The 72,089-nt window shown below is 37.2% G+C and overlaps 4 protein-coding genes across 4 annotated transcripts in view; all 4 read left to right on the top strand.

Moving 5' to 3' along the window:
• The window catches only part of LOC145775860 (structural maintenance of chromosomes protein 6-like), a 3,604-nt gene extending 163 nt beyond the window's left edge, over nucleotides 1-3,441 (top strand). Inside the window, exon 2 of the mRNA XM_082587244.1 lies at nucleotides 1-3,441. This exon is cut by the window's left edge and continues 57 nt beyond it. Coding sequence (XP_082443370.1) covers nucleotides 1-3,104 — 3,104 coding nt within the window. The 3' untranslated portion in view covers nucleotides 3,105-3,441.
• Nucleotides 3,442-11,475: 8,034 nt separating this feature from the next.
• LOC145776337 (sorting nexin-27-like) lies at nucleotides 11,476-36,191 on the top strand. Its single transcript, XM_082587735.1, has 14 exons — nucleotides 11,476-11,550; nucleotides 11,787-11,890; nucleotides 12,766-12,883; nucleotides 13,549-13,768; nucleotides 14,139-14,331; nucleotides 16,455-16,589; nucleotides 16,932-17,131; nucleotides 22,305-22,383; nucleotides 24,160-24,320; nucleotides 29,409-29,501; nucleotides 30,154-30,303; nucleotides 30,635-30,775; nucleotides 31,359-31,463; nucleotides 32,051-36,191. The coding sequence occupies exons 1-14, from the start codon at nucleotides 11,540-11,542 to the stop codon at nucleotides 32,060-32,062; spliced, it is 1,722 nt and encodes a 573-aa protein (XP_082443861.1). The 5' UTR covers nucleotides 11,476-11,539; the 3' UTR covers nucleotides 32,063-36,191.
• A 17,048-nt stretch (nucleotides 36,192-53,239) lies between these two features.
• LOC145775751 (claudin domain-containing protein 2-like) lies at nucleotides 53,240-55,619 on the top strand. Its single transcript, XM_082587111.1, has 3 exons — nucleotides 53,240-53,477; nucleotides 54,267-54,410; nucleotides 55,217-55,619. Exons 1-3 carry the CDS (start codon nucleotides 53,297-53,299, stop codon nucleotides 55,399-55,401), a joined length of 510 nt encoding a protein of 169 aa, XP_082443237.1. The 5' UTR covers nucleotides 53,240-53,296; the 3' UTR covers nucleotides 55,402-55,619.
• Nucleotides 55,620-67,768: 12,149 nt separating this feature from the next.
• Nucleotides 67,769-69,598, top strand: LOC145776358 (uncharacterized). Its single transcript, XM_082587755.1, has 2 exons — nucleotides 67,769-68,505; nucleotides 69,403-69,598. Exons 1-2 carry the CDS (start codon nucleotides 67,769-67,771, stop codon nucleotides 69,596-69,598), a joined length of 933 nt encoding a protein of 310 aa, XP_082443881.1.
• Nucleotides 69,599-72,089: the final 2,491 nt, after the last annotated feature.

Genomic DNA, 72,089 nt, shown 5'->3' with positions numbered 1-72,089 from the left:
TGTGCCACAACCGTTTGACTATGCGGTTTACCAGCAGTGTGAACTTTATTGTCGGACATAATGGAAGTGGAAAAAGTGCTGTGCTTACTGGAATAATTGTTGGGCTTGGAGGAAAAGCAGCCAGCACCAGTCGTGGAACATCATTAAAAACTTTAATAAAAACTGGTGCAAATGCTGCAGTAGTTGAGATTGCATTGCGAAATAATGGTGATGATCCCGTGAGACCTGATGTTTATGGTGACAAGATAGTTGTAGAAAGGCGAATTACAGCTGATGGCACATCCAGTTATAAAATTAAAAGTGCATCTGGAAGAATTATTTCTAACAAAAAAGAAGATTTGCTGAATATTTTGGATGAAATCAATCTGCATGTAGACAACCCCTTGACTTGTCTAAACCAAGAAATGAGTAAAAACTTTTTGCACTCAAAAAATGAAAATGACAAGTATAAATTTTTCTTAAAAGCTACACAATTGGATCAGATGCACAGTAATTACAGGTACATACAAGAACAAAAGCTTAAAATAAAAACAATTTTGGATAATAAGCAAAAGGTCATTCCAGAATTGGAAAAAGAGGTTTTGGAAAAAGAACAACGTTTTAAAGATTTGGCCACGTTGCAAGAATTGAAAAATAGAGTTGAGTCTTTGAAAAGTGAATTGGCGTGGTCCCATGTTGCACAGCTTGACCATGGTTTGAAACCATTAAAGAGAGATTTAGAGCGAGAAAATTTGCGTCTTCCAAAGTATGATGTCGCACTTGAGAATTGCAAAAAAGATGAATCCATTGCTAAAAAGAAATTAGATGACTTGCAGCAATTGATAAAACAACATCAGCAAAAGATTAAGTTACTTGAACCAGACCGGAAAAAGGCCAAAGCCGCTCATGACCAAGCAAAAGGTCAGTACAAAGCAAATGAAAATAGTCTGAATCGAGCAAAGAAGCAGCTTAAAGAAACCCAAAGAGATAAACATCAAATGGAAGCAAGGATTCAAGAATTAAAAAATAGTGCAAAAACAGATGTGGAAGAAGAAAGAAGAAAGCGTGAAGAGCGATTGGCTAGCCTGCATGATCGTATGAAAGAGCTACAGGCGAAATTGAAAACAACTACTCACCAATCTGAACAGTTTGCTCTTGCCATGCAGCAAGCCAAAGACACAGCTTCTTCCTGTTACAGAGAAATTGGAGATCTCGAAAAAGAGCAAAGTAAACTAAGACATAAAATAAGCAGCTTAACAGCTGGTGCCGGAAGAAAAAACAAGTTGCAGTTGTTTGGTCCCAAAATGCCAGATTTTGTTCAAAAAATTGAAGATGCTTTTGCAAGGCGTAAGTTTAAAAAGAAACCCCGTGGTCCAATTGGCAGTTGTGTTACATTGAAGGACCAATCATTAGCAGTTGCTGTAGAATGTGCAATTAAAGGAGTAGTTTCTAGCTTTATAGTAGACAATCATCAAGATGAAAAAGTTTTGGAACAACTCAGAAACTCAATGTTTTCTCCCTATGAGAGAGCAAAAATTGTGATTTACACTGTTGCCTTCACTGATAAAGTCTATGACGTGTCACAAGGAAAAGCAATTCATCAAAAATATTCAACTGTGCTAGACTTGCTTAGTATTGAAGATCCTGTGATCATAAATTGTCTCATTGATATGAATCGCATTGAAACAGTGCTTGTGATACCAGATACACAAGAAGCTCTCAAAATTATTCAGGAAAATCATCCGCCACGAAATTGTTCCAAGGCATACACCAAAGTAGGTGACGAAGTGTTTCCAGACAGATATTACTCCAATAACAGTGAGCCTGTGTCAAGGTTTCTCAAAGCAGATGTTGAAGGTGAGATCAAAAGAAATCAACATCTCTTGAAGGAAGTTGATGAGCAACTTCAACTTGCGCGGCATGAAAGCAACAAATGCAGAGCTGATATTCAGAAAAACCAACAGGAGCACTACAAACAAGAAAAGATTAAGTCTCGCATTTTAGACGAAATTAAAATAATTAAAACTGACATTAGAGGAATAGACACCACAGAAGAACCACCTCCTCTTGATGTTAAGGACTTGGAAGACGAAGTGGCTAATTATAGCCAACAAATTGCATCTATTAAACTTGTGGTTGAAGATCATTTGGAGCAAATGGAGAGTCTTGGCAAGGTGAGAAAAGAAACCGAGGAAAATCATTCAAAACTCAATAAAGAAATAAAAGACATTGGAGATACTGCAGAAGACCTACCAGAAAAGGTAAACAATGCAGCACGTGAACTAGAAAAGACTAAAATTCACCGAACGCATTTCAGTGATGGTAAGAAGAAACAACTTGAAACTATTCGCAAAATAGAAGCAGATATTACTGCAAGGCAAAAGCAAGTCAAAGACGAAACAGAAAAAGCTTCCATCATTTGCAAAGAAAAAGTCAGTACTCGGCGAACTCCTAAAAATATAGAAAATGAAATAAGGCAAATTAATCTTCGAATTTCTTCTGAAGAACTGCAATATGGAGAACATGAAACTATTGTTCGAGAGTATCATGAAGTTCGTGAAAAATTCTCTTCAATTCAACGACACATTCGCTGGTCCAAGAAATTTCTGCATCAAATAGAACTTTATTTGGTCCAGAGACAGGATTCTTTCAGTCGCATGCGCATGTACATAGCCATGAGGTGTACTATGGACTTCAATGTTCTTCTTTTCCAACGTGGGTTTAGTGGTAAAATGACTTTTGATCATGAACAACAGCTTCTACACATATCTGTAAAACCACATGAAAACTCGTCGCAATCCTCAGACTTGAGAGTCTTGTCAGGAGGAGAAAGGTCGTTCTCTACAGTTTGCTATGTTCTTGCTCTATGGCAAGCAATTGAGTCTCCACTGCGTTGCCTCGATGAGTTTGATGTTTTTATGGACATGGCTAATAGAAGAGTAGCTATGGACATGATGGTTGAGATGGCTTTAATGCAGCGACAGAAACAGTTTATCTTTTTAACCCCACATGACATCAGCGCTTTGCCTAAGTCTGCTCATCTGCATGTGTGGAAGATGGCAGACCCAGACAGGACGCAAACACATTTGCCATTCACCCGAATTAATAGACAGGAAGACATCTGAACTGGCAGAGGTTAGGCTGCGATCTGCAGTTATGTGCTGTACCTGTTTGCATAATATTTTGCATATAGCCTAATGTATTTCATTCATCTCCATTGCCATATTTTAACTGAATAAAACACTGCACAAATTTGCAGTGAATGTGGCACAGCCATTTTCATTTAAACTCATAAATACACATTTAAGATGATGCAATGATTTGAACATGCACTCATGCAGTGATTTTTTTGGTTAAAATGTTGCTTTGCGTTGCTGAAATATGATGCCGTATGTTAAATGTTGTGTTGAGGTGTCCATTGTCCAATGTTGCTTCACCACATTGTAAAGCCGGCTGTACTTGTATCAACACCTCTAGAGAATGAAACAATAATAAAATGATATTTATACAGTATATTGGTAGGCTACACTATTTTTTTCTACATTCCAGTCTTGGTGTAGTGTGTGGAACTGGTAAGGGTTAAATGTGTTCTTTTATCAACCTGATACGGAATATTATGTTTCCATGTACGTTAGGGTGGGCCAAAATTGAGCGTTTTTCAAATTTATCTTTCAATCGCTTCAATAAATTGGTAAAAGTTGCCATTTTCTATATGGTTAACAATGGCAAAAAAATTTTTTTGAATAAAAAAGTTTTTAGGGTCCCGCAAACGCCCCAAAGTGCTCCAATTTTGTTAAATTTCGCAAAAAAACGACTTAAAACGCTAATTATACCATCTAAATTATCGCCAATCGTTCTTATACTTGACAAATATATGAAGCAACTTGATACACAACATGTAAAAAAAAATTGATTAACATGGCTCAAATACTTAGTGAGATATTCATGTTTAAAGTTTTAAAATTTTCAGCCACATGGTGGCGCTATAATTTTGTATTTCCTTTAATAACTGGTGACACACTGAAGCCACCGACATATACTTGTAAGGTATCAATGGAAAGGTAATTAGCACGGCTAAACGATTGTGTATTGAACTTGGTCATGATAATGTTTGATGACGTCATTATGACGTAATATATTGAAAATTGAGTTCATATGAACGATTCATTTGCCTTTTACAGTATATCGAATTCTTAAAGTACAACTTTTAATTAGTGATATTTTCTTCCCAGTTTAAAGTAACATTTTCTTTTGGATGCAGGTGATCGGAAGTACGTGGTTTGTAATTATACACTTATAACCTACAGACAGTAAGTGATACTAATGAACAACACTATAAGTCAAGAAATCAGCCAAAGTTTTTTTGGTTACTGGTTCAGATGCAGTAGCTGCAGATCGTTGGAATTTTCTAACTGCATCAATCACTTTATATGTTGCTTGTAGCTGCTTTTCATTTTTTGGCTTTGTAGGACCATGAAGAGATGTTGCCATGCCGAGTGCTCTTTCGGCACAATCATTTACCACTGACAGATTCTTGACAACAGATATGGTATATTGATAGTCTGGTGATTCAGGCCATTTAAACGCTGACAGTTTTAGCAACTCTTCATTGAAATGTAGAAGATCAAAAAGTCTATATGTGTCGGCCCCAACAAAATCTTTCAATTGCTTATTGGAGAATGAAGAGCATTGTGGCATCTCCTGACTTTTTTGAAGAGGTTTTCCTTTGTATTTCACCAAAGCTGAGCGCATTGCTTCTTTGGTTGAGTTATCCACTGATGTATCGAAAAGAGCAAGACCTACCAGCCGTTCACTCAAGTACCAAGTGTGATCTTAAATCTTATCTAGAGCAGGTTGGACAATCTTTAAAAACTCATAGGGCAATATTCCTTTAGCACTGCAGATTTCCTCTAGTGCTTTGATGAAAGCCAAGTCATTTGAGGGAGCTTTGGAAGCAAACATGCATGTTAGCCACGCTTTGGCATAGTAAACGCTGTAGAATGTTGTCAAACTCCGGAGTCTATGTCATGGGCAAAATATGGCTTAAGCATTGCTAACTTCATAACGCAGAGAACTTTAGACATTCATCTTGCATGATGGTACCGTAAGCAGACGGTGCCCGCAGCTTAAATAGCATATATTTTCGTGGAAGAATACCACCAAGATACACGTAGCAAAGTTGGGCCATTTCTAAATAATCATGCCTTAACACTGTATCATTTTCCAACCAACTTTTCAAAAACTGTTTAGCTTCTTCAATGTGGCGGAATAAAGTGCGTGAAAGTTTCTTCTTATCCAAGAGTTCGAGATTTTGTGTATCTGTATTAATATCATTCCAAGCAGAACACAGCTTCTTAAAAAGTGGTTCATAAGGTGATGTGGTCTTCTTTTTATCTCCAGTTTTAGACAATTTTCCGAGGACAGATTCACTTGCTGCACCACAAAGCAACTCGTAAACATGATCCCGGCAGCTAATTCCAACAGTGCATGGGATAAGGAAGTTTCCAAGCGTTTTACAATGCCAAATTTTACACCAGTATTAACTGCGGTAATTCACAAAACAGAATGTTGTGTCAAATAACTTACGCATGCGATTATTTTGTTTAGTTCTATGCCCTTTTCTATTAGCAGATTAAGAATTTTGGAGTGCTCTTCAGCTGCAGATCCATTTTTCACAGGTATTATTCCGAATAATATCTCGTCTCCCTCAGAAGTGGTTGGTAGCTCGGCCACTCGCTCCTCCTTGTCAGCGCAGTGAGTGAGAGCTTTGAATATTTTCCCGTCCCAGTGAAGTGTCAAAAAATCAGTAGCTGCAGCAAGTTCATTAGCTAAGAGATTTCTTTTTGCTTCAGTAGAAAATTTTATCTGCTTTCAGCGTAGGCCTACAGTATTTACAAAGAATTTTGTTATTAAGACTATTTTCTGCAGTTGCGGCACCTACCATTTCAAACATTTGCCTGTTCGACAAAGAATATTTGGCTGCCAGGCTGCAAACTTGGGGTGTAAGAACTTTCTTTTTCTTGGTTTCCGTTGTCTTGCTTGTTTTGCCGACAAATCCCCCACATAGGTTTGATCCAGAGCTTCTCCACTTTCTTCTGTAGAAGTACTGGATTGCAACAAATCTTGCGGAAGTGGTGTATCTAAAGCATCTTTAAGTTTACGTTTTATACCTTGATCTTGTCTCGTTTTCTTTCTTTTCATTTTTATTTGCTCTTGAATATCTAAAGAACCCAAAGTGGCTTTTCGATTTTTACCCCGAATTGCTTTAAGATAATTCCAGTCCTCCATTTTCTTAGGGTTGGTAGACGTTCTCAAATCGTCTTCTACGTTTTTCTTAACAACCCATAGCGTCTTGCAGATCCTCTAAAAATTTCTTTCTGTTTCTCTTTCTTTTCCTTCTCTGTGTTTGCATTTTTTCAAATTTTTATACCGGTCTGTCAACTTCTTGACCATGTAAGTTATAGCATCTGTGGTTTTAAGACCGATTCCTGTTTTCTTCCACCATTGTTTAATATCTTCGACAACTAGAATTATTGCTTCTCGTTTCGGGGAAGTACCTTTCGATTCTTCTTGCTTAATTGTGTGATAACCATGGAAGTGAAGCAACACTTCCTTCCCACATGGAGGATACTTTCCAATAAATCCAAGTCTATGGACACCAGCGTTGAGATTTAGCAAAGGTGATTCGTCAATTAGCTATAGTTTTTTTTTTGAATACATTTTATTTGATTAATTGCAGAAAGGCAATTTTAAATAGTATGACGTCATAGTGACGTCATTAAATATTAGTTTGGCCAAGTTTAATACATGATCGCTTAGCCTTGCTAATTACCTTTCCATTGATACCTTGAATGTGTCGCTAGCTTCAGTGTGTCACCAGTTACTAAAGTAAATATAAAACTACAGCGCCACCATGTGGTTAAAATTTTCAATGTTCAAACATCTTCTCCACATGAATATCTCACAAGGTAATTGAGCCATACTCATCAAATTTTTTTAATATGCTGCGCATCCAGTTGCTTCATACGCGTATCAAATATGAGGAAGATTGGTGGTAATTTAGAAGGTCTTATTGGCGTTTTATGTCGTTTTTTTGCGAAATTTGACAAAACTGGAACACTTTGGGGCGTTTGCGGGACCCTTAAAAGTTTTTTAATCAAAAATTTTTTTTTACCATTGCTAATCATATAGAAAATGGCAACTTTTTCCAATTTATTGGAACGAAATTCCAAAGTCGTTTTTTTTGGCCCACCCTAATGTACGTTGTACATATTCAGGTACAGATCAATTATTGAAATGTATTATATCATTTATGATGATGATGATTATGTGCCTGATCTGATACAGACGTTGGCGATCATGGTCTTCCAAACTTCTCTGTCATTTGCCATTCGTATAAAATCGTTCGTTTTAACTGTTGTGTTTGTGGCCCATTGATTCAAGCTGTTTAAATAAGTTAATCTTTGTCGACCTCTGCTTCTATCATTCTATCATTATATCCTATCTCCTATCATTTATATGTGATGTCATCCTATCCTCTATACTCCTATCATCTATACTCTATCATCTATACTCATATATACTCATATATGAGTATATATGAGTAACATCTATACTCATATATACTCTATCTATATACTATACCTATCATCTATACTCCTATCATTTATATGTGATGTATTTCATCTTCACTTGAACTAATAAAAACTGTCCATATTTGTAGGACTTGCAGGTGAACTATTGGTGTGAGCAAATTTTACTTTATGATAAAGAATTCGCTGTACTGAAGTAATGATGCTATGGTGTTTCTTTTTTGGTCTGTTGGGACTATAGACTCCTTAAGTAAAGGACTGGAATGTTGCGATCTCTAGGTTTGTAACTTGAGTCTGAATAACTTGAGTCCTGGCTAAAATCACTTCTAGAGAAGCTAGAAACACAATCTTGGATTCCATATTAGGGTTTTTGAGGATGGCGAGTTCAATAGTGTTACTTTCAAAACCATCTGTGGTCATATTCAAGGTCAAAATATTATATTTTAAGGTCAAATTACAGAATTTTGGTCATTTTTGCCCATTTTTGCGTCTAAATCGTAAAGCAAAACTGTTTGAAAGAAGTCTGTGACGAAATATGCTATTACATAAACATCATATGTATTTCTCAACACTATGGCTATTATCTAAAGGAGTCTATGATTACAATATAATACACAAATTGACAATACATAACAAGATGACACCATAATAGACAATGTCAATCACCAGTTAGAAAGCTTTTCTTGCCTCCTGAGGCATCCCAAAGACTTTTCTTTGTCACTTACATTGAGGACATTAGCTTTCAATAGAATGTTAGCTAAGTAGTACAAGCAGCATTATTACTAGCTAAAGGTGTATCTACAAATGATAACAACTCAGCAAAATGAAACCGGCAACGCATTTCAGTCTTGTCATGCAAATTACTGCTATGATTTCAGTAAATTGTTACGTCACAAAAGCTTGGAACCGCAATGTTTTGCAATGGCAATGGCATATAAAATCACCAAAATATTTCCCAAAATAAATAAAAAGAACTTCAAAGAACTTACGCAGTGTAGAGAAAATATCTTACACAATAGATGCAGTAGGTGCACAATATCAGATTTCGTCACAGACTTCTTTCAAGCAGTTTTGCTTCACGACTTAGACGCAAAAATACCAAAATTCTGTAATTTGACCTTAAAATATAATATTTTGACCATGAAAATGACCTCCGATGGTGTTGAAAGTAACACTATTGAACTAGCCATCCTCAAAAACCCTAATATGGAATCCAAGATTGTGTTTCTAGCTTCTCTAGAAGTGATTTTAGCCAGGACTCAAGTTAATCATTCAGACTCAAGTTACAAACCCTGAGCATGGGAGATTCCAGTCCTTTACTTAAGGAGTCTATGATTGGGACGGTGGTTCTCAACTTTCTTGACATCACGCATCTACAAAAAATTGTTTACTTGTGGCATCCTAATGATAGCAAATTAATGGCTGTATTGTTTTTGACATAACTTGGTATTAACAGTATATATGTACAGTTGTACACTACAGTTCAGGGTACGTGTCAAAAAACAAAACTTGATGACTGAACTAATAACTAATGTCACTTAAAATACATAGGCTTCAACCAGTTTAATGTGATATGAAATATTTTTGACAAAGTTTATTAAACCTTGAAAGTTTGCAAAGCTTGTTACTGTCATTCTGTCAAATAATATGGTTTCATCGGCTAAGGATTTTTCGACAAATAGCACACAGATAATTGATTTAATATTTGTAGAATTGCTTTTCTTGTCTATCATTTTATGTTTTTGGTTTTTACCTAGTCTTTCTGGGGAAAAACGACTTCAGCGCCATTTCAGAACATTTGACTGTGTTTTGACGCTTAGAGGCAAGCTTGAAGAAGGTGATTGCAAAGATTTGCAGAAAAAACAAATCATTCGCTTTCTACTTATAGCGCGTCACTTTAACTCGATTGAAATATATTGCCGTTTTTTTCACCTATATGTATATTTTACACTTCTACAGTATGTACATCTGATTTCTATAACCGTCCAAAGTAAATTAAGATTGTGTAACTTGCAGATTAAGTAATTCAACACTGCAGTATGGGATATTATATACTGTATAAACAGAAGTGCTAGGAGATAGTGAATGAAAATTTTGTTGCCTTGCAAAAAATGATGCAGCAGGTACTGCACAACTTGAGAACCACTGCCTTAGCATTCACTTAAAACATTATTACTGGGCCTCAAACAAAAGGAACGCTGAAGTTAAACTCTCTCATGTCTGGTCTGGTTTAAAATAGCAATCTGTTATGAAAATATATACACTACTACCAGTTTCATATCACTTTTTTTGTAAACTTAGTGTATTTAAACTATCGTATATGTCACTAAGATGTTTTACTTCGAGTCTACCTGATGAAGGAACATGCTTTTAACCAATTGTTGTTGCTGCGATATAGTTAAAATACAGTCAGAAGTTCTTGATTTGTATTCTGCATGTGTGTAAGATTATGATTTCCTTGTTATAGCAAAACGTCTTCATAACTGAAGCGTGCTTGTTAAAACCACTCCGTGCCTTTCACTTTTTACAATTACGAATACTACGTTGAAGTTTACGATATGTACTGTACTCACACAATCACATTTTTACAAAAATTGGTGGCTGAGGAATTATCCCAGAAACTGTACTCATGTTGGGTACTGCTGTGCTTGAAAAACTGCGAGGTTATGTATACATAGATCTGTATAATATATTATCTGTGGATTTGTATACATGAGTTTGTTTCATTCAAATAGCAGTACCTTAAATTTGTACTTCTACACTGTAGTGTAAAATTTACAGAGCTGTAACTGTACCAATGTTAAGTATGGTTGGTGCAATCATCCATACTTCATGATAGTTTGTTACGAATGTAAAAAAAAATTGTGTTGTGCTTTCCTGTTGGTCACTTTGGTTTGTTTTTTATGATTATTCTATTGTATGTATTACTCAATCAGTCATTTAATTCAGTGGAAGATTTAACACTCTGCAGAAAACAGTAGATATTTCTGCAACTCTTTCTGTTTTTGAATTTTAGTGGAGTGAAACTTCGAGGTATTCCTTTGCAGTTTGATGACTTTTAGAACAACACAGAAAATTCTTTTTTGAAAATACCGTTTGCAATGTTGGTATTTCTAATTTTTACTCACTTTGTTCCTTACTTTTGGACCATTTCTTTCACTTTTAGTGGGATATACTTTCACAGTTTTCATTTTTTGTACTTTTGCTGCAGTTCTTCGTTTCTTACGATGAGTTTTGACATTTATCAATCGCATCGTAAATGCTTTAACTGATATCTTTGGGCTGTACACTATTCTACCAATACGGGTCTGCTACTATTCGGTGAGTCCGATTCGGTGAGTCCGATTTGGTGAGTCTGATTCGGTGAGTTTCTAACCTCTAACCCCTAACACTAACCCCAAACCCCTAACCCTAAAACGGCAATGATAATTAGGCTACGGTACCCGATAATTAAAAAAAAAAATTGAAAAAATCCCCCGTTAAGGGATCAGACTCACCGAAACGGGCCATTCCGACCAATACAATGCCAATAGCTGTGTGTGGCTGTGTGCTGTAGTTATGTTCTTTCAATGCTTTTCGTAGTTTATTCTGTTTTCGTACAAACTCGAAATATTTTTGAGCATGCTCATCGAATGGCGTGTTCACAAGTGGGTGCTTTTCTATCTTTGTATTCTGTGTTTTATTTACAATGTCACACAAACAGACTGCCGAGAATAGGACGTTGTTCAACCTTAGTTTTCAACATTACTTTTGTATCTGTGCGTGATAAGACATTAAACAGTTGACGACCAAGGATCAACAAAACCTGCTATTTTTGCAAATTCTATTCATATTCACAATCGAATTCTTTAGTCTGCTACGCATGTCAATGTGTTAACAACTTTCTCCATGTATTCTAGAGGTTTATTACGTTTGTAAGCACTTTCTGCACCCACCAATTGAAGTTACCCATCAGATACTCGTCCATAATGGGGTCAAGGTATATTAAAAACATTATATATTTGTTTCATGTAAAAATTTTGAAGTTTCTGCGTAGGAGAGAGTATCAAATTGACAAAATCCTCACATGTTTAAATTCTCACATTAACTTTGCGATCATCACTTGTTACGTTCAGTTTTGTAATAGACTAGTAGTTTTTGAAGTGATTTGCAATGGGTGCTGCTGTTTTCTTCGTGAACGGGTTTGAACTATGTTCATTACTTTTTCTTTCACAGGTCTCGAAAGAGAGAGGAGATATTTAAAGGTCCAAGAAATGTGATTATTCTTAAAACTGAAACCGGCTTTGGGTTTAATGTCCGAGGACAAATTAATGAAGGAGGTGCGTAGACATTTAGACTGTTGTCACTGCTCCCTGGACAGTATATCAATTGATGAGCTTGATTATACGTTTAATTTGTTGCAAAGCTTATTCGATTGATTCGTACCGAGTTGAGAAATATTACAATTGGAGACTTATAGCAAATATTTTAACTAAATCTGCTATGAATACTGAAAAGTTTGGGTGTTCATCAGGAAAATTATTGTTTCTTCCACTAGTTGCAGCGTTCATCTGGTGAAAGTAAAAGCAACGACAGACAGGTTGATTTATTGCTTCACTGACGTTTCACGCACCATGGCAATGCGCATCCTCAGAGCGAATAACATACAAAATAAAATTGCAAAGTTATATACTGCAGTGCGGTTGAAGGCAAGAAAAGGCTTTTGGCCATCATTTAAAATAATTTGTGTTTCATTTTTTTCTTGCCTTTAACCGCACTGTAGTACTGATATATATAACTTTGTTAATTTTTTTTGTATGTTGTTCACTTTGAGGATGTGCATTGTCATGGTGCGCGAAGGGTCAGTGAAACAATAAATCAACCTGTTTGTCGTTGCTTTTACTTTCACTTTCATCAGATGAACGTTGCAATTTGTGGTAGAAACGATAAATCTGCTATCAATCCTATCATACATTCACTTCTAAATAATTTTTTTTTTATGTATATAAATTTAATTTGAGTGCAAATTCCTTGTGAGTCTCTTCAATCATATCAATGTTAGCGTGATTATGAAAACAATATTTTTGATAGTGACCACTCAGCTTTACTCTGCTGACCACTCAGCTTTAAGAAGAAGAAGAAGCTTTACTCTGCTGAAATTTTGCAGCAAAATTAAGCAGGTTTCTTTATGATTTAATTTTTTTTTTTTGAGCAGGTCAGTTGAAAAGCATCAATGGAGTGTTATACGCGCCACTACAGCACGTTAGTGCCATCCTGGAAAACGGAGCCGCAGAAAATGCAGGCGTAAGGCCTGGCGACCGGATATTGGAAGTGTAAGTTTTAAATCAAACAAGTTTTTGTTTACTCAAACCAGCAAGCTTGACGTTGTAGTGTCTTATTTAGGCTCTAGGTTAGGAGGTCCCATTTTTGTTAATCTGGTCAACTAAAATTACGCCCTTGCATATGAGCAAGACATTTTTGCTGTTGGCTTACCTGCATAAGCTGGCAATGCGCATTGGCTTGTGATAACCATCAGCTGTGTTGCAATTCTTCAGATTTCAACGAAAACGTTGTGAAATGTATAGGCTGTGTATGTAAAAACAGAGCTCTTGCGTTTTATTGTGAAATGAGGTCAAATTTGGATAGTCTTTGGAACTTTTTTTTAGGTTCATTTACATTTCTGGCTTGGTATGAGGTTCAGACGATCCACCCAGAGAAAAAATGAATCCATCCAACGTTTCAACTAGGATTGAGGTCTGGGCTTAAATTCGAAATAAATGGCACCCGTTCGGATATTGAGAACTAGATTTTGTAAATCTTTGTATAGACCAGAACCAGCTTGCCTTTTTCGATTTGATGTTTTCAGAAAACTAAACTTCCCATCCTAAAATTTAGTACTCGTGTACAACTGAGTGCTAAAAGGTCGACTTTCTGCACTGAGGTTTGTAAAGCAATTACAACTTTGTGTAGTTTTGCCCAACCTATAATGTTGTTATAGAAACGGCACCAATGTTGAAGGCTCCACTCATCGGCAAGTGGTAGACCTCATAAAAGCAGGAGGTGAGAAATTGCAAATGACCATCATATCTGTTCCTCCGCGTGATGCGCAGAGACTGGATCCTGACGACGACTTCTTCTACGACTACACCGATATCCGAACAATTGATTTATCAATTCCCAGTTTCGAGCACATTGAAGAAAACGGCCATAAATATGTGGTAAGTCTAGGAAGCTGTAAGTGGTTTCATTTTTTTTACCATGTCCACATTATGCAATATGCATCCTAAGAAAAACCGCAACTAAAAGTCTATAAATGTGATTGTTTCCCTTGTTCTCGCTTTTATGGTTATCACATTGTAATTGGGTGTTGCTGTAACAGACAGTATTTTAAATGTTGAATTATAAACGAATAAACATTCGTCGACAACTAACTTGTTTGCGCTTGCTTGCCCTTATTTATAAGAACATTATATTAAACATATTATAAGAGTGGCTGCTTTAGTCATGATTGACTTGAATGTGGAAGAATGATAAAAAAGTAGGAAAAATTGAAAGTGCCTTTGCGAATCCATTTTTATTTTCTCATAGGCATACGCCGTCTTCTACAATGGAAAGCTAGCTGTCAAACGGCGCTACAGTGAGTTCTTGAATGTTTATGAAGAATTGATGAAAATTTTCACGGATTTTGAATACCCGAAATTTCCTGGAAAATGGCCATTTCAACTATCCGAAGTACAACTTGAAAAAAGAAGAAGTCTCTTGGAAAATTTCATACAAAAAAGTAACTTTCAATTGCAATCAGTGTTTTTTGTCGCTTACTACCTGTGGTTAAAAATTTAGATTAAGTTAACGGGAATGCAAATTAAGCAGCCAATCGCCGTGACTTCGCCAAAAACTAAGCTCTTGAGCGGCCTTTGAGCTTCGCCACAGGCTGATGCTTTTGAACAGTGTCGAACCAGCGCCTTTCGAACGTCGTATCAGAGGTCTCACCACCCGTCATGCAGTCAACGTAACCAATGATAACTAATTAAATATTAATGACATATTTCATTATATATTTTATCTTTGTTGATGATAAACAACTCACACTTTTGTTCAACTCACACTGGGTTTTTTTCGGTCATTTATCGGTCATTGACCGATTTTTTAGCAAAATGTCCGAAAAAAATATAGTCAATTTGGTCAAAATGTTCGAAAAGAAGTGTTGCAAGGTTGAGTTTCGCTGATGAACGTTGAAGAAACGTTTGTCCGTTTTAACTTTTTCTCAGCGAAACTTAATGTTGTAGCTAGTCAGGAAGTGCAAATTTTGGTTTGTATCAGCTACTTGAAAGTTTTCATCAGAAAAAATGACCGTATTTTTTCAAGTCATTTCGGACAAATGACCGAAAAGTCTCAGCGAGAAACAAAACAGTAATACCCACATATGTTGTCAGTTGGCCAATCTTATTTCGTCATGATTTGTTCTTTGGTATTTGAAGTTTTAATGTAGAGATTTTGGTTAACGTGTTGCCAATAAGACAATTTTTACGAGTCCAGATAAGTGATCATTCTGTTAACAGTTGGCAAAAATGTTAATCTAGTTCCGTAACAATTATGCGATTGTACATTATATATAACAAAGTCGTTCAAAATACTTTTTTAACAAACACTCGCCCAATGACATATTTCCAGTTTAGTTGCGCATTTTTACTTTAAAAGATGATGCATTAGTGTTGGTATTACAAAATAATTTGAATTGAAGACTTTTTTAAAAGCCTTGTAGAATAGATTATTCATAGTATGCGCAACTGTTCAAAAATTAAATAGTTGTAAAAATTAGCCTTTTGTAACTGAGTTCAGATGAGTTGAAAATTCAACTTAATCTTGTCCCGTACAAAACCTGTTCTAAAGAGGCCGAAGTATCCGAAACGAACGTGACTGAAACAAAACCTTAAAAACTGATATTTTATTGACTTGAACAATGAACATGCCCTAGTCGTCAGCCACGTGAATAGACCTACACTATGCAGACATAAATTCGATGGCATACAAAATTAAGGTTTTAATCGATATTATATAATGCATATAGATTAGAAAGCCATTTCGTGGCCGCGATCCCGTGAGAGATCTACTTGCCTAGGCTATTATAGGCCTCTACATCCAATCGATATCACACGAAGTAACAGAATATTTCACAATAGACAGTATCGTAATTGGAGGGTAATCAAAGTTTTAATGTCTCTCTTAAACGATTTATGCTATATATATCATTTCAATTGCCATATTATGTTTACTGCTGCTGGACTAGTGTTATATTTTCCACTTTTTTGACAGCAAAAAAACAAGCACAACACAACCTCTTATAAACATGTCGTTGTCAAATGGCAAAAGTAAAACGGAAAAATCTATGTGGTAAATTTACAATAACTACTGGCTTGATATTTGACGGAAGAAATTTGCAAATTTATAACTTAGTTTTAATCTCGGCTTGGGAGTACAAGTTTGTATATAAATATTAAGTTGCTGATTAATTTTTGTTTCTCAAACGTTTGGATAGAACTTGATAGAAAAAATTTGTTTAAAAAAAATGACTTTGAAACTACAAGTTATGAGGAGTTCTGTAATACTTTCTCGATTAATTATTATCCGAAGTGAGCGCGGCAACTTTAACTTAAACAATTAAACATGTTTTGCATTCTGGATGCTGTTGTAAACAAATTCACGAATTTGTACTTTGCACCCCAAAATGAAGTCATGATTCAGCATATTCACGTCCACACCAACCCGAAAGCTTTTTCCGTTTTGGTTTAACCTTTTCTGATTATTCAAAGTCTCAGCTAACCCAAGTTGTTACTTTTACATCATTTCAACCACCAGCGACGTTGAAACGAATTAAAATAACAACAATTTTTGAACTTCACCCAGCATTCAAGATCCGTGTGATACAAGAATGCGACCAGGTGCAGGATTTCCTCAAACTCGACACTTTAGAAAACGCTTCAAGCAAGTCGGATGAGCCGGAGACGCATGAGTACAACGCCGAAGAAGAACTTGGTCAAGGTAGTGGCTGGTTTACCCGTAGCGCAGATATATTATATACTTAACATTAACTTTCATTCCACCTTGATTTCTTCAACTCTTTCTTTGGTAAATTTAGGTTGCAAACAAATGCTTCATAGCACAGAGGTTCTCAACTCTTCTACTCTCGCTTACCTCTTGCCGACTTGATAAATTTAACCTTACTGGCTATTTTAGAGTCATAATTGGGATATTGATTATGTTCATGCAGATTATTTCCTGTTTTAGTGAATGTAGTCTGGGTTAAAACCTGCTTAGCATGAGCTATAAAGCCTATTTGTTCGACGTTATTTTGATCATTTGAATGACGTTGTACTGTTCCAGTTGGCCCTGATAAGCCCCCAGCGTATGAAGATGTCACCAGTAACTCCCGTCAGCAAAACGGTGTTGCTGAAGTAAAGAAAGAAAGCAAAAAAGAAGCCGCCTCAGAGATCAGAATAAATCTACCAAATCAAACCACCGAAGTACTTTCTTTGGAAGGAGAGGACTCTCTAAGCTCCTTGACCGCAAAGCACATTCTTAAGGTAGTTTTCTCACTTGTTCATTGTTGTTTAGAATGTTTTCTTTTATGTTCTGCTTTTCTACTGCATGCACTGAATGCATGAAATCAGTAGTTTTTGCGACAGCACACCTAATCAGCTACCAGTCCTTTTTTAGGGAATGAACGTCTGTAAACGTCGAGTCATTGTAAAAAATTGACTATTTGCTAAATGTCAAATATTGCTTAATGCTTTGTACGGCTCTGGATATGAGATTAAACTAAAGACCCAGGTCCCAGATGCGTCAAAAATCTCACAAGTGATTTAAATCTTTTGTTTCTTCTAAAACCCTGATCTATTACAGATTCAGCAGAGTTGTGATTAGAGCAAATGGATCAGCGATCATGATTCTTGCGTCTAACTGAGCTTAATGATCGCCGAGTTTTCTCAACATTGTTCAAACTAAGAAAGTGTTGTAGATTTTGTGAAAGATTTAGGATCTAGAACAGCGACCGTCAACAGTAGAATAATTCATTGGTTCGCTTGTAAATCGATAAGTTGCATGGCATGAAACGCAGTCTACAGACCAAGCTGTCAATCAAGACCGGCATAGAATTTTTGCCATGGTTGCCAATTGGGTCATTCCATATCAACTCAGCCACCCATGTATATGGCACCTCTCAGATTTTGCTGAAAAGTTGTCATACCATACCTTAGGCTACCAAACGAAAGAATCCTAAGTTTTAGATCAATATCTCAAACGGTTTTCACATGGTGGCCATTTGAATTTCGGGCGCTACCCTCGTTTTTGACTTGGGGGGGTAGCAAATAGCAATTTCAGCCATTTTCAGAGCCCCATAACTTTTATTGTAATTGTGGTAGAAGACTAAAAATTGCTGTGCTAGTTCATTATCAACTATACTACACAATTCAATAGTAACAAACAACATCTCTTGATGCATAAGTGTTAGGTGGGTCATCATAATCCTGTTTTTTTGCCCCGTATAAGTGATTTTTTCAATTTTCAAATGCTTCTACCACCCAAACCAATCAAAATATTTCTCTAAAACCTAATTATTTGTAATATTTGGAAACTTTTCTTCTGCCAACTTGAATTTGGGAGTTGTGGTACCATTAACAGAGATCTTATGGGGGTCTGAAAACCCTATCAGGCAGAAATGGCCCTTTTTAGCCCCTATGTTTAGAGCCCCAAATGACCGCGTGGGCATTTTATGGTCATGCTGAAATTTATACCAGACAAACACATACATTTATGCTTTCATTTCATGAAATAAAATGTTTGAGTATCAAACTCCTTCACTATAAATTTTATGTTTTTAAAATGTAACATTTTGGTCATTTTTGGCAAATAATCTCAAGTCCTTAATGTAGGTCAGAGAAAATTCAACAATGATTTATCATGAAAACAGTGAAAATAAGTAGTTACTATGCTTAGTGATCATAAACATTGGAATGCTGACACTGTTGACCATTAATTTATGTTCAAAATGATGCTTTCACCTCTTCTCACCCATGAAAAAGTACCCACCTGCAATCAATAAGCCATTATGTAGAGATAAAATTGTAGGGAAATGATCTATACGTTTTCAAAAAATAAATTGTTTTCAGTTTGCACTATAATTCTGCATTATGTAAAATGCTTAGCTCAAATCAGTATTCCAATTGTGCGGTTGTTGGTACACCACTCTCACCAAGCAGTGAACAATGCTTAGGGTCCTGTAGATGGGTCCATTTAGGAGTATTTTTTAGGTAGATTTCCAATTTGGCAAAATTTTCTATTCACCTGATTTTGTTTTTAAGATATTTATGATTTTTGGTTTGTCATACTTGATCCAATGTTACAGGCTACAGCACAAAATAAAAGGGAATGCATGATCCATCTTTGTGACTCACTCTTGTTACCTCATCTAAAACAGTTTATCCCGAATCTGCACAAAGTGATCTATTTTAGCGATGGTGCAGCTTCACAATATAAAAATTATAAGAACTTCACCAACCTGTGCTATCACAAACATGACTTTGGTATTTCTGCTGAATGGCACTTCTTTGTCACTTCGCATGGGAAAAGCCCATGTGACGGAATTGGAGGCACTGTCAAGCGTTTTACAGCACGTGCAAGTCTTCCGGCCCCCAATGGACATTCTTTTCATTCGTACTATATTGATGGAAATTGGAATAAAGCAATGGTGTGAACGTGTTCCCCTAATAGTTTTTGTCGAGGCATAATGTCTCTCCAATTCATACTCTTCTCAACCATGCACCAATGGGGAATGGCCTTTTCCTTCTCCTGTGAATGTGGTGCCGAGGAACAGACCACAGAGTGCAGACCACATCATCAATGACTGCTCCATCTTCAAGCCACCTAACAGAGTGGAAGGTCTGCGTGTCATGGATGATGAAACCAAAGACTGGCTGCACTCGAGTAGCCTTCCAGTGTAGTCCGGAAACATTGTGAATCTGGGGTGGTAAAAGGATAGACCCTCGGCCCCAAAGGCTCACACGAAGACGATACTTTTCTTTATTTTTTTTAACACCGTCTGCACTAATGAAGAAGAACTGAATGTTTTTGATGTTTGTTGTTGCCCATTCAAACATCTGTAATGGTGTCAAAATATGGTTTGCATTGGGGGCCGGAAGACTTGCACGTGCTGTAAAACGCTTGACAGTGCCTCCAATTCCGTCACATAGGCTTTTCCCATGCGAAGTGGCAAAAAAGTGCCATTTAGCAGAAATACCTAAGTCATGTTTGTCACCAGATTCAATATTCACTGACATCAGTGCAGAACAAATCTGTGATGCAAAACATTTGGATGAAGAACGCTTGCTTTCAGATCAATCAAAAATCTCAAGTCTGTTCCAACCAGGAATATACATTGCCTGTATCTATGATGATGATTAGTTAATTGGAAATATTATTGAACGTTCAGATAAACATGGTGGATGTTTTCGTAAAATTCATGAAGCGTGTAAACAACATTTTGATGTGGCTGCCAGACCAAAGACAAATGCCTTGTTTGGTGCCATTCCAACATATAATTTGTTGTGTATGTGTACCAGAAACCTACAGACACAGTGCTCGAAAATACAAACTTAATCAAAAAGATTAGGGAAATGTTCTGACACCACTTCCACAGTTTCTTAGACAATAGATGATATTCAAACTCAACTGAGCTGATTTGAGATATGCATTTTACATAATGCAGAATTATAGTGCAAACTGAAAACAATTTAATTTTTGAACACGACTTAATCATTTTCCTACAATTTTATCTCCACATCATAGCTTAATAGGGTGTGCCACTTTGTAACTTTTTTTTCATAACCAAGGTCTCAACCCATTTTGGGGTTCCTTTTAGGACCAAAAACTATCCCAAAAATAGATCAGAAAGAAAGAGAAGAGATCTATGTTCGTTTGCTTCTTCTTCGGTAATTATATTGAGTTGAAGAAACTGAAGAGAAGACATCATATCCCTATGACATGATAACCCCTGTGATCAAAAGCATTGGTGCAGTGAGCCATGCACGATGGGTGGCCAAATTACTGTGTGAGTTAAAGCTTGCTCTGTATTCTCTTCAGTTTGTTCAACTCAATACAATTACCGAGGAAGAAGCAAACGAACATAGATCTCTTTCCTTGTTTTTGATATTATTTTATGTTCCTGCATGGATAACAGCACCTGATCCATTTGATGCTCCATATAACGATCTCCATCTGCTTAAAACTCTTCTTCAATTTAAGAAAAAGAATAATCTTCCAGAATCTTTTTCAAAGTTCATTGCAGCAATGATAAACCGTCTTATGCAACATCTGTGGTATCTTAGTGAACCATTTGTATTTTTGGTATTGCTTTCTGCATTATCGTCTGTGCAAGAAAAAGAAAAATGTCGTAAAGCATTGCTAAAATATGAACCAGCTTCTGAATCATCGTTGAAAAACTTGGGAAAATTAGTCACACCTGCAGAAATGACAATGTCAACCAACATGAATTTATTGAATAACTTGTTTGGACCAGATTCTTGGCTTCCCAAAAATTTTTTGGGATAGTTTTTGGTCCTAAAAGGAACCCCAAAATGGGTTGAGACCTTGGTTATGAAAAAAAAGTTACAAAGTGGCACACCCTATAGCTTATTGATTGCAGGTGGGTACTTTTTCATGGGTGAGAAGAGGTGAAAGCATCATTTTGAACATAAATTAATGGTCAACTATGTCAGCATTTCAATGTTTATGATCACTAAGCATAGAACCTACTTATTTTCACTGTTTTCATGATAAATCATTGTTGAATTTTCTCTAACCTACATTAAGGACTTGAGATTATTTGCCAAAAATGACCAAAATGTTACATTTTAAAAACATAAAATTTATAGTGAAGGAGTTTGATACTCAAACATTTTATTTCATGAAATGAAAGAATAAATGTATGTGTTTGTCTGGTATAAATTTCAGCATGACCATAAAATGCCCACGCGGTCATTTGGGGCTCTAAACATAGGGGTAAAAAAGGGCCATTTCTGCCTGATAGGGTTTTCAGACCCCCATAAGATCTCTGTTAATGGTACCACAACTCCCAAATTCAAGTTGGCAGAAGAAAAGTTTCCAAATATTACAAATAATTAGGTTTTAGAGAAATATTTTGATTGGTTTGGGTGGTAGAAGCATTTGAAAATTAAAAAAATCACTTATACGGGGCAAAAAAAAAGGATTTTGATGACCCACCTAACACTTATGCATCAAGAGATGTTGTTTGTTACTATTGAATTGTGTAGTATAGTTTATGATGAACTAGCACAGCAATTTTTAGTCTTCTACCACAATTACAATAAAAGTTATGGGGCTCTGAAAATGGCTGAAATTGCTATTCGCTACCCCCCCCAAGTCAAAAACGAGGGTAGCGCCTGAAATTCAAATGGCCGCCATAGGAAAACCGTTTGAGATATTGATCTAAAACTTAGGATTCTTTTGTTTGGTAGCCTAAGGCATAGTATGACAACTTTTCAGCAAAATCTGAGAGGTACCATATACAAGATATCTTCATATTGGCTGTTTTGATATGGAATGACCCAATTGCCATAATCGCTTGTGGCGAAGTTCTGAATAGTTTGAGACGGCGATTCTGTTCTGGATATGGGTATTGTGCAACTATTGGAAATATGCCTTTACTTTTCGGAATTCATCGAAACAACGGTTTTGTTTCAGAAATGGTGTGACAAAATGGAATTGGAAGATTCACTGCACCACCTGTTCTCTCTCTACGTTAGAAGGGAGAAGAACTTTTGTGAGTAAAGATTTTTGAACTCTTAATACTTGTGTAATGACGAAATACGTAATTGTCAGTGTGCCAGTTATGAAAAAATTCGTCATTTTTACATTGATTCAACGTCTGCTGACGAATTTTACCACCTAGCATAGCAAGTTCTTGCCTGCGTTAGCGCACAATTTCATTACGAAAAAGAATATAAAGAGTATGATACACACTTAGTTTTTGGGATATTATTACTGCTAGTGACGCTCATTATTGCCAAGTTATTTGAAGACTGATGCAGATGTGCCACGATATTGTGGATAAATTTTCCTGTTTTTTGTACGTTGATGCCAATCCGCTCAGTGTTCGCCGTTACTTCTGTGTATCAAATCTCCTGTCAATGCCTGCATGTTTGATTGGTTAATATTAGTCACATCTGTGTGCCGGTCTTTGGAATGTCCCGCTGCATTATAATCGCGCTTGTTAATAATTAATTTACTTGCTGAGACAAGGGCTTTCGGGAACAAAGCCAGTTTGAACATATTGCCATGAACTTTCGTCCATTGTTTCTAACACACCAAAGAATTCCAGGCTCTGTCTACGTTCTTATTGCGGAAGCTTTTCGTATGCCAGTGGCTGTCTTGCGTTTTCGTCGTCCCATGCAGTCCAATACAGTACACAATGCTTGTCCAAAAAAACAATCCAAATGAAAAGTTGCTTTAACACATATTGAGTGACCCTTATCTGGATAACATGCAAATCAAGCACTTTGTTACGTTTCTTGCCGAAGCAATATTATGTATAACTGGGGATAGAAACGCCGCTGTTTTGACCGGTCTCACCAGTGCAGTAAACGTACATCGGATAGAACATTCTATGCATATTGCATATAATGTTTTTGTAGACTAAAATCTCTGGTTTAATCCCGGTTAAGTGTACTCGCCTGAGTACAGTGACTTTCCAACGACTTCAATTTTACATGGATAGCCTTGATTGGGTGTTTTTTTTAACCATCTGTTCCGAGCATAAACGTTGATCAACATTTTTTTAATGGTATTGACGTATAAGAATGCTATGGGCTTCTAAACTAGAACACTTCCAACTGAACTACAGTTCCGTCGTGAAGCAGTCATCTATCACGGTATCACCACATAGATGTTGTCCCCAACAGATTTAAGTCCAAATTTGTACGATCTTTAGGCTTGGCTTGAAATGTGCTGCTAAGATTGAGTTTTTGGTTGTTTTTTTGACCATGTTTCAGTTCGAAAATATAGCAACTTTGTTTAATTCACAATTTCTGAAGTAAACAACGCTCGTGCTACTAATAGCGAAACTTAGTCTACTACTTTGTTGTGACTCATGTTGGTTGTTATCAATCTAGGGCTATGCTAATTGCTAATGACTCAAGCCACGCGACGTGAAAGAATAACCTTTGTCCGTTCTGCAATCTTGTCTTTAGAACCAATTCTCTGAGAATGGTATCATCATTTACTGTATTTTGTAGAAACTGTATCGCGCTCTCAATTACATAAGTTTGTGTCATTGTGGGAAACTGTATTCTCGGACTAAGAAAGCTTCTTTGAGAGCTTAATCCTGGCAACTTCGCATGTTTGTAGAGGCTTTGAACAATTGATGCAGATCCGGTCACCGAGTTTGACAGAGTGAAGTTTCCGATTGTTGAAGTGTTGTTGTTTAAGAAGTTTTTCATCCTCTAGATCCCGCTGAATGAAGAGCACTCTTTGAAATGGGCTGCTCAATCTTTGTGGTATTGAGATGTTATTTTTCCAATTTCTTTGCGTGCTTTTTCAGATTGTAGGTTACGACCTGAGGAAAGCGTCAAGACGTACGCCAGCTTGGCAGTTTCCAATCGCAAGCGATCCGACTTCGCGGTGAGGAAGTGGCTTTTCAATCCAGCCACGGAGAAGAAATTAGTCGAGAATGACAAAACAAGTTTCCTATTCTTTGGTCAGGTACGGACTTTTGATCGCGTGAACTAGTGTGTTCTATTGTCAAAATTAATGAATATGCTTCTCTATTGCGGTGAATAAGATGCAATGCATAAACTTTGTGTGTCCCAACGATTTTTAAAGCAACGCTATGTTCACATTTTTGTGTACATTTCTGCCAACATTGTTCTCTTCTTTTGGCTGTCTTTCTTCCAATCAGCAGAAGTTGTTTTTTTGCGTCTCTACAACGTCTCGCGATAAAAGGGCCACTTTTTCTGATTGGCACCAAATCTGTCATCATCTCATCTGCCAACCTCTTTCACACAACTTGTCGACATCCTACCGATTCTGGCACACAAACTCATAGCCCAGCTTGTAAAAACAACGTGTTTTGCAAGCTGGACGATCACTATTTGTGAGAGTCGTTGGGACTCCTACCTTCTGCTTGGGAAGCAATCAAGCTGTAGTTTGGAGTTTGGTAGTTTGGAAGAATCTTTTCTGTTGTTGGTCCCAGGGCTGTGGAGTCGCGAGACAAATATGCGACTACTACTCTTCAGTTTAAAACTGGCCGACTCGGGCTTAAGTGTTGCCTTTTTTTTTAATTCTTGTTCTTTTTTATTTTTTTTCCTAAATTATATTTTTTTTAAAGTTGTGCTCGAAATTAAAACGGCGACTCTCATAAAAAGAGACAAGAACAAACACTTCTCATTTCTGCTGAAGGGTGTGAGCGCAATACGGAGAACAAGAAACTCTATTTAAAAAAAAAGATTGCAAACGACTCAGACTCGGGACCTGCCAAAATCTCTCTGACTCCACAGCCCTGGTTGATACCCTTGTTCATTAGCTCAGACGGAGAAATGCGAATTAAAAAACTTTCTCTCTGTCCATTTCATTGGTAAAGAATCCAAACGTTTTGTCAAGAATATGTTTAGTTTTATTAAATTGAAGTTCAACAGTAATATTGTTCCCATTCATAAAACATTTAAAGTTGGTTATTATTATTATTAGTTTAAATCAAGGACTCCCTCCTTTTTGTGTTCAAATGTCGTACACAAGTTCACTTATTTGCACGATGCGAACTGTACTATGTACAAACATTGGTATGTCCACTTGGGTGGAGTGAAAAAAACTTTTTATAAAATTTTTATTAGCTTGGGGTTGGAAAACTTGCCAATTACTACTAAAACTAGTTGTGCAAAATTAGAATGTAATCTGACGAGAGCTTGATCTGCCACCAGCCACTTGAAAATTTACCATTGGGCCATTCCGTGTCAATTCACACAGTCAAGAAATTCAACCTCATAAATTTTACACACCTTTTCACTATCTTATATGATGAATACCTGCAAAATTTGAGTGAAGTTTATTGAGAAGCACGAGAGTTATAAAGCATTTAGTTTGGGGGGGTCTGCCGAGAGGGCACAATTTTTTTTATTTTTAGCCATGTTTGAGGTCCTATTACTGCTTAAGTAAATTAGGTAAGAACCCAATTTTTTTACAGGTGATAGTACTGCTGACATGTATTGAAAACACAACACCGTTGACATTGTCACTCTAAAAGGTCAAAGACATCCAAATGTGGCCGTTTCCAGCTCTCGGTTAAAATTTTCCAAAATTTTAAAACCTTGCCAAGACCTTATTTTTGATTGGTGTTGGCTGACATTTAGTAGAAATGTTGTTTACAGGATTCTCCATGAACTGAGAAAATTTCAGTGCAAAATATTAAAGGGGTTGGGAGGTATTTAATGTGAAACCTGGGTCGAAATGACAAAAAGCAAAAAAGAGGTCCTTTTAATATCTCGGTTATTTCTACTAAATTTCAGCCAAAACCAATCAAAAATAGGGTCTTAGCAAGGTTTTAAAATTTTGGAAAATTTTAACCGAGAGCTGGAAACGGCCACATTTGGATGTCTATGACCTTTGACCTTTTAAAGTGACAATATAAACGATGTTGTTTTTTTCAATATTTGGCAGAAGTACTATCACCTGTAAAAAAATTGGGTTCTTACCTAATTTACTTAAGCAGTAATAGGACCTCAAACATGGCCAAAAATAAAAAAATTGTGCCCTCTCGGCAGACCCCTCCAAACTAAATGCTTTATAACTCTCGTGTTTCTCTATAAATTTCACTCAAATTTTGCAGGTATTCATCATATAAGATAGTGAAAAGGTGTGTAAAATTTAAGAAAAATTGAAGAGGTTGAATTTCTTGACTGTGTGAATTGACACGGAATGGCCCAATGGTAAATTTTCAAGTGGCTGGTGGCAGATCAAGCTCTCGTCACATTACATTCTATTTTTGCACAATTAGTTTTAGTAGTAATTGGCAAGTTTTCCAACCCCAAGCTAATAAAAATTTTATAAAAAGGCTTTTTCACTCCACCCTAATGTCTACGCGACATTTGACCACGAGAGTGAAGGAGCACTTGGATTAACAGCTTTCAACAGAAAAAATGCCATTAAAGATCATTATCATATATTCGATTTCAAACACTAAACCATCCCTGGAGTCTTTTAGAATTGTGCGTAAATGCTTTACCAACTTTGATACTAAATTCCATGAGACTTTGCTCATAAAATCCTGCAATCCTCGCCTCAATAGGCAGTTGTTCGCCGCATGCGCCTCCTATTTGCTAAATGTCTTCACGTAATTTTGCGTCATTGATGTGTGTTTTTCTTTGCGCAATTAACCGTCATGTGATTTTGCCTCTCCTCTGCCTTGACGTTAGAAGTTCTTTACGTTAGAAGTTCTTTTATTTTTTTGCACTGTTACATTCTTATGCGTTTCTTTTTTCGATTTTGCGTATCTAGATCAGTTTTGTAATTTCAATTTATGTACTGTAGAATGTCTGAAAACGTTTGTATTTTTTACTTTATTTTCATGCTATTATATTATGTTAAATGCCGTGTAGTTATTAGGTTTTATTGTTCATTAGCACTGACCAGGGCTGCGATTTTTGCCTTTTTCGGTGACGAGGTCACTCGACACGCGCCATCACTATTCGACAAACGCCGTGCCATACGAAAAAAAAAAAAACGAAAAAAAAAGGAAAATAAAAAGGAAATAAAAAAAACTGAGAGAGGACTAAACGTAGTCAGGTCGAGGAACAATCGGGGGGGGGAGGCATTACGTGATGCAATCATAAGAGTGCTGACTTACGTAAACTTTCTTGCGCCAGGTACTTCAAAGCAAGGTCTAAAAGTGACGCTTCACACGAGAAACTCCCAAGGCGTCAGCGCCGCCATTTTGAACACTGCGGGAGAATGCTTTGATCGAAGTTCCAACGCCTGGCATCAAACATTTCGCCACACACGTTTTGTGCTATTCGACACAACGGGTTTCTTTTATAGATAAAATAACCGAAGTAGGCTACTTTAATTGTCAACGTGTTTGCAAGTTTGTATTTATGTCTGACTTATGCACTTGTTGTTCCAAGCTTGCAGAAATGTTTTGCAATGTGAATAAGGAATAGTAGACAGATAAACACGGTTGCAACTTGACTTCCATCCACTAAAAGGGTTTCTGTGATTACGTAATGGGCGATTTTGCATTTGCATTCACAAAAGCACACAACCCAGCTGGCAAAACCCGTCGTTTTTACATTGATTCAACGTCTGCAGACGTTGAATCGAAAAAACGAGAAGCGAAAAATATACTAGAGTAGTCTATCACGAGTCACGACCGCACTGTTTGATTTGTAGTGATGTAATAATACCAAAAGTAGCGATACGCACGCTGTTACGTTAAATCACGTTAAATAACTCAGAGGGAAAAGTAAGTTAATTTTGGGTTGATTCAACGTTCGAGTCAGCACAAATCTATTTAATTTTCCTGGCGGGTTACATTGCGTACCCAGACAGCAAAAATCATCATTTTTACATTGATTCAACGTCTACAGACGTGAAGTCAATGCAAAAATAACGAATTTTGCTGCCTGTGTAATAATGCCCAAGAAGAAATATACGTTTGTTTTTCATTAATTCGACATCTAGCGACTTTGAATTATCATAAAATAACGTTAATTGTTCAACCAGGTACCGGTAACAAATTAATATCTCACTGCGAGATGATTGCCTCGATTTACGTTTACACTAACATAATTTCGGCACAATTGAGATACTGCGAGCAAACACAACACGAGTCTGTTTGATAAAGAACTAGTTGTCACAATCGGAATCATAAGACGCTGTATGGAAGGATGAAGCTGTCGCATCGTCACTGGAATACTTGAAGACGCAAAACTGCCCGTTCATGAACGCGCAATGCCATATGATCAGAAGCATTATTTTTCTTTTCTGCTGAAGAACCGTTTATCTAATTTCGTATTACTTTTTTAACTTGACCCCGTAGCTTTTCTAATTCCGATTTGTTTGCGTCATAAAATTCTTTACAAATTTTGCAAAATACCACACTAACTTTTCCTTCTGTTTGATAATCTATAGCAGGTAAATTCCACTTTTTAACTGTATCTTCTTTCACGATGATTTATATTCGCAACGACACCGGTAAACAATAAGCATTCGATGAAAAAATAACATTTGCGTAACAATTAAGCCAGTATTCATAAGGTGGCAAACTTTTTACAGTTCACAATTGAGCATTGTCAGCGCATAAAATAGCTTGCGTGATGCTCTGGGCTACCGCCGTGTGACACGCGATGAAGAAGCGCATAAAATTTCGTTTGATTAAACAATAAAGCATACGGCAATTGTCGCAGCAATCCAACGTGTGTTGATTTGGCGACGGCAATGTTTTTGCCGTCGTAGATGGAATCACTCAACCAGCGTTAAAAACTTAAAGTAAGTGACTCTGATACCACACAACTTGTGCGGTAACTCGCGGCCAAACGCTTATAATCTGACTCTTGTGGCGTCATATTACTATTCGACAAACAAGCGTAGAATTTTTGGTCGTTCGACAAAAAAGAAAAAATCGCAGCCCTGGCACTGACGAAGATAAACTTCTGGTATCACTTTTACGATTGAGGTCCATACTTCACAAAATGGTCACATTTCTCTTTCTCTGAGACGTGCCAAACCCTAGACTTCCGAATTGAACAAAATTATCGTTTACTTCGGTTGATTAATTCACATATTATGATTCACTTCTAGACTGTTGATGACGTCAAAGAAGGTCGTTTGCATGTTACGTCACGCATTGCATCACAATTGAAGATGTTGGCTTCTCAAGAGAAACATGGCGAGGTGAGGCGACACCATTACCAATAACTTCAGTTTTAATTTCATCAGTTTCTAAATTCAGATCGTTTCGTCAGCAGTTCATCATATCCAAGCACTACTCTAGCCAGCAAACCTCGTTGCTTTTGCATTGATTCAACGTCTAACGACCAAATCAATGTAAAAATGACTTGTTTTGCAAGATGGGACCCAGTCAGAAAATCAGTCTACAAACGTAGAAATGTAGACATATATATAATATGTTTTTGAAATATTTGAACACCCAAAATAATATTTTTTTTTGGAACGTTGAATCAATTTAGTGAAAGCGGTGGTTTGCTGGTCCGGTAACAGTACATCCTGTGTGCTGCAACATCTGGGCATGAGAAACTAAACCAGTCAGTGCAAAGTGGTGTTTTTTGCATTGATACAACGTCTGCAAGCGTTAAATCATTGTAAATAAAAGGTAACTTTGCCAGCTGGGTGCTAAACTTTACTAAAGAACATGTTTCTCCTGCACATGTTATAGAATGTAGAAAAAATTCCTGACTTGAAAACTCATTCTTGGTAGCTTTTTCTGTGCACTGTTCCATTGCAAGTTTTCTGCTCAAGTACAAGTGATCAGATCACTCAACTTATCATTAATCTTCTTTCTTAAACATCTTTTTGTCGTTCGCAGTATCTTGAACTCGCTTCAAAGTCTCAAAGTTACTTGAGCGTGACGTTTCCGCATTGCGCGTGTGATTCACGGAAGCGAGGTCACGTGATTGTCAACATCTCTTTCCAATCCTTCAAACTTTTTGCTTGCACAGAAGACGGAGATTTAGAAGTAAGTGTGCACTGTGCAATGTTTCAAATATAAATGAGTGAGTGTTGATGAAAATGTCACTTTAAAACGTTTGGCAGGCAAACAACTTGAAATGTTGATATGAAAATGATTATTTTCTACTGCGAACATGTTGCAATTACAGTATAATCTGAGAGATGGCTTGAGAAATACTGTTAAACGTACGTAACTAAAGTATCCATCAAATTTCTAAAGTTGCTGCGACTTTATATTTCGGTTGCCTCACGATCGAACCAGTTGGGCAGCGATGAAACACAACCTATGCCTTTCAATAGCAACTGATGCTGAGCGCATTTAAAACAACGTTTTACAGTCGCAAGTGATAGAGTTCGTTTGGGATGAGATGAAGGAGTGGAAGATAAAAGAAAATGATGAGGATTCCCAAGCTGGGTTCTGCTTCCAGTATCAACGAGGCGAAAAGAAAGCACGATGGGTTAAGATTTTCACGGAATATGTAAGGAGTGGTTATCCGCATATAAATGTTTAATGTTTTTTTTCGTTTATCTGTGTTTGTTATGCTTTTAGTGTATTTTCTACCAGATTTTTGGCCTAAAAATGGCCACCCCTTGATTACGTAGTGATTAACAACACTCGTCAAGGAGTCACACTTGGGAAAGACGTAAATGGCTGGTTCCGTATTTTTCGTCGTGTCCAGGCGTACCCCGGTGTTTGAAGGTATAGATGAAGTGGACGAAAACGCAAGGAAGCCAATCTTCATGTCCATCCATCAGACACGCCTTTTAAGTGTCCTGCCACAGACACAGTGCTCTTAAGCGGTGTCGAAGCGACGTCTCTTCAAATGTCTTATCAAGGATTTCACCACTCGGCTATGCAGCTAACATTGACCCCATATGATATATTATCATAAAATTCGTTTGCTTGGTTTGGTATTGTTTTCTCTTTCAGAAGTTTGCGCTGCGTTCAACGATTGGGCAAGACCTTCCGTCATCCATCTATTGTTTTACTTGTTAAGATACGCTTTTTCATACAACTCACATTTTGTTCTTCCGTTTGGTTTGAATTTCTTTTGTTTTCAGCCGGAGTTCATGCATGACTGTTTCGCCAAAGTACTCGCCGAACTAAAAGAAGATTCAAAGCAGCAAGTAAGCGAAGAAGAAGAAGATTCCGATGAAGAATCAAAAGTGAGTTTTATGATTTAATTTGAGCTTGATTCAAGCCACTTGGTAACTTCATCCCACCCCCCTGATGTGTTTGGGAATCTGATACACAAAGAACTACTTCTCACAATGGTATTGGAATTTCCTAATACCATAAATAATATAACTGTTCAACAATTTGTTTTAAATAAAACTACTTCATTGTTTGATTAATTCTGGTTCAACTAACTAGTCTGCTATTTTCCCAACTCACATGAGATGTTAGTTATGTGGCTCAAGTCGTCACGTAATGGTTTCTGACCTAAGCTCGAAGGGTTGCTAGTTCGAACCCACTTCTTGCACTCGACTGTCTTAGCAATATTTTTAATAAAATGCCACTTTTAACCATGATCATCCTGTTCGAAAGTCACACCCAGCTTTTAAAATTGATCCTTTGTTAAAGGTAAAGAATGCGATACAGTATTGCTTACCGCGGGTGGGTACCATCCTGGTTTTGATGGAATAAAACGAAGTTTGAAAAATACTCAGCTTTGATATTTTTGCCGTTTAGTTTGTTCTTAATTTTTTTTAACTGAAGCCCCAGAATTTTACAAATAAAGACTTTTTTTCAGGATATGTTCTGAAAGATTTAGGTTTCCTGATGCTCGTTCACGACTTTCCTCACCAATCGTACGTCTCTCCTCGTGGTGCCAACCATCCAACACGAAGCACAGAAGCAGCAACCGCTCTGGTTTCATTCCCAAAAAAAGACCAATCTCTCATCTTTTCAATGGGTCCTTCCCTTTGCTGTTGGATGCGAAAATTCGTTTGCGTCATTTTGGCTCGACAGTCCATCTGTAGCCTTTGAATCAATGTAAAAAGTGAATGATTTGCTCTCTGGGACGTTAGTTATGCTCAACACAAGATCCTGCTCTCTTTACTGCTCAGCCGTCCTTAGTTTAACCTAAATTTTATACCCAATGATGTTGAATTTACATTGAAATTAACATTGTTGTAATTTGAGAAGTTACTGTTGATTCTGATCCAACCTGATCAATTGTGTTGAGCAAGGTCTTACAATTTTCTTGTCCATCTGCTGGAAGTTTTTCTTTCACGCGCTCCAACGAGAAAGTCTTTTAACAACATAAAAAAAAACGTGTTTCAAGTTGTTGTGAACAATCCCATCAAAGCTGGGGTATGATCAACTTCATTATACGAACAAACAGATGTTTCATTTTATATTTTATTGTACATAAGATTCAACCATTTTCATTTCTCTTGTAACTAATTCTATTGCATACTGTTGTGTATTGTCATGTACTAATCCTGCATGGTCGGGTGTAAAGCCGTAACTTGACGAAAACGAAGTTGTGCTGGTGTGGCAATGCTGTATGACGTCATCCTCAGCAAGATAGCTGAGTTGAATCTGAGACACATACAAAACTATTTCTATAAAAATGTCGGATTTCATTATTGTTTTGCTGGGTTTGACTCCGTTTTTAGCTTATCTGCCACACTAGAAGGATTACGCTTTTTTTCTGATTTACAAAATTCCTACTTCTCATGGGTTATATAGGAGTGAAGTGGTTTTTAAAGCGTGATCTATTTTCGTAGGCCACGTTTTAAAGTAATTTAAGTTTTTTTGCTGTTGAAAGCAAGCTTGTAGCCAGGCTATTAAAATTAGCAATTGACCCTTCTAATGTTGACGGAAAAGCGTAGCTGCCCTTTCCGTAATGCAATGTCCCTATACTGGGAACGTATATTCAAATGCTAAAGAATGATACGTCCGAGTTTCTCCGCTTGGGAAAATATCAGTCAACAACTTCGAATTTTTGTCTGTAGTCGATGACCATTCCTTTTGCGACAAGCATCAGGGGTGTTAAGCAACTTCTGTATGTGGGAGATATCTCATTGCAACTATGTGCTGCGCATAATCACATAATTAGAGATGTTCAACTCATTGTAGCCAGACGTCAGCAAAGGAAAAAGATTTATTTTGTTGTGACATTAACCTGAGAGTAAGGTTATGAGGCAAAATGATGTGATTGTACCTTATGCTTACCAAGGCTACTCAGAATTATATTGCTAACAATCTATCTCTGTGTATGCGCTTTTCACCGTGATAATTTCTTTCGTTCACGTCCTTGTTAGCTTGTCGATTTTATTTGAATCCGCTGATCTTTTTAAAATGTTGTCCAAACGAAAAACGTGTTCATTTTATTTTCAAGGGATGCTCCCTGCTAGCATAAAAGTTCCACACTTGTTTATTTTTTTGAGGTTGTTCATTGTTATAAGACATCAACGTCGCGTCATTTGCGACGTTCCTGTTTTCTGGCACGTTCGCTGAGCACTTGATGGAGCTATAGCCATGTCAAGTTTGTGCACAAGCAAGTGCAGCGATATCTCAACTTTATTAAAGTCGTTTGAATACTTTTTTGAAAGACCAAAGTCGGGTTGCGCAGGTTTGAACAAGATTAAACCGGATTTATTACTCACACGACAACATGTCACGTTTCGTCGTCGTCGTGTGAGCCTCTGGGGCCAAGGGTCTATCCTTTTACAACCCCATATTCACGATGTTCCCGGACTACACTAGAAGGCTACTAGAGAGCAGCCAGTCTTTGGTTTCATCATCCATGATACGCAGACCTTCCACTCCGTTAGGTGGCTTGAAGATGGTACAGTCATTGATGATGTGGCCTGCGGTCTGTTCCTCGGCACCACATTCACAGGAGGAGGAAGAGGCCATTCCTCATTGGTGCATGGTTGAGCAGACCGTACGGAGACGGTTGAGGCGCACCCATGCCTGTATTTGAAGTATCAGGCCGATGGGGCGTGTGTCGGCGTCGGGGATGAACGAATAGAATCTGGTGGTGCTTGACTTTCATTCAGAGTTCCATTTATGGTCTGCCCAAGTAGCTCATGTCACTTTTGATGAAGATCCATAAATACCAAAAGTTGTTCGCAGATGTAGGCTACTTTCTGTGGTAGAAATTGCATTGAATTGCTTACTACAGTAATTGCCGTTCAGTATATGGCTCATTGAATATAACATCAATCGATTGTTTAGATTTGCTTGTGGCGACTAGATTTACTGAACAACCAAACTTTCGCCACGTGGCGTATTCTGATTGGAGGAATGTTGTTGTCGTCACGCGAGATTTTTTTCCTTGCTTTGGCCTTAGAATACCTTACAGTGCTTAACTGATAACGTTTATTTGATGTAAGAAGATGTAGTAACGATGCCGGTTTGTCCCACGATAAAGCCATCATTTGTCTGCGGTTTTTCTGAAACCAGAAAAATTTTGAAACTGAAATAATAATCAACGATTTAGTATTAACACCACAGATTTTCTCGATAGCCATTTTCTCCATACTAATTCTCACCACACCTTTTTGGTTATAAACTTGAATCAATGCAAAAATGATAGTTTTTCTTCCTGGATAGCCATTGTGTGGCTAATTGTTCATCCTCTCATATTCAAAGCATTGAAAATACGAATAACTTTTCTCATAAATGTATAATTTGGTTTTCTTACCAAAGATTATAATTTATAACGTTAATAAAAGAAAAAGTAACTATAAAACAGCGTTTGTCTGCATAAAAGGAGTCAGGTAATGCAAACACACACACTGTTCTTCCATCTCAAAGAGCTCAAATATTTGTTATCAAAGCATTGTCCAGTTTATTTTTAACACATTTTCATACCACGCCAACAAAGTCGCCATTTTTACGTCACATCAACGTCTTAAACTTATGTAAAGTCTTCAAGTAGCCTATCGATGAATTAAATTATCGATTTATATTATTAGGATATGATTTCGTCGACGATGGGAGAGGTTATATTTTTTCATCTTAGTGCCTATCCTTGTCATACAAGCTCCACCCTTACAATGAATGCGACGTTTTGTCACAAGTCCAGCAAAATTTTGCAGTTCTTGTCGACTCAATAATGTTCACACATTATATTAACGTAACATAGGCATCACTCATCCGTGAAGTCACGTGGGTTGTTCTGTTAACACCCACTACGAATCACATGTAGGCTAAAATGGGGCGTAGGCTTTCTTACCGGTCGAATAATTCCTGAAAACTGTAGGCGAATCTGAGATGAGAAAACAATTGTGTTTGTTTGCCATTGTCTTCAAAGGTTGTGCTCGATGACATCTATCACGTGTTTCTTGAATTGGCCTGAAGAGACGCCAAGCTGGTTTGGGAGGACGTGTGTCACAAAATTCTTTTTTCTATTTTGTTAAACGTTTGTTGATGGTCAATTAACCCACAATGGCAACTTATGGCATACAAATCGATCAATGTCGAGTTTGTGTATATTGTGGCTATGCGGTTTAGGCAAGAATATTGGCACCCTTTCAACAATGTCAACTTTAGAGGCAATGTTGCCATTTTTGAACTTGTGATTTTTGCTGCAATATTTTCCATTGTTTTCACCTTACTCTCATTGTTTATAAAAATATTGTAAGTGTAGATCTGAATACATGCATTCACATGTGTTTATTTGCAATACAGGAATATTATGTGCAAAACTGTAGAAATATCAGAGAAAAAATGAAGCCTTTCTTTCAGCATGTGCACTGTGGTCGGTTCCGATTATAAACGTCGTTCTGGAGACGAGAGGTTAGGCCAATGACGGGAGCTAGCAATTAAGGGATGCTTCCACAATTCCAGTTGGAGTTGTGACGAGGGTAGGCTACTCAATACTCATCTATGTCATTGTTTGTATTTCTCCTCTTCGAACCAACAGTTCCGTTTCTTTGGGCTTTGTAAACTGAAAAATTGTACATTAAAACGACTGAAATATAAAGCTGTTGCACAGAAAAGTGCCGCTTGATGAGTTTTGGACAAGAAATCAAAATGAATATCCTCGCATGAGAAAATGCATTTGTAATTTTACAACAGTTTTCCACATCATGTCTCGGCGAGATTGGATTTTTCGTTTTGACCAACACCAAGACAAAAAGGATACTTATTGCTGAGGAAGAAATGATGGTAACTTTATCGAATCTGCACTCAGATTTACAGTAAAGAAGATTTTTATAAGAAAACAAGCACAGATTTCATAGTGACTTCGAAGTAAGACAAGTAGGCTATAGGCCTACTTTTTTTTCTAAATTTTTTTAAAGAGGCATTTAAGTAAAACTACTGTGTTACTATTATTATATTGATTTCTGAAGGTGTTATTATTAATTTGCCTTTCCCAAGAGCACAACATGTGAACTTCGTTTCTTTTCTCCATAGTGCATGAGCCTAGAGCTGAAGGAGAAGCTATGAATACCGTGTCTAAAGTTTTTGATATAAAAAGTTAAAGTTTGTTCCAACAACCCGCTGCATTCGAGATGAGAGTTCGTTGGTCTGCCACGGGATGTCACAAAAGATTAAGTTGTAGAAGCCATGTATGAAGTCTAAAAAGGTTCGGAGCCACTGGCTTAGACTGTTTGCAAACAGGAATGTCACGTATTCACAGTAGGCCTACTCGACAAGGAATTAGATTGTGCAAGACGAAAATATCAGGAAAACTCGCAAATCAAAACACAGGATCCTTTATTGTAGGCCTACAGTCAGTGGCGGCTCGTGTAATGGTGCTGTGGCGCTGCAGCTCCACCAATTTTTTGGGCTCATTCTGTCCGTAAAACATGTCGTGATTTTGCATTATTTTTATCGAATTTGTTTAGGTTTGCAGAACTTTCCCTTTGTTGACTGGAAACGCGAGAGGGAAAGAAAAAAAGTTTCTCTCAGAGCGGGAAACTACCTCGTTGTCACATGACTTCCACTCAAGCTTGACCGCTATGATTTCGCTCTGTCAGGCGCTGCGATTTTCTGTGCACCGAAGCGCAAGCGTCATAAAAGCAAACAAACCAAGTCGAAGTCACGTGACAATGACGTAGCTTATCAGTCTGGCAATGCTAACGTTCGTCGTTTTGGCGCTGTCTTGAACAGCGCGCCTAGGGTTGCCATATTGGCGATTTTATCGCCAAATTCAAAAAATTTGCCCATTTTTAAAGGTGTTTGTCTACATATTTGGGGTTTGGTTATTTGGTTCTTTTTTAACTATTTTTTAGAATCGATTTGGTTTAATTAATTGTGTTTGGCGATTCCCCAACCTATATTAACTTACTTGCAGAACAATACATTGCAAAAGTGTTTAGCAACGCTTTCTGCCACAATAATGGCTGCAGCCAAGCCACCAATTCAATTTATTTTTGCTTGTCTTAATACAAAAGAAACGATATAGTGGAAATAAAACACAACAACGAAACCAACAAAAGGAAAAAGTTCAAACCGCAAAAGCTTTATCCCAACTTTTCATTACAATTTAAAACTGAAGATGCGCACAGAATGCACCAAATAAGTGTCATTTTTCAAAATTTTCTGGGGGAGGCCCCCCAGACCTCGCGCCGTTTTACTCGCCTTCGGCGAAGACGCGGACGGGCGTAGCCCGTCCGCAGCACCACCACTTTCACACCTCACGAGCCGCCACTGCCTACAGTAATTGTCAGCACAATTACATTTTCGAAAACTCCATGAAACCTGAAAGAAGATTATTTTTTGTGTGTCAAATTAATATAGAAAGTAGCGTTGACAGGACCCGAGTCTGAGATAATTTTATCGGCCCTGAACCCTTTTAAGACGCCAGAAACTTGAAGAAACCACAGTGTATTCTTTGGATACAGTTTGTTTTGCTTATAGCCTAACTATCTTTATTTAGGGTCCAAGAATCTCATTGATGCCGGGCCCATAATATCCTCTCAACAGCCCTGAATACAGCTACTGGGTTGGTAGTGGTGAGAGTGGTGGTGCTGCACTCGAAACGGCGCCAGTTCGACACCACTCGAGGGCATGGGGCTGTGTCAAAGATTGGCTTCTTAGCCTTCCCGTCCACTTCACTTCGACCACCGAGCGTAAAGTCTGGATACGACGACTGTGTGCAGTGGCGTAGCCAGGGGGGAGGGTTGGGGGTTTCAACCCCCCTTTGACACGCGTGTGACGTCACGATATTGAGAATGATGCTTTCAGTCTCTTTATGTCTCTAAAATAAAGTTTGCCTAATTTTAAATGAAACTGCATTAAAAGAGCGAGTTTTGCCAATACCAAACATTCAAATATCTCAGCCTGGAATTAGCAACAAGAAAACATAGAGACTAAGCTTTATTTCTGAAAAATGCCGAAGAAAACATGATCTTATCCTTTTGCTATGCCACCGGACAGCACCATTTTACAGAAATATTCATACCCACATTTTTGTTGAAAATGCTCTCAGAATGCACTAAATTCAAAGTAATTTTTCAAAAATTTCTGGGGGAGGGCCCCCAGACCTTCCGCCGTTGGGTGTCGTCTTAGGCGAACACGCCGTCAACCCCCCCCCCCCCCCCCCCTTTCAATATTCCTTACTACGCCGCTGAGTGTGTGCGTATTTGTAATCTGCAGGTCGCAGCAGCAGATCAGGTAACCCATTTCCTTTCCAACGTGCATGAGATGACTTGTCAGCTGATTTAAATCTTGCCTTGAGGGTTAGGGCTAGGGAATAGTCATTTCGATGACGTAGGTTTGATTCACACCCCTGTCTACTCTTTTTCTTTTGTAATTACCAAACAAAAGTTCAAATCAAGCATCAACTCTCTGCTCTGGCAGAGTGCTAGAAGGCTCACAATGCTGCAGTCAGCTGGTTCAAAGAGAAAATTTCCCATGTTAAAGTGTGTGCCGGTGAAAATACCCCATGTGCTGCAGTGAACCAGCCTACAGATTTCTAATACGCCGAGTGTTTTAGTAAACCTTGCAATGAGAGGTGGTTGCTTAAAATGCAAGGCGATGTGTGGTAGCTTAGAACCAAACAATGTAAATGCAAACGCAAATGCTCCTCAAAGCTTAAAGCATGAAAAAAGCTTGAAATAGGCTATGATAGAATTGATGTGAGAAAGGATTGATAACTATGGGCGTGTTGGCAATGCATAAACATTTGCTTTGCACTTCCGATTTGGTATCACATATCGGTTTGTCACGAGACGTTGATAACACCTGTTCATTAATTGAGCCGAATTTGACCAACGAACTAACAAAATTGGTCTCTTTTGTTACGTTGAAGCAACGTCGATTTCAGATTAAGGTACAAAGGTTAGGTTTTGTAAGCTTGTAGGCTGATTAGTGAATCATGTTTCATGTGTGGTTGATGAATCATTGTGAAGGCTATTTACTGTAATCACATTGAATTGGCCCATGTGAAAATTAAATATACAGTAGTTTATTATATGTTCAGCAGTCTTAGGCAACTTTTTTTTTAAATAATTATGTGCTAATGGCAATTCTTTTAATGTTTATTTTTACTGTTCTTTCATTTTTGTTCATATAGCCTATGCTTTACAACACAGTAGCGGATCTAGAAAATAACTTTGAAAGACCACCAAGTTTCAACCAAGTGCAATTCGTAAGAGAAAAAGAGGTCCGAAAAATAAATAATGCCGTTGACGTTGAGGGTCTGAAAAGCTTGCCCCTAGAAAATTTGGACAAACTGAACCTTGTTTTGGTGGCTGTTTGTGCATTTTTAATTGGATTTTTGATCATCAGAGCAACAATAGAAGATAGAGGCATTTGTTTGTTTGTTTGTTTATCTTTATCCTGCATTGCGGGAAAGCGGACTTGAGCGCTATGCATCGGTGTACGCCTTCCGACGTACACCTGACCCACGCTGCAGCCGACGGCAATGTCTGGTTCCGGTTGTCTACTTTAGTTATGACTTAAATTTGGTACTACTAAATTTGGTAATTTGGCATAAAAATAAGCAGGCAAAAGAGAGAATATCTCAAACTCCAGAGGTCAGCAGAAGATAATGACGAATAGACTGAAGTACAGCTGCAAGGAAAACGGTGAAACAAATATCAGAATTCAAATATCTTGGTTTCACAGTTCATAAAAACGGAAAGAGCGACAGTGAGGTGATAAAAAGATGTCAGGCAGGATGGGAAGCGTAGAAGAAAGTAACAAGAGTCATGTGTGACAGAAAGGTACCAGAAAAGCTGAATAAGAAACTTTATAAAACGATGGTAAAATCAGCATTTTTGTATAGGATGCAGGCGGTAGCCCTGACGAAAACACAGGAAGGGAAAATACAAGTGGCAGAAATGAAAATGTTGCAATGGTTTCTGGAGTTGACAAAGCAAGACAGACTAAAAATTGAAATCAGTAGAGAACGAATGCAAGTTGGAGAGCTGGAGGACAAGCTGAGAGAGACACGCTTTAAATGGTTGGGTCACGTCGTAAGGAGAAATGAAGATTATGTCGAAAGAAGAATAAGACAATTGGAAGTTGGTAAAAGAAAGCGAGTGAGAACAAGATAGAGAGATTGTGTAGCAGAAGATATGGAAATAGTGGGAGTGAGAGAGGAAGATACTGCTGACAGAGTGCTGTGAAGGACTGCAATATGTACCAGCGACACCACTTGAAGTAAGAATAAAGCCAGAAGAAGAGTAATTGAAATTTTGATCATTAAAAATGGACATTGGTAGATGTTTGCGTTATAGATTTACCTTAAAAATTGCACTGAGGTTTAGAACAAACTTTCTTCTCGATCACAGAAGGATTTCAATAATTTATTTGCTGAAGGTTTGTAGGGGAGACTCGGGTAAGTTGGCCCAGCAAAATGAAAAATTGAATTTGTGAGCTAATAACAAAACATATGTTAAAGCGAATGCTATTGAAGAGTAGAGAATTCATCACTCTAGAAGTGGACATATTCTTGCATCAAACAAACATTCTTAGGTATATAATTTTTCAAGTTTTCCGAAAAAAATAAAATGGATCATCTTGCCTTCCTGTGAGGGTAATTTGGCCCACCATGAAAGGTAAGTTGGCCACGTGGGCAACATGTCCATTTACGGTATATTAAACAGTGGAAAAGTTTTCTTTCTCCCCAATTTTATTTTCTTTGTAATTATTTCTTGGTTTTATAGAGGCATACTACATACCGTACATAATTTATTCTATGTATGCTTTCATGTATGGTTTATAAACAAGCAAGGTATCTTTAAAGATGAATTCAGTTGTTCTATCTTGATTAGCCTACTTTGGTAAGAAATTCTAGCTAGCTGGTGATCAGTGGCGTAGCCAGGGGGGGGTGGGTATTGCAAAGAGCGAGTTTTGCCATTACCAAACATTCAAATATCTCAGCCAGGAATTTGCAACAAGAAAACATAGAGACTTGTAGCTTTATTTCCGAAACATGCCGAAGAAAACATGATTTTATCCTTTTGCTATGCCACCGGACAACACCCTTTCACAGGAATATTCATAACCACATTTTCGTTGAAAATACTCTCAGAATGCACCAAATTCAAAGTAATTTTTCAAAATTTTCTGGGGGAGGAGGCCCAGACCCCCCACTTCTGGGTGTCGCCATAAGCGGAACACGACGTCAACCCCCTCCCTTTCAAAATTACTGGCTACGCCACTGCTGCTGATCCTGTTATGTTAGTTTTTCAGTGTTATCACGCACCGCATACATTATATTTGGACAATTTCTATAAAAGCGTGCACATTTGGGCAAATTTACGTTCTGCCCCCCCAAAATAGTTTGGTCTCGTACGGCTATGTTATCATTCTATATAATAACTCATGAAGGCAAGTTGGCCATGGTGGCCAACATACCCACCCACGAAATGGGCCAACTTCCCTGAATGGCAACCATATTGTAAAAACTAAAATTTATGTCAAACTATCGAGCTTCTGACAACGGTTTCACCGTCAAAGTGAGCCTTGATAACCACACTAGCGTTGCACTCACTAAATAATAATCTTTCTTATACAATAAGAAAAAACTCACTCGACATCTAAAAAATTCTAAAATCCAAAAATTTTAAAAATCATAATTTTTCATACAAAAATCGTGCTCACATGTTTATTCTGCTTGCTATAGCCTCCCAACCTGGTGATAAGGTAGTTTCAACACAGGGGCGGATCCAGAGGGGGGCGATTGGGGCGATCGCCCCCCCTAAAACCCAAGAAAGTAGCTTTATTGTTCATTTATATGTATACGATTAGGAAAACAACATGTCGAAAGCAATGCTGAATAAGTCTTTCGCCATGTTCAAAGATTAGGTTAGGCTAGGGTAGGCTATAATAATAACATAGTATAAGGCTATTATTTCATCGCAGAGTCTAATTACCGAACGAAATTACTAAAATTTAAAAAATTACTAAACTTTTTGCCGGCACTGTAGAGCATAGCCAGAAATCCCTTAGCCTAGCTAAGTTGGTTGACAGAGCAGATTTTTGCAACTTTGACGGTCAGACATGGAACTAAAACCAATGGTTTTAGTTCCACGTCTGACCGTCAAAGTTGCAAAAACCTGCTCCGTCAACCAACCTAGCCTATCTGGAATTCTACCTTGAAATTGCATCTAGAAACAGCAAAGCTCAATTTTTTTTCAATGAGACTTTAGCATCTTGACACCTAACATCATTGCTACCACGAAATTGCTCAAGTACCGACCCGATAGCATTGACAAAAGTCATTTGGTGGAATCTGCTCTATGTTTAGAGATCCAACTATGGAAGGAGAAGTGGGAAAATAAAACTGTTCTGGCGACTGCTGCAGTCTTACCGATGACTGCAGAAGAAGCTTTACAACCGTGTGATAAAAATGTGTACACAATCGTACACTCTCTTCTAAAAATACTATTAACCTTGCCAGTCAGCGTAGCATCAGCCGAAAGAAGCTGTTCATTTCTTCGGTCGTTGAAAACCTGGCTGAGGAACAACATCGACGAGGAAAGACTGAATGGACTAGCCTTACTATACCAGCATCGGGACATTTTAATTGACACAGACTCCGTGATAAATCGATTTGCCAACAGTAGAAACCGCAAACTTGACTTTGTGTTGTAGTCAAAGGTACGACACCTGTTAGTAGGCTATTACCCGTACCGGCAAAGTAGCTTTTATTTTCATTTTATTTGTGAAGTCCACAGAAATAGTTGTTTCTGTTATTGTTAGTCTCTTTTTTTGTCTGGTGCAGCGACCGTGCATGACACGTTGGAGGACTAGGCCTATATCTTTTGGTCGTCATTAAATTATGTTTAGCTGCCATTCTATTGTACAAATTGTAGTGTTTCGCTGGTCCAAAATAAAAATTTACAATTGATACCTAGCCTATAGTGGCGATTCTACGGGAGGTGGAGCATAACCCAGTGTTTTGACCTGGCCCCCACTTTTGTTGCTCATTATAATATAACATATTATGTTGAATGTATGCATAACCTTTCCTCATTGCTCTTTGTAACAATTCAAAACTTGTCAGAGGAATAAAACCTCGAAGTTATATAGTAAGTCTATAACCTCAATGTTTGCATCAATATTGGGAAGACAGAATTAGGCTACCTGTTATTATCTTTCCGAGGTCAATTTTTAAATTGCCGTGAAACAATCAAGAGTGAAACCTTCAGTCTCAACTATAAATGCGGCTAGGTTGCTCAGGCTTCAACTTGACATGGCAAGGACATATCAGCTCTTCATCCCTCCCTTTGTTAAACAGCAGCATTGTTGAAGGTTTTTTTAAGTTATAGAATTTCAATTTCTCATAATTTGTGTTCGAAATGCTCTCGGAACTCATCAAATTCAACCTAAATTTTCTAGGGGAGACCCCCGTCGTTGTTTGTACCGGGCTGATCACTTGCTTGAATATCAATGACATCGCCCCCCCTAACGTTAATACCTGGATCCGCCCCTGTTTCAACATCACTTTCTCAGTATGCGTACGATACGTAACAATAACTATTGTAGTTAAAAAATTATTTAGAGTGGGCCAACTTGCCTATTGGGCCAACTTACCTGAGTCTCCCCTATGGTGTTGTGCAATCTTTTAGTAAAATATCGTAAATTCGACAAGGTGACCTGTGAACGCATCTTCTTCTATCGTGTACAAAGCACATTTCACCTCATAGACTACATGAAAAGTCAATTGGCCTATATGTTTACTACTTGAGTGAGCAACGAGTTTATTTTGGAAAACTGCATTATTTTCTTAGTTTTTGAGGGGCACGTAAAAATGGCTACTTTATAAATTTGCCGCTGAAACTCTGTGTGCCTGAATTGCCACTGACTTGGTTAATAATTGGAATTGAGAGAGCAAAGCGACAAAATTTTGCAAAAACGGAAACGAAACCCACTTTTCCGGGTTTTGGGGGAGACACCTGACCAAGCGACCACGTGCCCCCTTGGATCTTGTACTGGCTTTGTATCAGCAATAGACTACATTAAATTGGGATAATAGTAGCCTTTCTCATGTGGGTGACCCAGTGTAAAAATAGCATCAAGTTAAGGTTTGCTCAGAGACACGACACCCTAACCGTATCTTTTTCAGCATTTTTGCTTGGGTCGTTCATTACCCAAGCAAAAATGCTGAAAAACAGCAATTTTGAACATTTTGTAATGGTGAGTCAGTACTTGCATTCAAGTCATGCTTGAAAGCTTGACGCAAATCGAGAAGAAAGGACAAACTGAAAAAAAATTTCTTTAAAGCGCTGTATTGTTTTTGTTAAGAAGAGTATCGGAATCTGTGCTATGCAAGTATGCAATGGCTTCGTGGAAAATTAGTCACCACTGTTGTTGTTTTGTCACACTCACTTGCTTTTCATATTTTTAGATTGGGAGATATTACAAATGGTAATTCTTTCCCCTTTTTTAATGATGCTTCCTATAGGCGTGTGGACCAGTTACGTTAACCCTATATGGACATTTGTGACAGATCTGTTACGTTTTAAATTATCGCTATTTATTTTGTCTTGAAATTCCACAAAGAATGAACAGTTTTGTGCTGTTTTGAGTGAAAATAAACTAGTTGCTTGTTACTGCTTATTGTGTGCTTTTGTTGCTAGAGCGCCTGGCGTTTCAGATCTGCTACGTTTCAAAATTCTGTAGGTAGTGCGCATGTGCCTGATGTAACAGAATTGCTACGTTTGAAAAAAAATTAAAATACTTGAAAGAAAAATTTTTAAACATAAAACATATGTTGACTAAAATGTTTTCAAAAAATATAAAAAAAAAAATTTTTTCAGCTAAACAATAATCTTGTCCATATAGAGTTAAGATAATTAAATTGAACAGCTTATTCCGATTTGTTTGATGAGACTCTACTTAAATAAGAGGCAGTAAAATATTTGCTCTATAAACGATCGATTGATACTTATCAACGTTTTGATTCGCTGTGCATGTTATGAACCTCGGTCCTTTGTTAGGAAAGATTGTCCACTACTGAGTTTATTTAAAATTGCCGTTTAAATAGTCTATATTTAACGTTGTTGAAAGTAACCATGGATTTAGCCGTTTAGCACTATCAATTCGGTTTTGCTTTTCCTTTTACTGAGCTTTCCATGAAAGATGAAAACTATATCAAAGAAACCAGTTGCTTCTGCAACTGTAGGCCTATTCTGAAAATTTTTAAAGAAGGTAGACTGTATGGTTCAGCCAAATTTTAGATGCAATAGACATATCTTCTTGTAAACGTATTGTTTTAAATGTAGTTTATCAATTTGCGTGACAGGCTATATAGGCCTAAAAACACTATATAGAAATATTACTCAGTTTTGTAGTTGGGTACTTTTACCAACGTCACAAAAAACGTCACAACGTTGCAACGCATAAAGCAAAGCAGCTCATTAAAATCGTAAAAGCAAAATAGGCTACCTTCAAACATCGTGAGAAACATCTTTCATGTTTCAAGTAAATGTTTTCTGCTAGACATTTCCTTCGAAATTTTGCAAGATAATCATATTTTTGGGAGAAAATTCGTAAACCTGAATAATTTCTTACTGAAGAGAATGCATTTAGATCATGCATCTGGAATTTAACGGCACTTTCTACGATTCATAGCCTACGTGTTTTGTTTCCACAGCACAACAAAACGAATATACTGCGAGTGAAAAACTAACTTAAAAAAGAGCCTACATCACAAAAAGTTTATTTCAAAGTGAAATTAAATAGTTTAGTGTACCACATATCATGATACTTTCATTTCTAACTACACTAGCGTGGCTCTTGTTGGGCGCAGGGGTTCTTAATCGTTTATGGCTGCGACCCCCTTGACGTGACTTGTAAAACTTTGTGCCCTCTTTTTCTCGTGTAGGTTATAAATCAAAGTGAAACTACATAAATTTTGCATGTTTGAATTTTAAAACAAAGTTGATTCTCCATCGTACATAATTGAATGGTCTAGCTGCTTTTTCGAACCCAGCAGTTTAATTATGGCTTAGTTCAGGGGTCACCAAATGGCGGCCCGTCACGCTGTATCGCTGCGGCCCGCGGAAGGTATCAGCGTACAAGTATAACCAAAAATACTTTCCGGGAAGCATATTTTCGCTTTGCATACGATTCCACCGACCGACCATTCAGATTGTAGTTCTAAGTGGGGGTCGCTTAACGTTATTCCAATGCAATGTCCAGCCACACTCTCCCAGTGGTTGACTAAAACGTCCGTTTTTGAATTTCGAAATTGTCTGTGAGCATATGGTTGCTTATTTTAAGTAATAAGTGTCATGTAAACATTAGTGTGCGTTTCACCGTTATTGTGTTTCACGAGCAGTGTTCCCTTCAAGCAAGTTTTTGTTAGCAAAATAGGCCGGTGTGCCAATTCAATTTATAATAAATTGGCAAAATATTATATATAAATTTAAAGACATTTTCTGGTTGTATCAAGAAAATGAAATATCTTCTGACAGGTGTTGGTTGAATTACTTCTGGTTGTATTATGGTTGTATTTTCATAAGACAACTTCTGGTTGTATTATGAAAATATTTAGTTTGGTACTGCAAAATGTTGTTAATCAACAATTCTTGCCATGCTGATAAGCACCGCAAGTGACAGTTGTCTAATAATCAAGAAATATGGTTTTATAGACTCTCACAAAAAGATGAAAAACCAACTGATTGCTTTTTTTAGAAGGAACATCGTTCATGAGTTACGATAAAAACGTTTTTTTGGTGATTTCTACAAGCGTTTGTTTCATGGTGCCTAGTTTGTTTCTCCCTGTTATTGGAGCCAATTTTTCGCTGATATGTTAGCAGCATAGCAGGTTACTGTTGTTGCCTGTATTGCAATGTGTCATACATTTCTTTGGTTACTGAAACTGTTAATTGCAAGATATCTTTTGCGAAGCAAAGTGACAACATCACTCTTGCTTGGCGATGAATATTCTAATAAAACCGTTCGCCTCGTTACAAGTGCGCAAAACAAGTGGCCTCGTTTATTAGACATTGTTAAAAGAAATCAAAAGTGTTGTTAAAGCTTGGCCTGGCAGTAGCGTTGTTCGACTAATTTTGTTGCTGCGGTATTCTAAGATAAATAGTAACAACATGTAACGCTGAATACTGGGTACGAAATGCGTCTATTTCTAGCATAAGAGTCAACCTACCTAAAATTTTATTAGTGCGGCCCGCCACAGCTCTCTTTACTGCCAAAGTGGCCCTCATGCAAAAAAGGTTGGTGACCCCTGGCTTAGTTGAAGACAATACACTCGCAAGTCAAGTTCGCAGTTACGTTTGTTCCGAGCTTTTGTCTTCACACTTGCAATATTGCAGAAAACCCCACGTTTACACAAAATATCTTCACAAACAGTCGTCACAAAATATTGTTATCAAACAGTGGACTAAACAATAACCGCAAGAATAAACGCGGGAAACTAAAGTCAAAACTACGTCACATTGCCAGTCAATAATCGTGACAGAAAGTAGGCTGTTGCCAACATTTCTGTTCACAACTGGTAGCCTACAATCAGTGACCAGTGCCGGTCTTAGGATATTTCGGGCCCTGTGCGGAATATGCTTTGCGGGCCCCAATGACAATGATCCAATTCAGTAGCATAGCTAGGTATTTTGAAATGGGAGGGAGTGGTTTGACCGTCGGCAGACGAAGCCTGACGGCGTGATCGCCGAAGACGACACACAGCGGCAGGGGGTCTAGGGGACCTCCCCCAGAAAATTTTGAAAAATTACTTTGAATGTGGGGCATTCTGAGTGCATTTTCAAAATTTGGGTATGAATATTACCGTAAAATGGTGCTATCCAGTAGCATAGCAAAAGGATAAGATCATGCATTCTTTGGCATTTTTCGGAAATAAAGCTATGTTGAGTCTGGATGCAACCTATTTCGTCTCCTGAAAAATTCGTACTCCGATTTCGTACCCTGAAATTGGAGTAACAAAATCAAATTTCGACCTATTTCGTCCCCTGAAAAGATCGAGAAAAATTTGAAATGTTTGCGGCAACTCCGATCAGCAACTCCGGCTATGTTGTTTTTTTTTCGCGATTTTTTCAGGGGACGAAATAGGTTGCACCCGTTGAGTCTCTATGGTTTCTTGTTGCTAATTCCTTTGTTGAATTCACGTGTTGAATTGTTCCATTGGAAATGACAAAATTACTGAATTTTCTGAGTAAATTGCGGGCCCCCTAATTTGCGGGCCCAGTGCGATCGCACGGTTTGCACACCCCAAAGACCGGCACTGCAGTGACATACCAGTAAAACCTCCTACAACCTTCGCGCCTCCTTCGAAAATTTTCACACACCAAGGGGGCGCACCCTCCAGTTTAAAAAACACTGTATTGAGGCATTACTTTTCATCTTTTTAGGAAAAAGTTATTCTAAGTTGGCCTAATTTGAAAGGCATAAACGTCATATCCAGGTAGAAACATAGCTCTGCAGTTAAAATCTGATACATTCGCTATGCTCACTGTAAAATTATCCAACCTTAGGTGTGAGCTTCTCAACCATGTTGATCTTGCTGTGTATGATATCCTCGGCGTGTAGCCGAAGAATGGCGGAGGATGATGATTGTCGACGAAGAAGCTGCCACCCTCTGAAAACGATCAGTTTCTGCTATGCCTGCTGAACGTTCCAGCCAGAGGTTCGGTCTCGACAGGCTTCGTTTTGCAATTCAGTGCCACTCGGATCTTTGACTGATGAAGAAGAGCACAGAGACATACCAAGACACAACAATATGGTCACAGACAGCAAAATCCGTCATTTTTACATTGATTTGACGTCTGCAGACGTTGAATCAATGTAGAAATAACGAATGTGCTGTCTGGGGTAACAATAAAAGTGACACCTAGAAATTTTGTTATGCTTATTGTTAAACAATACTTGGGGATAAAATAGCACAACCCTTAAGCCAACTGAAATGACAAATGTCACCCCTTGAAGAATTTGATCCTGTGCGGTGTAATAAAATTGACACACTTGAAGCAAAACATTGTCACTATCATCACTGCATATTTATACAGCCTGATGACAGAGCTATAGAGGCCGAACGCGTTTCATTTATTCGTTTTTTAGTGTTGATTACAAAAAAACCTGTATTAGGCTATTACATGTCTTTTTACAGGTCTTATTTATGGTTGCTTGAAACCTTAACAAACTAACCGTTCAATTACCAGCTATGTGGCCGAGTGGTCATCGCCTTCGATTCTAGTGCTGGTAGATCTGAGATCCATTCCAGGTCGGGTCAAACCAAAAACTTTAAAACGGCACCGATTGTATTATTCCTTTCATAACGCAGTGAGAATAAGTCGGGTAATAATCTAATGACTTCGTAAAGCAGATATAAAATTAAAAATGAGCCCTGTCGCTAAAAAACCTTAGGTCTTGTGGGGCGACAATAAATCAAACCATGACATTATTACTATTATTAACCGTCCAATCAAACCACGCGACATCACGTTTTCTATATGCCAGAATCAAAAGACCAAACTCAAACCAAAAAAAAAACAGTCAAGACACCGAACGATAAAAGAAAATGTGTGAGAAAGGGTATTGTAGCCATGGAGACGTGGGCGTGCTTATAAAAATTCATTATGTTCTTTAGGTTTGGATCACGTGTCTAATGACGTTGATATTCAATACGCTGCGTAGGATCAGCTCGTGCTATCACGTGGTTTCACATGATTTCATGACGCAATCCGCTTCAGTGAGTACCAAGCTAATAAAATTAGTTGGTTTGCATTGATATAACGTCCCTAAACTTTAAACTAGTGTACGAAGGTTTGCTTTTGTGAGCTGGACAATAATTGATTTGAAAATTTGAACCGTCATTCTGTGCTAGCAAAAAAAGGTTACCTATAAAATTCCACTGTACAGTCGCAACGTAACCGACTATATAAATACTGATCACTTGTACAGTATAGCCAGACGACATTACAGGCTTCTAGTCGTTGTAATAGTAATATATCATGCATACAGCAACAATAGAGTGACAATAATACGACGCATCTTCAAGTTATTTGAGCGTGTGCGAACAAGGCTGGAAGATTGTAGTTTTACAAACTGTTTCCAAAACTAAGTCGTGTGCATCCAGGGCTACTTGATGATTCAAACTTTAATATGTTGTTCGGAAGGAATTACATTATACTCTGTTGAAATAAAATAATTTAAAATTTTAAAATATGTTTGAAATATTTTCGTTTCCACGGTCTTACTTTTTAAATCATGTTGAAATTAATCGTCAGATTAGAGCCTGTTTGTGTGTCAGTTGGGCCTTGTTTAAGGATAGGGACAAGTGGCGGTTAGCTGGTTCAGGAAAACTCCATCCAAGAATGATTTTAGGCTATTCATACTATTTGTTGCTGGCTGCCGCACAGATGGACATTCAATGACAAGATGGTAGGCTACTAAATTTGTTTTTCTGCACCGCGGTTTTGAAAGGGAGCCTATCCTGTTTGTGCTTGGGGCTTGGACTAGTATAGTGAAAATAGTCTATTTCTGATCTTGCAAATGAGTGATAGTCTAACTAACATATTTCGTTCAAGTTTAACGGTTGGCTGGCTCGTTTGCATTGAGGTTATTTAAGGCCAGGATTTTGCCTTGGCAGATTGTTGTGGTAAAACCGTGTGCCGTGGGCTAAGTTTTCTTCATCGAGGAAGGAGTTTGAAAGAGCGTGAAATTATCTCTTTACAACTAGGCTACTGCAAGATATACATGCCATGTTAATAGAATTTCGTTGGTGGTAGGCTATGCGCGAATATCCGATCGATATAAAAATTATGACAACGAGGCTTGCTTTTTTCAACGCCACAACCGTGCAGCATGGTAGCCTGCCTACATATTTGGCATTATTTCGTGCAAGTTGCAGTAGGCTACGTATTGACATAAGAATTATAGAAACTACATTGCTTCGAAAAAGCCAGCTGGTGTAGAATATCCGAAAAAGCCTCTGCATGGATTTTGCAATTAGCAGGCACACCTGGAGTCTGAAATAAATAAAACGAAAAAAGTTACATTAGAAATTAAACATAACCAGACCTCTCGGTTGTAAGATGTTTGCCAATCATTGTTTCCATTGAAACGAGGTTCATCAACGAACATTTGCTTGACTTGGTTTCCGATTTCCCGGTGTACACTACTCCCGATACCATGTGTAGCTTCACACAAGCAGTTCAACGTAAGGCAAGGCGATGTGTAATTTTTTGTGAACTACTAAGTAAAAATTGATGTAGCCTACGCCAACAGTAGGCTACAAACACTTTTGTATTTTTCAAACACCCTCAATTCTAAGAATAAAAACTAGTGAGCCCTCAACAAAACTATTGTAATGTGCACGATACATGGAACAAAGCGTTTGACAAAAAGCTTGCTGCTTGAAACGTTATCGCTGTCCCTTTGTCCTCTCACCTAACAGAAGCTTAGGGTTCACAATACCACGATGACTCAGCCGATTTCATCTTGCTTGACAACATATCCGGTGGATCTAGAAAGGACTTCACTAAAAACTTGTTCAAAAACATTAGTTTGTTGTTTTGACAATGCCGTAACACTTTAAACTGTTCAGATTTTAGAATATTGTTTTTATAAAAAATTAAACTATGAAAGTTAACATGCCACTAATACTGTACTACAACAAGATAGTGTTGCCATTGAAGAATCACAAACTTATAGGTTTTGTGTTTGTTGTTGATTATCAGTTTTATACGAAAGATAGAGATAATCACTTGATTTTCACAAAATATTGCAACTTGCAAGTGATAGCTTCAAATCCAAAGCATTGAAAGCAACTGTACAATGAACATCAAACGACACTTTCAAATGGTTACCCTTCTTCTATTTGTTGAGGTGACTGGGGCGTTGGCATTCAACGCTAACGAATAATACAGTGTTTGTTTTAGCCTTATTATGTATTATTCAGCATCAGTGAAGCGTGGCATACGTTTACGCAAAAGTCCAAGAAACTATTTCATTTTATCGCACACAGTTTGCATGGTTAGGAGTAGGCTACATTTGCTTTAGTTAGTCCAATGACGAAAGAGTAAAAGATCAGTGATAAGAAGTTTATCTTTCCGTTTGTTTCTCCTTTTTTTTTTTCATAAATAAGTTTATGAAGTCAAATAACATGATATACGTTCTTCTGGTGCAAAAAAACGTATATCATGTTATTTAACTAACTGCCTGGTGAACAGCCTCATTCACTTTTTAAATTTATGAAGAGTTGATCGGCGCGTGGCAACAAACTTCACAAATGCGAGTTGAATGTTGCTCAATAATGCTCATAGCTCGCAACATAAGTTTTCGTTTAACTCACTTGAAGAAGACGATAGCTCCTAAAAAGAGTCAGACGAAAATCTGCAGCTTCGAGCTATGAGCAACATTTTACTCAGAATAAGTTTATCATATTTAAATGCGTAGGCTAATCGAATTCACAAAGTCCCAAGGTTTAATAAGTTGTATTATTAATTTATTATGTCATTTCGATTTTCAAGACATTGAGACATTTTTTGGATGAACTAGCATAACCTACCTGACCAAATCATCATCACCAATGTCTTTTTTCAGGTACTACGTTGTTTGAAACCTAGGTTATTGTTTATTCAAAACTAGTTGCGTTTTATTCATCATGAGCTGCAAGTGCAACATGCATCAAGCTTTGTCGGCTATTACATCTTTCTGTGGATGGGGTAGCTTTGGTTTAACCATTTCAACGATAGCCAATTTTGGTTGGGTGATAACGTCCATATCGCAGAGAGGTCTTTGGAATGACTGTTTTCTCAATGGAGGTATTTGCACTCCGCTTGAAGGTGAGCATCTATGAAATATGTTCTTACTGTATGCTACGAAGGTCATAATACAGCCTAAGATAAATAGCTTCCAAATATAGTAGCTTACTGAAGAAAACTGGTTTAAAAAATGAAAATGCACACACCAGTGACAACATGACTCATGCTGTTGTGACAAAATATTTTATATGAAATATTTTTGACTGAAATTTTTATGTTCTCCATAAAACAATCAACTTTTGCCTTTTAAAATATCTGAAAATTGACTACTAAATATTGCATTAAAACAAAATTGTTGTCAAAAAATACAAATAATATATTTTCAGTCATTACATCAGTCGTGCTATTCAGCCACTTAACTATTTTTTAGATGAAATTAAGATATTTCAACTCTCACCATATTACAAATCCCAGGCTACGTCATAGCTACTGCTACACAGAATAGCAAACCAAACCTTGTTTGGCGTCATGCTGAATGACATATCAGAACACAAGTCTTATTGTAAAATGAAATTTAAAATACAATGTTTACGTTTTAAAATTAAACAATGAAAACTATTAATACTACAAAAAGTGCTCAATGCCAAACAGGCTGTCAAGGGTTTAGATAGTAATAACTAGTAATAGTTTAGATATAGTTATAATATAATAGTTATATAGTAGTATAATATAATATAATAATTATATATAATTAATAATTGTATTATATGTAGATGTAGTATAAGTATAATATAATAGTTATATAATAGTTATATAGTAATAGTAATAACTATATTTGATTTGATGTTTATGTTTTATATTTCTATGCAGCGACTCCATCTTTAAACGCAGTGAGAGCATTTTCTATAATGTCGTTGATCATTATTTGGGCTGGGGCCAGTGCTTTAATCTCAGCACAATGCAGAAACAGTCAACCAACACGAAGAGTTTCGACAGTATTGTTCTTCATTGGAGGTAAGATGAAACGCAATTAATTCATCAAGCTTTTACAATTGATGCTTATGCTATACAGTACATTAATATCATAATAGCCTATACTGCTGAAAACATATGATCGAGAACAATGGCGCATTGTATGCAGCCCTCAATATGGAAAAGATAGCCTACATAATGATGATGACTGAAAGAGCAAGTTACCATAGTGCTAAAAAGGTAACCACTTAATTTGCAATGCAAAATTTGTTGAATTAAGTCAAGATTTGTGAAATTACTTCAACCAATATAATTATTACAGCATTGGCAGAGAGACACTTTTTGAAAACCATAAACAGAATCGATAACAGCTTTATAAGACTGAATTGCATAATTAAAAAAATAATACATAAAATAAAATAGCTACATAATTTCAAACGTTTTCGGCAAAACTGTTTTTTGTTTAGTTATTTGTTTTTGTTTAGATGAATTAAGGTATTTTTCCTGACGAGGGCATAAAGTTTTGCCGAAAACGTTTGAAGTTATGTACTAGCTATTTTATTTTCAGCTAATATGAAACCAAGGAACTTTCAGAAATAATTAATTAAACTACTATTTCAACCTTTTATAGTTCTACGGTTCGAGAAAAAGTTTTCTCTGCCTATAAAAGGTTGAATGGTAGTTTAATTAATTATTTTATTTTATGTATTATTTTTTGAATTATGCAATTCAATCTTATAAAGCTGTTATCAATATAATTATTGACATCAACTTACGGTATAAAAATCTAACAAGATTAACCAACTAAGTGATATTGTATGTTAATTTCATACAAATCCTGTTTTCAGGAATCTTTGGAATCATTGCCATGAGTGTCTATACATCAGAGAATCGCGCTCTTGCAGAATCACCTGCGGCATACTTCGGCGCAGGCTTCATAATGGGTTGGGTGGCATGTCTCTTGGCGATGTGCGCTGGAGGCTTCGGCCATTGGGCATACAAAAAAGTCGAAGAATGCGAAAATTTTTCTTGAAATCTTAATGCGTTGTTTTGTGTTTTTTGTAGCCTAAATACTGTATTCCGCTACTTGTTGCATGTGATGTGTTAACTTTCAGGTTTGTATAAAGGTATGTTTTAAATAGAGTATGCCACCATTTCGCTTCAGTAACATCATGCAATGTATTGGACCGGTACTCAATCGAATTGTTTATGTGACGTTTATTTTTTATATTTAAAACTCTCTTCACGTCTTATTTGTCCATTTTTATTAAATCTCAAAACGTTTTTGTTGTTTAAACTTTAACACAGTAAAACAGTATTGGAAGAGGTTTTTGAAACTGCATGAATAAAAAGTGCTGTAAACCGCTATTAGAATAACCTTTCCTTCCTTTCCTTATACTGGAATGCAAAGAAAGAAACACTAACAATGTTACAAGAATAAATATAATTTACCTCAAAATATTTTGAATATTTTTTGTTAGACCAAGCTTGCATGAAGTTCAGAAGAACATGAGCTGTCAGTCTTTGTTATATTGATCTCCTTTGAAATCCATAGACGTCAGAAAATCCCGCATGCTATACAATCATACTGCAGATATATTGTAGAGGCAAGGGTCGATAATCATGACAAAATATTTAGCATGCGATATATTGTAGGTCATTGGTAGCATAATGGGGACTTTTACGATCAAAACCCCAATCAATGTCTTTCAGAACTGAAACAGTTTTGAGAATACAGCATACTGTCTTAGCTTTGTGCGAAGGTGTCTAAAACCCCGTTCTAAGTTGCTATAGGCCAACTAGGTCAACATGGTGATACTTTACGTTGGAAAGAATATTCACGGAACAATAGATAGTGGCATTCAAAAGAAACTGTTTTTATTTTGGTCAGGGATTTCTAGTAATCTCTGGTTTTGGTAAAACTAAAACCAAAAATTATTCGGAAGGCATTTCAAATTGAAAGAAATCGAAGCACTGTAGGCTTACAAAAAAGTCAGAGCAAAGAAGTTGTGTATTAAAATAAAACAAAAAACCGTTTTCTTTTGAAATATTTTCCAAGTCATTTTGCGATTGTTACTTATTTGTGACTATATTCTTTTATGTAGTTTGCTTCTATCTCCTCCGAGGCATAGGCCATGAGCCTTACTTCTACGCGTTTACCATTATTTCTTGGTTAACATTTAATCAGTGTTTTTGTAAATTGAATAGCCAAGTGATGAAAACCTTCATATAATGCATTGTATCACTTATAAGAATATGTAATTAAGTCTTTTGAAGGACATTCAGTGACATGCTTAGAAGTGAACATGAAGATGGACTTCCCATTCATCTCTTAAACTTAACATGAAGTTTCAATTACCAAGCGTAAGCCGAGATAAGAGCAAGAAATTGTTTACCTACTGTGTGGCATAGCCTACTTCATTTTGCGTCATAAGTAATTTAAAATCTTCATTGCCGAAGTAAGGTTTCAAAAGTACGGTGGACTGCTAGTTTTGTATCTAAAGTATATGAGTAAATCCAGCATGCAACGTTCCCCAATGCAATATCTTGATGTGTATTATACATATAGTATTCGCCGTTTGTCTAATGTTCAATTTACCTCATCAAATACACACTATGACGATATCAATATCTGGAGTTCGACGAAAAAAAAATTTGCCCACTGTCTTATTTTACAGTTTAGCGTCACATTGCATGCACGCTTAAACTATACAATTCCAATATTTAGTGTGCAGCACTCAATAAGCGCTTACATTGTTGTGTCAGTTTAGCCTACTCCTACTGAATAAATATTACGCTTTATGCAGCCACGCTTTTCAAACTATTGTATTCAATTTTACGGCATCAAGTCACTCAACAAGTTCTTCAAGAGAAATCTTTCAAAACTGACGGTACCAAAACCACCTGCGGTCTGAGTAGAAAATTTGTAGCGAACCCAACAACAGTTTAGACACATAACGCTACTTTTAAACGTTACTTCGGCCATAAGCCCAGCCGTGGTTTTCAGGCCAAGGCACCATACAGGGGCGCCGGAACGATTTTTGACTGGGGGGGCAGGATTACGAAAAAAGAGCTCTTTTGTTTACTGAAAGGCCAATTGCGGTTTCAAGTTTTAAGATAAGATATAGCGATAATGTTAATCTATCAGCTCACTATTTATTGAGTGATGATAGCCTACAAGTGTCCGGTATACAAAGAAGGGCATCATGCTATGTTATAATGATGTAACCTACTGTCAAGCCTTAAAGCAGCCGGCGGCCATGGCCGCTAAGTAGTGCTTGAATGACCGCCGGTGCTACCTCCTCAATCGGCCAAGTTTGGCCCCCGGTCTCTTCTAGCCAATTATGTAATTTCGCAATAAAATGATCGTGGATTAACTGTCGAAAATATGTAGTATCAAAGAGTGACGCAAAATTAGATCAGCGCGTCATAATCGCCACCGTTGTATTGTGCGGGAATATTTGTTATTGATGGAATATATCAATCTGCGATCACCAGCGCTGTAAGTCTTGTTTGTAATTCCCGACGTTTGTTTTAACAAAGTGTTAATCCGAAGTGCTAATTTACATCGGCTGGCAATATTGTCGTTTTTATGTCGATTCGATGTTGGCGGACATTGAATCGTTGTTAAAAAGGAGAACTAGGTTAGTTGACATCCGAGGGGAAAACATTTTTTATCATATTTTGCAAAAATTATGCTTCATTTAGTAATGTCCTTCACATCATTGAAATACTTATTTTATTACCTTGCCGTCATCGTCAATACATGTCGAACGTTGTTTTTCGTTGCTAAAAAGAATTCTAGGGGAGTGGCGAACTTCTTTAAAATCAGCCACATTGGAGATACTTGTGCGAGTGTGGTTAGATCGTCCCGCAGTACTGGATTACAATCCGATGAAGCAGTTATTGCGTGGTGCAACGATTCTATTGTAGGACGTCGCCTAGGCCCAGATTTCAACAACGCTATGTGATCATTTTAGCATTGTTGCAAGTTTAATTCTATTTACTTGTGCTATCGTTATTTTTATTTTGGCCTACAAGCACGCAGATTTAGCCGTCGAGAAGGAACTCCCGGTAGGCCACGATGGCTGCCGAAAAAAAACGAGTTTTAAGGCCTGTACTGTGTTGCAAAATTTTGTGCCGTAAATATTATTTTGAGGCAAAAATGAAAGATTATAATTAGGCTAAAAGCGAATGGCAGAAATTGTTATATTGAAAAATGTGCAGTAGCTTACATGACTTTAAAAGGGCACCATTGTCCCCCTGCTCCTCCATCTGCAAAAAAAATTGAGGGCGGGGGGGCATCCGCCCCCCCTGCCCCCGCTTCCGGCGCTCCTGGCACCATATGATAAACTACGCCATCGCTCCATTTCATAAGTCTTTCAATCGATTGTTTTTCATATTTTTAATTGCGTTTTAAATAAACTTTTAAACTCAAATTTGCAAGAGAAATTTACCAAGCAACTACTTGCGGTGAAACTTGCTTATTTGTCAGAAATAGAGTTCTGCTTCAACATAACAATCCGAACACACTTCCATGACAAAAACTACATTGAATAAGGAAAATCAACTACTGTAACATAAAACAACAATTTTGCCTGAGAAAGATGATGGTATGGAAAAAAGTAAAAAATAAATAGCTTAATTATTGGTTCGAAAGGACTTTGTAATCAATACTTGCTTCATTTAGTTGTACATTAATTTGTGGAAACCTATATAGGTTGTTTGTATAGTAGGCTATGTGTGTTGATCAATTTGCTTGTGTTAAATCAATCAGATGTTAGTGGCTATAAAGGAAAGAGACCAGCATAGACAACTAACATGAATTTTCTTAGCATCGCATATGGCGATCAAGTTTATATGGACATGTATGGACATTTGTGTTAAATTATAGAAACTCAGAATAACCAAATTGACAACTTAGGTCATTTGCAATAATTCAGTTTATGAAATGATGATAAACTTCATAAACTAGTTTTTGAACTTTTTTCAGTCTTAACACCCAAAACTAAGATTACATTTGACAATTCTTCTCCAAAAAAGTTGCAATGCACCAGCACTGAGATTAACATCGCAAATATCTGATTTAAAATATAAGATTCCCTTAACTATTTCTTCTTTTTTTCGACCAGGAGTCTAGTGCTTTGAAGCTCAATTTTCTGTAAATTCAAAACAATTCCTTTATTTCTTTTAATAGTAATGACTTATAAAACCAACACAAACTGCATTTTGATAGCTTTAATAAATTTTTGTGGCTGGGGGAGCTTTGGTTTAACTATTTCAGCAATAGCTAACTTCGGTTGGATAGTGACATCACAAAGTCAGTTTGGTCTTTGGAACAGTTGTGTTCTCCATAATGGAAGGTGTGATCCTCATTATGGTAAGTGTCGATCTCATGGGATTCTTAACTTTTCTGGTCCATCCCATGAGATGAAACCAGGGTTCTTAACTTTAAAATCCAAGCAGGGAATCTCAAATTGCATAAATCATAACAGCGTATGGTTTAAAGCCGCTATAGACAAAGCCAGAAAAATTGGTTAAAGTTGTTCAGAAGATGAAACCTGTCGGTGTGTCAAATTTAACTCGAACAATCACCATAAACAGCAAACAAGTGTAAGATATTTTTAAAGAACAAACAAGGTTAACTGTGTATGCAACATAGGCACATAGCATATCTTGATGTTAAATTATATAGGCTATAGCCCACCTCAGGGTGGTCCAAACCCTGGCACGCGGGCCGCATGCGGCCGCGAACACTTTGTGCATGCCGGATTTATCAGTGCTAAATCCAAGGTTTAAAAATACACCTACGTTTTATAAATGCATTACATTCGTCACAACCCTAAATAAGTCGCGCATAATCGGGCCAATAGGTAACTATGAGGGAACAATGTCGGTTTGTGACGACACAAACGTGCGTTGACATTTTGCTTTTGTTGCTAGCACTTTCTCTGTTATGAAGGCACTTTCTCCCTTATGAAGCGATTAAAAAGCGACACACAGAACAGAATGGCTGATGAAACCCTGGATGCCTGCTTACGTCTGTCGACCACTGAATTTAAACCAGGGATCGACACTATATGCAAAAGCAAAAAATAATAAATTGTTTTGGTTTGCTAATTTGTTGACGTGTTATGTATCCAGTGGCGTAGCCAGAAAAAAAAATTGGGGGGGCCAAATATTTGATGAATTGAAGAGAACGACAAAATGTTTGATTTAAGACATCGCCACCTGATGTGCAGTGGCGCATCCTGGTGGGTTAAGCAAGGGAAGTAATAAAGCTGGTGGGGGTTAGAGCGTGCCGAAGGCACGCATATTTTAGGGGGGTCCGGGGGCATGCCACCCCGGAAAATTTTTGCAAAATTACACTTAAATAATGGATTATAACGCTTTCTGTAAACACTTTCAGGGTAATATTTGTATGAAACTTATTAGCAGATAAACAGCTATTAACTTATTAAAGGTAGCTCTTATCTACACACAAACGGACAAAAACTGCGGCTAAAATTAGAGAACACAAAAAACTCAGCTACACAAAAACCCTACAGAGTAAGCGATTCTAAAATTGCTTCCACAGATTAGTTAAAAGAAGCGTAAATCGCGTAAACTTTGCGCGATTTACGATTTGCAAAATTTATTGGTGTCTTTCTGTGTGTCTAAAACAAGTCCTGGGGGGTGTTAATAGCCAGATGTCTTCGAAAACAATATAAATTTATACAAATTATATTATATTTTCAACGAAGGGTTCAACTTCGGAATCCAAACTTTGAAAATTTGGGGGGGCCATGGCCCCGTTCGCCCCCCCCTGGCTACGCCTATGTATGTATCGTATCTTTTTTACTAGCTGAAAATCACTTTTTGAGTCGCAAGCAGAGATTAAAAAGTGAATTCGGCGTGCAGCAAAACATTAGATCGATCAGAACAGTCAGAACAGTCTTTGTCAGCGACAAGATTTGTTAATGTTCATAGCCTGCGAACAGTAAGAATGCAGCTAAAACAGATCAAAATGTATAGAAAAGAAGTTCAAAATTGCAACCTAGTTAAGTTTTTATTTAACAACGTTTCTACTTTCAGCAACGCGCTATCATTTCTCACTATGCGGCCAGTGAAGTTTTTCTCAGACCCTAATGTGGCCCTTCATGTTCGCAGTCTTGGACCACCCTAGCCTACCTGAAAGGCTTTCCCCGAGAAAATGTTGACAAACATGATCCTATTTTAGTCACTTTTTGGCTCAAAAATATTTTTTATCAAGATGCACTCTTTGTATTTAATTATGGAGAGCTACGTATGTATCAAGCTTCATTAAATTAAAATTGAATTTAGGTATTTTTTTTGCAATTGTTTGAGAATGTCTTTTATGGACAGCCCCTAAAACACTAAAATTTATCAATTAAATTGTTATTGTTAATTAACTATCCTAAGACTGAGAAAGTGTTATATTGAAAGCTTAATCCTTGCAGTTTTAGATACAAGTAGAGGCTTTGAACCACTGACGCAGGCCCGGTTACCGAGTTTGACAAAGTTTCCAACTGTTGGAGTGTTTTCTCGGAATATGATTCCACTCACTGGGTGTTGCTAAATTGAGAGCTGCCTTGAAATACGTTGCTCAAGTGCATACCGCGAGAGTCGAACCAGTCTAACTCGGTAATTTTTTCGTTAGTAAAGCCAAGCGTTTAATCAACTGAGCTAACTATCGGCTTCAACAACAGAAGTAATGAAAGAATTATTTATCATACGCTTATTTTTTGTTTGAGAAATATATAGCCTATTTGTTAGTCTGCTCGCTAATTATTTTGTATTGAAACATGTGTTGTATCGTTTTTTCAAATAGTGGAATTAATATGACAGCCTACTATTTCATCACAGAGGAATCATGGCTACTGGCAGTGAGAGCATTCTCTATAATGTCGCTGATCATACTTTTAGTCGGAGGGAGTGCTCTAACTCAAGCGCAATGTAAACCCAGCCCACCAGCACGAATAGTTAGTTCAGTTTTGTATTTGATTGCAGGTACGGTATGATGAAATTAACAGTGGGCTATTATTTCAATAATGTGTTGCAGTTTACAAAGCGAAAACGTTCGACAGTTAAAACTATAACTTATGTAAATATGTAAAATATATTCTTGTAATGCTCAAGCCCGTTGTGTTCTTGTGCCATGCCTGTCTGTAGTACAAAGATCGAACTCTCTTTCTCGAAACTATATTGTATAAATGTGGAAAAGTCTATTCAATAAAAAGTTATTCAGCTGCCTGAGGTTTTCTTAAAAACATAAATTTTTGAACTAGATACAACTTACTGAATAATATGTAAAATTTGAATTTTGAAATTAATATTTTAGCTACGTTAGGCTACATTGTAAGAAAGTTATGATGAGTCTAACCATATTAACTCGGTGGGGAAGAGGGCTGTTTTTTTATGCAAAGCTAAAACATCCATCAACTTCAGTTTTACTTTTGATAACTTTGAGATATTGTAAGTAAAAATAGAAGTGTATCTACAAACATCTGCAGGAATGACCCATGATGCAAGAAAAGAATCCACAAAGGATGCAAGCAAGCTTGTACAGGCTACTGTAGGTTAACAAGTGATAATAAAATAAATCAGTAACCTCACAATTATATGTAGCTTATGAAAATTACATAACTTTACATCACCCTTTTATTTCAAAAATGCTCAAAAGCATTAGTGACAGCGTTAAGAAGTGCTATCAGCGTAATGACACATTGACACCATAACGGCGTACAAAGAACAAAGAAATGGAAAGATGTTTATAAGCAATTTGTATGTTAATGTAATTCCTCTCTTTTAGGAATCTTTGGAATGATTGCCATGAGTGTCTATACATCTCAGACTTCAAGTTATGCAGATTCATCTTTGGTAAACTACGGAGCAGGCTTTATAATGGGCTGGGTGGCATGTCTCTTAGCGCTGTGTGCAGGAGGTTTTGCCCTTTTTTGGTACAGACAAGTGAAAGAATGATGAAACACGTCTTGAAATGTAATCTGTGTATGTTTTATTTTGTAAATATTTTGCTTGTCATGATCTACTTGATTCTCTGATTTGCAAAATACCTATCGCAACTTCGGTTATAATTGGAAACTACCACTCACATTTTAAAATTTAAATCAGTGCTAAAACTGTATGAAATAATGGTTAAAGAATTTTCTCCTGCAATACTCTAACTTTGTGAACAGCTATATTATGTCACACTCATATCAGTGCCGGTATTTGGGGTGTGCAAACCGTGCGATCGCACAGAAGCATCAAGTATAGTGGAGTAAAAATATGGAACTCAATCCCACTAGACATTAAAAAAAAATCTTTTGACTCATTTAAAAAACTTTACAAAAACTATCTAATTGCAGAATGTTAAAGTTGAATGCAGTGTAATTCACTAATGTGGACCGATACTCTTTAAGCTTTTAATCGTTGACTATCAACACCTAATATTGGAACTTGAAATTTTGACATATCTTGGATGCAAGTTTGTTTCTGTTTTGACTCTTTGTTGTTAGTGTAGATATTTTAGTGTAATGTTTATCATTGACTTGGCTGAAGGTGGCTGCTTGACTCGAAGACCGTCATGGTCACTTCGCAGCTTCCCGTTGTGATTTACTTACCTCAACGATGCAGTGTACATTTGTTATTTCTCTTTGTTTCAATTGTGTTCGATAAGCGTGCTGCACCATTTAATGATTTTTCTGTTATGATATTGCACAACAAAATAAACCAATCAATCAATTAGGGGGCCGCAGTTTATTCAGAAAATGCAGTAATATTTGTTATTTCCAATGGGAAAAATTCAATTCGGTTCACAAGCAAGTATCGGTATCCTTGAAGTCAGTTGCGCTTTAGGGTGAAGCAAGTGCTGAGATTGTCGCGTCGGACCACCTTTACAAGCTTACATGCTTTTAGGCCACCCACAACATTGCACCATGTGCCAAATAGTTAACATTGCACTGTGACAACAGAACTTCGTTTTGTGGCAATTGCATTTAAATAGAATACATGCCAAACAAAACATGATCTTATCCTTTTGCTATGCCACAGGACAACACCATTTTACAGCAATATTCATACCCAAATTTTTGTTGAACATCCTCTCAGAATGCACCAAATTCAAATTAATTTTTCAAAATTTTCTGGGAGGCCCCCCAGACCCCCACCGCTGTGGGTCATTGTCACTGAGGCCCGCAAAGCATATTCCGCACAGGCCCGAGATACCCTAAGACCGGCACTGCTCATATTCAGTAAATTAAAAGCGAATTTATCTTACACTTTTCTGTCTTCGTATAATTGCTTATGTTGCTTTTATCCAGACTCTAGAGCAGGTCTGTTAAATTAGCGGCCAGTGGGCCAAATTCGGCCCGTCATGCCCTGTATTCGTGGCTTGGTCTTTTAAATTGCGTGCTTGCATAAATGCATAAGGCCTCATATCGTTACTGTAATATTAGAAACGTGCCTTTAAACTTTTAATTTATTTGAGAACTTGCCTTTTAAGTTTGTACTTTGTGTTTCGCATTTTGCCTTACGAGTTTTTCATGACATCTTGATTGGCCGCTGTTAAATACCCTTTCCTGACAGCGTTGCGCAATTCTCCAACTCGAGTTTAAATAGCAAGTCAATCGTTTTAGTGCCGCAGCGCAGCCATGTGGGCGTTTACGTTGCCAGTTTATGTTGAAGTTTGAGGATATGTGTGAGATTAAAATAAAGTTATCTGCTTGTCTCTGAGAGTTCAGACGTAAAGGATTGCACGAAACATTACAGTTACGACTCTAAATGCTATAGCGCGACATTACAACTATTATAGATGGTATTTAAAAAAATCAAGACTTTAACTGCTATGCAATTTACTTATTCAGTTGATCACCACGAGATTTAGATCCTTTCAAGCTAATCAAAATTAAAGTAGGCTTATTACATTGTAAATTTAGTGACCTAGCTTTTCAGTTTTGCAGTTCGAAGAGCATGATGCTTTCACAAAGAAGCATAAATGACAAACATAGTGTAATGCAGCAAAATCGGAAAATATTATAATTTTTGATGAAGTGAAAAGAAACCCACCAGTGCAACTACATTATACAGTATATATGCAAAACGTTGCTGTAGTTCTTCAAGCCACTGTGCTATAAATAAAAAATAAATGAAAACATCGATCGTGTAATTATTTGCAGAAAATTTATGTACGTGCAAGGCCCACAATTCTAAACGAGTTTAACCCTCCTGCTCTAGAGCATGACTAAACAATTGTAAAAAATTTACCGTATATTGTTTACGAAATGTACTCTTTCCAGCAATGGTTACGGCGTTCATCTGATGAGCGCGAAAGTAAAAGCAGAAATATACGATTTGTTTTTCTGAAACCAGTGATCTACAGTTTGTTGTAACCATAGCCGTACGTGACCAAACTATTTTGGGGCAGAACGTAAATTTGCCCAAATCTGCACGCTTTTATAAGGTACCTGCAGCTAATAAGGCCCGCTAATTTTCAAACCTCAATATTTTTCTAAATACTGCATAATTTTGAACGAAACTTGGAATGAGGATACTTTGGGTCTATCTAAACAACATATCTATTAAACAAGTTTCTAAATGAAAGGAGTTGTAAAATATTAAAAAAATCTCAAGCGGGCCTTATTAGATGCACGTGTTGTGAATAAGGCCCGGTTTGAATTAGCACCAAAAGTGATGGAAAAGGTGTATTTTCACAATAACAACACCACAAAACAAATTCTAATCGACAACACAGGCACATAACTAATAATTAAATACACAAAGACAATTATTCCCTCCCCCGCCCCATGCTCCATTTTTTAAAAAGCGACATGGTGTTTTTAGATATGGTAGGGATGATAAAGTATTTTGATTCTGAAATTTGATATTTCCATTGCAATAACAAATTGGATTAATGGTGTAACAAGAATTGTTTAGATCACTCAAGTCTTTAACCCTCACTTTCTTAACCAGGGGTGCACAACGTTACCCCAGGGGCCCATAGGCCTCATTACCAAAATTAGCCTAGTCTGATCATCATTATCAGTCTTGCTTTAATTAGAAAAAAAGTTCAAATTTATTGGTTTTACTGCATCAGCATGCACATATCTTTCACATAAAATGTAAAAAAAAAAACGGAAGTCAAAGCGGTTTGTTAACTGTAGAACATTCTAAAATATGTGAAAATTAATAAAACCACTCAATTTCAGTCCCCCCAAACTTCAACTTTCCGTAACTCAAAAAGTTCTCAACTTTAGGCTGTGAAACTTTACCAGTTAGTCTCAATTCACCATAGCAGCAATCAGATCTTCCAATTTTGTTTAAAAGATTTGTAACAACGAAGATCCAGGGGGTGGGCCTTATTACTGGCCCGGCCTTATTAGCTGCAGGTGCCTTAGAAATTGCCCAAATATAATGTATGCGGTGCATGATAACAGTGAAAAACTAACCTAACAAGATCACCAGCTAGCTAGAATTTCTTACCAAAGTAATCAAGATAGAACAACTGAATTCATCTTTGAAGATACTTTGCTTGTGCATTAATTGGATGCTTCTGCACTTTGGCATGGTAGGTAGGAATAACAAATATTGTTTTACACACCACAAAAAAAAAAAAACTTAAATATAATATGCTGTATAAAAAGTATCAGGTAGGCTACTGGTTAAAATTAGACCTATATAGACCAAGTGCACTGATTAATAGACCTTAAAGTTGAAACAATGGAGCCTGTCTGCAGTTATATGATTGCACAAATCATATCAGGAAAATCAGCAACAACACATATATTTGTATTTACCAAAATGTAGGGGAAGGTGGGGTAAAGCGGACCAACGGGGTAAAGTGGAACCCCCCTTTTTTTTTTTATTAAAGTTTCACTACTGTGCGGATACCATTAGGTTTAGTGAAGCATGACGAAAAGTAGCTGCAGACGCCATTATTCAAGGTTTCATGGTTTAGAAGACACAAAAAAGCACGGAAATTACTTTTTGCACCCTCTGATCTATTGAAAGGTATGTATGGTAACTTAAATTGTATCTTATGTACATAAGGTAGAAGTTTTTCTGAATGACAAAAATGAGCCTCACTATATCACGTACGCATTACGTAGATTCACTCTTGTTGCTGACTAGCCTAAATTTGGCCAACAGTTAAATTAATAGTAATGTAGAGATGGGGTAAAGTGGAGCACCACCGGTCCACTTTACCCCGTCATAAATATTTTTCTTGTTTATGATTTTTTGACCGAATTAGGTGCTGTGTTACTTATAATCTTGTAGGATATTTCACACAACAGCTGTGTAGGCCTAATTTGCACTCAAGTGGATAGTTGTTCTGATATCCCACCAATCATGATCGAGTAGACGAGCTGGTTCTTAACTTAGTTGTATTCTTGTTTTTTAGAATGCCTCGTTATCACCAAAGGACATCCACCCAACAATCTTGGACCGAAGAGGCTATGGCTGCGGCTATTCAGGCAGTAAACGAAAAGAAAATGGGTTACCTCAAAGCAAGCAAAGATTACGGAGTTCCCAAGACCACACTTAGAAGAAGAGTTAAAGGAAATAATATTAATGCCACTGGAAGCAAAAAGGGACTTGGAAGGTTTCATTCAACATTTTCGAAAGCCCAGGAAAAAGAGTTAGTTGCATATGTGCTTGAACTTGAACGAAGATTCTTTGGGGTTACAAGGAAACACCTCCAATCACTTGCATTTGAACTGGCACAAAAAAATCACATCAAACATAACTTCAGCATGGAAAAGAGACTTGCTGGTCCTGATTGGGTAAGTGGATTTCTTCAACGCAATCCTCAATTAAGCCTTCGCACACCAGAACCAACTAGTGCTGCTCGTGCTAGAGGGTTTAATCGTGTGAGTGTAGGCAAGTTTTTTGCTCTCCTAGCAGAAGTGATGGACTTGTATCATTTTAAGGCACACAATGTGTTTAATGTCGACGAAACTGGAATTACAACAGTTCAGACAAAGCAATCTAAGGTGTTTGCGATGAAGGGGAAAAAGCAGGTTGGAAGTATTACCTCTGCAGAAAGAGGCACATTATGCACTGCAGTGATTTGCATGTCTGCTGGTGGAGGTTATGTCCCACCTTATCTCATATTTCCACGGCAGCGTATGAAAGCAGAATTGCTTGATGGAACTCCTCCTGGCACTGGTTATTCATGCCATCCTTCTGGGTGGATGCAGCTTGATATTTTTACTTCTTGGTTTGAGCACTTTTTGTCGTTTGTTAAACCAACTGAAGAACATCCTGTTCTCCTCATCCTAGATGGTCATATGACTCATACCAGAAACTTACAATTCATTGACATGGCAAGAGAAAATCATGTTACTGTTTTGTGCTTACCCCCTCATTGTAGTCACAGACTGCAGCCCTTGGATGTAACATTTATGTTTCCTCTGAACACTTTTTACTCACAAGAGATAGAGAAATTCCTTAGAGACAATCCGGGGAGAGTAGTAACGCAATTTCAAATTGGAAAATTATTTGGAAATGCCTATATCCGTGCGTCAACTGCTACCAATGCCATCAACGGTTTCAAGAAATGTGGAATTATACCATACAATCCTGAAGTTTTTGGAGAGGCTGACTTTGCTCCATCGGATGTTACTGATAGGCCTATTCCTTTTGATCCTGTTACATCCAACACAGAATCTTACTCAGGCAATGTTGAGACTAGTTTAACTATCATCGACCATGTAAGCCCAGATATAACCGGTCATCTGGAGATGACTGAATCGTTACCCACACAGCCGATAGATGTAGGCCTACAGTGCTCTCCTCAAGATGCAAATTCCAGTTTCACGATTAGAAGTCCTGCTAAACTGCTTCCTATGCCAAAAGCAAAAGATATTCGCCAAAAGAAGCAATCTAAGAGAGGTGCAACTGCTATTTTGACAAGTTTGCCGTACAAGAAACAGTTGACCGCAGTGAAACTTAGCCGATCTTCAGTATCAGGTGGCAGCAGAAAAGCAGGATCCTCGAAAAAGCGGTCTGTAAAGAAAGCTTCCAGATCATCAACGCATCAGAAGCAAGACACTATCAATGAAGATGAAAATAACACTGATGCTGAATGTTTTTACTGCAACGAAATGTATTCAAAATCATCAGAGAATGATGGGTGGATCCAGTGTTCCAAATGTTTGCGGTGGGCGCATGAAGCCTGCGCTGGTTGTAATGAAAAGGATGACAACTTTATCTGTGAACTCTGTTTTTAAAAAAATTCTTCAAAGTTTGATTCGTAATGGACTTATGAACTGCAGTTGTGAAGTTTCATAATTTCTTCGCTAATGATGCTAGTTGTAAACAATTTGATTGCGTGGAAAAAAATTACGGAATTTGCTCAAAACTTACAACGGTCCAGTTTACCCCACATATGTGGGGTAAAGTGGATTATTGGAGGTAATTTTAAAATTAAAAAAATATATATAAAAAATCTGGCAGTTATCAAAACTGCAATTTAAAAATTGTCGAAGTATGTTAGAGTTAACGTTCAAATAAAAAAAGTTAATTTTTTTGGCAAAATCAGTGAACTGTGCTGAATTAACCCTTAGGTATTCCACTTTACCCCACCTTCCCCTACTGTATTGTTGTTTGTATTTACTGCAGGAATACATACAAGAATCCTTTAATGAGAATTACAGGAGAAATTGAGAATTAAAAATAACTTATCTGTGTTAAAACACCTCATTGAGTATGCATTCAAGTGCTTTAATTAATTCTCCATTGTATAATATCTATGCCAATGAGGTAATATCAAAATTAAGATAGGCATAGCACATCCACATATAATGTTTTAGGTATGTTGCTCTCATAGTCAAATTTCTGCAGTATTGTAGGCGCTTGCTAACTGCTGACATCAGAACCAAGGGCTATACAATACATCTGCAGTAGGCCTAAACTATAGTATGGTAGGCTACACATACCAATGCATGCCATCGTGCAGCAGTAACTGTTGAATGCTTGAGCTAAAAACTATAAAAATATGCTTTCTATATCATCACAAAAAACACTTTTTATGCATGCAGCTTGCCAACATTTTTTTGCAACCAGAAAAAACAGGTCAAGTTAATGCAAACAACTGGATCTGTCTCCACAGAACAGAAGTCAAGATATTAACGAAAAAAAGTGGAGCTGCCATGTTTCACACAAGACCTTGCAAAGCAAATATTTTGCCAGCTTGCATGGCAGGTTTTGAGTTTGGAAAGCTTTGAAAATAAAGTAACTCCCAAACTCTCACTTGGCTACGCTACTGATCCAATTTGATTTAAGAAAATCGGTTTACTTTTACTTGGTTGCATAAATATGCATACAAAGCATGAATGAAAATACATCAAAAACACAATGCTCAACTTTCATGAAATGTGGGCATATTGTTTTATGGGAATATTTAAGCATGAAATATAACAATGCAAAAGAAACAAACCCAACCAAATGTACCTGTGCAGCAACCAGCAAGGACTCCTTATTATGCTTAAATTGGTCGGAATCGATCTGAACTCAGAAGTAGGTACCTAGATTGAAGTTGTTTGAAATGCTTGCAAAATGTCCAGCAGGTTCACTTCAGAAAAAGTTTTTACTAAAACTGCTGGCTGCCAAACTCAAAGTAACCCTACAACTGAAGATGGGCAATATTCTCTGTCAGAGTCAGTTTCTATACAGTGGCAGAACAGCATTTAATTAAATTGTTTGCCTCATTCCTGCAAATGCAAGTTAAAACATAATCAAGCAGGCTAGAAATGGATTCGTACATGAAACTAAGCCACAACAGGCAAGACAACAAGGGGAAATTTTGAAGACGAGTGAAGGTGTTATTATTGAAGACATCATGCATCAAGTACGTAAACCATGCAATCATGCATCTTAATACTTTGCGGTGAAATACCTCATGTTATACAAACATATTGAAAAATAAATACAGCTACTCAATCCAAGAAAAAAAGCACATTGAGATGTATATCTCAATAAGTTAAATATGAAGTATCATATATAACATAATAAAAAAATGAAAACCACTGCACGTGCTATTTGCATGCCACATCTAGTAGCTCAGAGTAAAGACATGTTGTAAAACAATTTTAAGGTTATGGTATAGCGCACACTAAGCATGCCATGTAGTTCATTAGGGCTATATAGTGAATGATGTAAAATACATGCAAAAATGCTATGGCCAGGGCCGTTTGAGAAAATATTTATCTGGGATTTCTTATCATCAACACCAAATTTAACTGAATAGACATTTTGTACGCACACTAGCTCTTCGTGCAAAGACTTGGCGTTTAGGTCATTTGGGTAAAAATTAGCCAGCACATCACATTTAGAGGAAATCGAGCATTTCTGCGATTGATCTAACATCATTGCAAGCAGCTGGAGTTTGAATAAGGCAAAGCTGACCTCAGAATTTAGTGGAATTAATCTGTTACCACCAGTAGTGACATCATTTAAGATGTTGTCAAAGAAGTAGATTCACTGGTGTCATTACTGCATTTACTGCAACTAGTATATTTTAAAAACTTAGAAATTGAAGAATGCTTTGTATAATTGCTCAACAACTCTTTTTTTAAATCCTTTTTTTCTTTGCTCCACTTTTACAATGATTAGGTATAGCTAATGGATAAATCACTAATGGTACTCTATTATTGAGTTAAACAACCTTTGCTGGTACAAAAATTACATTGGTATATCATCAATCTTCTTCTTCTTGCTTAT

The sequence above is a fragment of the Aplidium turbinatum genome, chromosome 8 (assembly GCF_918807975.1).
Source record: "Aplidium turbinatum chromosome 8, kaAplTurb1.1, whole genome shotgun sequence".
NCBI classification, from domain to species: domain Eukaryota; kingdom Metazoa; phylum Chordata; class Ascidiacea; order Aplousobranchia; family Polyclinidae; genus Aplidium; species Aplidium turbinatum.
This window is presented reverse-complemented; position numbering and strand designations above follow the sequence as displayed.

Bases quoted from the DNA above. Each gene is read 5' to 3' on its own strand.
- LOC145775751 (XM_082587111.1), top strand. From the start codon at position 53,297: ATGAGCTGCAAGTGCAACATGCATCAAGCTTTGTCGGCTATTACATCT. The intron at 53,478-54,266 runs GTGAGCATCTAT...ATTTCTATGCAG, and splicing joins TATTTGCACTCCGCTTGAAG to CGACTCCATCTTTAAACGCA. The intron at 54,411-55,216 runs GTAAGATGAAAC...TCCTGTTTTCAG, and splicing joins AGTATTGTTCTTCATTGGAG to GAATCTTTGGAATCATTGCC.
- LOC145776337 (XM_082587735.1), top strand. The intron at 11,891-12,765 runs GTGCGTAGACAT...TTTTTTGAGCAG, and splicing joins AGGACAAATTAATGAAGGAG to GTCAGTTGAAAAGCATCAAT. The intron at 13,769-14,138 runs GTAAGTCTAGGA...ATTTTCTCATAG, and splicing joins AAAACGGCCATAAATATGTG to GCATACGCCGTCTTCTACAA.
- LOC145776358 (XM_082587755.1), top strand. From the start codon at position 67,769: ATGCCTCGTTATCACCAAAGGACATCCACCCAACAATCTTGGACCGAA. The intron at 68,506-69,402 runs ATTGCTTGATGG...CAGATCATCAAC, and splicing joins CGGCAGCGTATGAAAGCAGA to GCATCAGAAGCAAGACACTA.